At 42.4% G+C, this 70,089-nt stretch overlaps 6 protein-coding genes across 8 annotated transcripts in view; 3 read left to right on the forward strand and 3 right to left on the reverse strand.

The window, feature by feature from the left end:
* Positions 1-8,952: 8,952 nt before the first annotated feature.
* On the forward strand, positions 8,953-13,141 carry zgc:194312 (uncharacterized protein LOC794943 homolog). The gene is made up of 2 exons (XM_031753138.2): positions 8,953-10,337; positions 12,583-13,141. Exons 1-2 carry the CDS (start codon positions 9,409-9,411, stop codon positions 12,725-12,727), a joined length of 1,074 nt encoding a protein of 357 aa, XP_031608998.1. The 5' UTR covers positions 8,953-9,408; the 3' UTR covers positions 12,728-13,141.
* A 1,909-nt stretch (positions 13,142-15,050) lies between these two features.
* acadvl (acyl-CoA dehydrogenase very long chain) lies at positions 15,051-32,046 on the reverse strand. The gene is made up of 21 exons (XM_031753145.2): positions 31,940-32,046; positions 31,612-31,699; positions 31,453-31,522; positions 28,354-28,428; positions 27,856-27,928; positions 27,681-27,745; positions 27,444-27,578; positions 27,216-27,360; positions 26,846-26,975; positions 25,958-26,083; positions 25,640-25,838; positions 23,448-23,552; positions 23,061-23,147; positions 22,674-22,736; positions 19,139-19,240; positions 18,718-18,815; positions 17,367-17,439; positions 17,100-17,172; positions 16,862-16,934; positions 16,554-16,629; positions 15,051-16,035 (listed from the first exon to the last, which is right to left on the reverse strand). The coding sequence occupies exons 2-21, from the start codon at positions 31,683-31,685 to the stop codon at positions 15,898-15,900; spliced, it is 1,980 nt and encodes a 659-aa protein (XP_031609005.1). The 5' UTR covers positions 31,686-31,699; positions 31,940-32,046; the 3' UTR covers positions 15,051-15,897.
* Positions 32,047-34,456: 2,410 nt separating this feature from the next.
* dvl2 (dishevelled segment polarity protein 2) lies at positions 34,457-56,482 on the reverse strand. The gene is made up of 15 exons (XM_031753156.2): positions 56,322-56,482; positions 50,829-50,898; positions 47,317-47,471; positions 43,579-43,688; positions 43,224-43,353; positions 42,924-43,014; positions 42,764-42,833; positions 42,512-42,651; positions 41,950-42,026; positions 41,114-41,181; positions 40,892-41,026; positions 40,314-40,445; positions 38,106-38,282; positions 37,478-37,702; positions 34,457-36,093 (listed from the first exon to the last, which is right to left on the reverse strand). Exons 1-15 carry the CDS (start codon positions 56,480-56,482, stop codon positions 35,531-35,533), a joined length of 2,304 nt encoding a protein of 767 aa, XP_031609016.1. The 3' UTR covers positions 34,457-35,530.
* A 1,950-nt stretch (positions 56,483-58,432) lies between these two features.
* si:ch73-335l21.2 (RING finger domain-containing protein) lies at positions 58,433-62,746 on the reverse strand. The gene is made up of 2 exons (XM_039609593.1): positions 62,596-62,746; positions 58,433-60,111 (listed from the first exon to the last, which is right to left on the reverse strand). Exon 2 carries the CDS (start codon positions 60,032-60,034, stop codon positions 59,387-59,389), a length of 648 nt encoding a protein of 215 aa, XP_039465527.1. The 5' UTR covers positions 60,035-60,111; positions 62,596-62,746; the 3' UTR covers positions 58,433-59,386.
* Positions 62,747-65,372: 2,626 nt separating this feature from the next.
* On the forward strand, positions 65,373-66,789 carry si:ch73-335l21.4 (E3 ubiquitin-protein ligase-like). 2 transcript variants are annotated; one of them, XM_031753163.2, is made up of 2 exons: positions 65,373-65,899; positions 66,403-66,789. In XM_031753163.2, the coding sequence occupies exons 1-2, from the start codon at positions 65,449-65,451 to the stop codon at positions 66,459-66,461; spliced, it is 510 nt and encodes a 169-aa protein (XP_031609023.1). In that variant the 5' UTR covers positions 65,373-65,448; the 3' UTR covers positions 66,462-66,789. The 2 variants fall into 2 exon arrangements, with proteins under 2 accessions (XP_031609023.1, XP_031609021.1); XM_031753161.2 differs by having other exon boundaries at positions 65,389-65,899; positions 66,400-66,789.
* A 221-nt stretch (positions 66,790-67,010) lies between these two features.
* Positions 67,011-70,089, forward strand: part of LOC116330726 — a 5,954-nt gene continuing 2,875 nt past the window's right edge. The window contains exons 1-3 of one of the 2 annotated variants that reach the window (XM_031753144.2): positions 67,011-67,199; positions 67,322-67,389; positions 69,263-69,481. In XM_031753144.2, coding sequence (XP_031609004.1) covers positions 67,171-67,199; positions 67,322-67,389; positions 69,263-69,481 — 316 coding nt within the window. In that variant the 5' untranslated portion in view covers positions 67,011-67,170. Of the gene's footprint in view, positions 67,200-67,321; positions 67,390-69,262 lie in introns of both variants that reach the window. The other variant, XM_031753143.2, reaches the window with a different exon arrangement.

Below are 70,089 nucleotides of genomic sequence, written 5' to 3' on the forward strand. Positions count from 1 at the left end.
GCTGAATAGTTAGAGTCTGAACTTGTCCATCTCTCTGTAACGCAACAGCGAACCAAGGAAGCTGGACAGTCAGAGTCTGAACTTGGCCGTCTCTCTGTAACATGACGGCGAACCAGGGAAGCTGAACGGTCAGAGTCTGAACTTGGCCGTCTCTCTGTAAAGTGATGGTGAAGCAGGCCAGCTGAACAGTCAGAGTCCAAACTTGTCCTTCGCTCTGTAACGTGACGGAGAACCAGGGAAGCTGAATAGTCAGAGTCTGAACTTGGCCGTCTCTCTGTAACATGACGGCGAACCAGGGAAGCTGAACGGTCAGAGTCTGAACTTGGCCGTCTCTCTGTAACGTGACGGCGAACCAGGGAAGCTGAATAGTCAGAGTATGAACTTGGCCGTCTCTCTGTATAGTGATGGTGAAGCAGGCCAGCTTAATAGTCAGAGTCTGAACTCTGCTGTCTCTCTGTATCATGACGGTGAACCAGGGAAGCTGAATTGTCAGAGTCCAAACTTGTCCTTCTCTCTGTAACGCAACGGTGAACCAGGGAAGCTGAATTGTCAGAGTCCAAACTTGTCCTTCTCTCTGTAATGTGACAGTGAACCAGGGAAGTGGAATGGTCAGAGTCACAGGTGGAAGCCTATGCATGACTGAATGGAGAATTTGCCCACAGATGCAGAAGACTAAGCTGCTCAGCCTCAAGATGGATCTCATCATGTGTAAGAGAGCTGTCCTCCCCCAGTCGCCGACTCGCTTTAGCCATATGTTGCGGTAAGGCATTCTTGTTTGACACCAATGAGGCTGCTCTGCCAGGAGGCTCTCTGAGGGTGTAATCCTTGTACAAGGTGAGTAGATCTTTTCCAGGTGGGTTTGAGACTTCGGCTGCACAGGTCTGCCACGTTGTGTAGCACGGAGTGGAGGATGTTAATATTCTCTTTTCTATCCCCGACTGGTCTGTGACCTGAGTCTTGGTTCTCAGAGGTCTGCCGCCTTGTGTAGCACGGAGTGGAGGATGTTAATATTCTCTTTTCAATCCACGGCTGGTTTGTGACCCGAGTCTTGGTTCTCACAGGTCTGCCGCCTTGTGTAGCACGGAGTGGAGGATGTTAATATTCTCTTTTCAATCCACGGCTGGTTTGTGACCCCAGTCTTGGTTCTCACAGGTCTGCCACCTTGTGTAGCACGGAGTGGAGGATGTTAATATTCTCTTTTCAATCCACGGCTGGTTTGTGACCCGAGTCTTGGTTCTCACAGGTCTGCCGCCTTGTGTAGCATGGAGTAGAGGATGTTAATATTCTCTTTTCAATCCACGGCTGGTCTGTGACCCCAGTCTTGGTTCTCACAGGTCTGCCGCCTTGTGTAGCACGAAGTGGAGGATGTTAATATTCTCTTTTCAGGGCCCGGCTGGTTTGTGACCCGAGTCTTGGTTCTCACAGGTCTGCCGCCTTGTGTAGCACGAAGTGGAGGATGTTAATATTCTCTTTTCAATCCACGGCTGGTCTGTGACCGGAGTCTTGGTTCTCACAGGTCTGCCACCTTGTGTAGCACGAAATGGAGGATGTTAATATTCTCTTTTCAATCCACGGCTGGTTTGTGACCCGAGTCTTGGTTCTCACAGGTCTGCCACCTTGTGTAGCACGGAGTGGAGGATGTTAATATTCTCTTTTCAATCCACGGCTGGTTTGTGACCCGAGTCTTTGTTCTCACAGGTCTGCCACGTTGTGTAGCACGAAGTGGAGGATGTTAATATTCTCTTTTCAATCCACGGCTGGTTTGTGACCCGAGTCTTGGTTCTCACAGGTCTGCCACCTTGTGTAGCACGGAGTGGAGGATGTTAATATTCTCTTTTCAATCCACCACTGGTCTGTGACCTGAGTCTTGGTTCTCACAGGTCTGCCACCTTGTGTAGCACGAAGTGGAGGATGTTAATATTCTCTTTTCTGTCCACGGCTGGTTTGTGACCCGAGTCTTGTCTCTCACAGGTCTGCCGCCTTGTGTAGCACGGAGTGGAGGATGTTAATATTCTCTTTTCAGGCCCCGGCTGGTTTGTGACCCGAGTCTTGGTTCTCACAGGTCTGCCGCCTTGTGTAGCACGGAGTGGAGGATGTTAATATTCTCTTTTCAGGCCCCGGCTGGTTTGTGACCCGAGTCTTGGTTCTCACAGGTCAGCCACGTTGTGTAGCACGGAGTGGAGGATGTTAATATTCTCTTTTCAATCCACGGCTGGTTTGTGACCCGAGTCTTGGTTCTCACAGGTCTGCCACCTTGTGTAGCACGGAGTGGAGGACGTTAATATTTTCTTTACAGTAACTGGCTTGTCTGTGTGGTGCTTCCCGTAGGTTTTCTATGTAGTGAAGTTTTAGGTACGTTAGTATTGTGTTTATGCCATGTGCCAAATCCACTTTGTGGAACGTCTGGCAGACGTCCACACCTGTATTTGTCCCAAGCTTCACATTGTAAGCAGCGACGATGTGCTCTGGCCTTTCATTGAAGTGAGCTCCAAGTCAGGCAGTCAAAATGTCAGGCGGGTAAATGGAGATTCGAACCATCGACTTTCAGCTCTGCAGGCGGCCTTCTATCGTACTGAGCTAAACTTCCGCCACACCCGTTTGGCACCGCGGCATGGGCTTAAGTCCTTTATTTAACAGCTGCTGACTTGGCGTATGACATTGTTCCTCCGTTCACACGGACACACGCACAAACACACACACACACATATTTAATATATTATTCCTGAACATATACCTTTAAAAACCATTCATATTTCTCTACCGTCTGCTTTTACAATACATTTTCCACCTTTCTTTTCCACGTCTGCTTTGGGACTGGCCGGACACTGGAAACACTCATATCATATCATCTTTTATCCTCATAAGTTCAACATTTCTGCCAACATTTAAACATTCATACAAAGGATAGCGTTTAGTTTAAGTCTTGTTTGGGAACATGAGTCGATGCCAAGCTTTTGTCTTGCTTCTTCTTCTTCTTCTTTTTCTGTTATTTAACGTGATGATTCCTTTTAGAAATATCTGACTCTGTAGCTGCTGAATATTGTGCTTTGTTGACCGGCTTCCTGATCACATCTGGTCAAAACTAAAATTAAAAAGAAACACAATCAACTACAACGCTTTGTTTATCAAACGAAATCTTTATTGGTGCAGTGTGCGTTAGGCAGTCATTGTAAACCCAAAAAAAGACAAGTGCTGCCCCTAACTCCCTAACTGAATAAACAAGAGAAAAAAGTACAGAAAATAATAAGGCCGTTAATCGCTTCTCCTTCAGTGTCTATTTACTATTGTGAATAACTTTGCTTTTAAACCCAAAACATGAATGACGCATTGATGTCCAACTCTGCGCGTCTTTCGGTTCAGCCATCACACAGGGGGCAGGTCATTGCTGATCCTCCGAACGTGGCCATCTCGCTGTATCGTGACGGTGAAGCAGGCCAGCTGAATAGTCAGAGTCTGAACTTGGCCGTCTCTCTGTATCATGACGGTGAACCAGGGAAGCTGAACGGTCAGAGTCCAAACTTGTCCTTCGCTCTGTAACGTGACGGCAAACCAGGGAAGCTGAATAGTCAGAGTATGAACTTGGCCGTCTCTCTGTATAGTGATGGTGAAGGAGGCCAGCTTAATAGTTAGAGTCTGAACTTGTCCATCTCTCTGTAACGCAACAGCGAACCAAGGAAGCTGGACAGTCAGAGTCTGAACTTGGCCGTCTCTCTGTAACATGACGGCGAACCAGGGAAGCTGAACGGTCAGAGTCTGAACTTGGCCGTCTCTCTGTAACGTGATGGTGAAGCAGGCCAGCTGAATAGTCAGAGTCTGAACTTGGCCGTCTCTCTGTATCATGACGACGAACCAGGGAAGCTGAACAGTCAGAGTCCAAACTTGGCCGTCTCTCTGTAAAGTGATGGTGAAGCAGGCCAGCTGAACAGTCAGAGTCCAAACTTGTCCTTCGCTCTGTAACGTGACGGCGAACCAGGGAAGCTGAATAGTCAGAGTATGAACTTGGCCGTCTCTCTGTATAGTGATGGTGAAGGAGGCCAGCTGAATAGTTAGAGTCTGAACTTGTCCATCTCTCTGTAACGCAACAGCGAACCAAGGAAGCTGGACAGTCAGAGTCTGAACTTGGCCGTCTCTCTGTAACATGACGGCGAACCAGGGAAGCTGAACGGTCACAGTCTGAACTTGGCCGTCTCTCTGTAACGTGATGGTGAAGCAGGCCAGCTGAATAGTCAGAGTCTGAACTTGGCCGTCTCTCTGTATAGTGATGGTGAAGCAGGCCAGCTTAATAGTCAGAGTCTGAACTCTGCTGTCTCTCTGTATCATGACGGTGAACCAGGGAAGTGGAATTGTCAGAGTCCAAACTTGTCCTTCGCTCTGTATCATGACGGTGAACCAGGGAAGCTGAATTGTCAGAGTCCAAACTTGTCCATCGCTCTGTAATGTGACAGTGAACCAGGGAAGTGGAATGGTCAGAGTCACAGGTGGAAGCCTATGCATGACTGAATGGAGAATTTGCCCACAGATGCAGAAGACTAAGCTGCTCAGCCTCAAGATGGATCTCATCATGTGTAAGAGAGCTGTCCTCCCCCAGTCGCCGACTCGCTTTAGCCACATGTTGCGGTAAGGCATTCTTGTTTGACACCAATGAGGCTGCTCTGCCAGGAGGCTCTCTGAGGGTGTAATCCTTGTACAAGGTGAGTAGATTTTTTCCAGGTGGGTTTGAGACTTCAGCTGCACAGGTCTGCCACGTTGTGTAGCACGGAGTGGAGGATGTTAATATTCTCTTTTCTGTCCCCAACTGGTCTGTGACCTGAGTCTTGGTTCTCAGAGGTCTGCCGCCTTGTGTAGCACGGAGTGGAGGATGTTAATATTCTCTTTTCAGGGCCCGGCTGATTTGTGACCCGAGTCTTGGTTCTCACAGGTCTGCCGCCTTGTGTAGCACGAAGTGGAGGATGTTAATATTCTCTTTTATGTCCACGGCTGGTTTGTGACCCGAGTCTTGTCTCTCACAGGTCTGCCACGTTGTGTAGCACGAAGTGGAGGATGTTAATATTCTCTTTTCAATCCACGGCTGGTTTGTGACCCGAGTCTTGTCTCTCACAGGTCTGCCACGTTGTGTAGCACGAAGTGGAGGATGTTAATATTCTCTTTTCAGGCCCCGGCTGGTTTGTGACCCGAGTCTTGGTTCTCACAGGTCTGCCGCCTTGTGTAGCACGAAGTGGAGGATGTTAATATTCTCTTTTCAATCCACGGCTGGTTTGTGACCCGAGTCTTTGTTCTCACAGGTCTGCCACGTTGTGTAGCACGAAGTGGAGGATGTTAATATTCTCTTTTCTGTCCCCGACTGGTCTGTGACCTGAGTCTTGGTTCTCAGAGGTCTGCCGCCTTGTGTACCACGGAGTGGAGGATGTTAATATTCTCTTTTCAATCCACGGCTGGTTTGTGACCCGAGTCTTGTCTCTCACAGGTCTGCCACCTTGTGTAGCACGGAGTGGAGGATGTTAATATTCTCTTTTCAATCCACGGCTGGTTTGTGACCCGAGTCTTGTCTCTCACAGGTCTGCCACGTTGTATAGCACGAAGTGGAGGATGTTAATATTCTCTTTTCAATCCACGGCTGGTTTGTGACCCGAGTCTTGGTTCTCACAGGTCTGCCACGTTGTGTAGCACGAAGTGGAGGATGTTAATATTCTCTTTTCTGTCCCCGACTGGTCTGTGACCTGAGTCTTGGTTCTCAGAGGTCTGCCGCCTTGTGTAGCACGGAGTGGAGGATGTTAATATTCTCTTTTCAATCCACGGCTGGTTTGTGACCCGAGTCTTGGTTCTCACAGGTCTGCCGCCTTGTGTAGCACGGAGTGGAGGACGTTAATATTTTCTTTTCAATCCACCACTGGTCTGTGTCCTGAGTCTTGGTTCTCACAGGTCTGCCGCCTTGTGTAGCACGGAGTGGAGGATGTTAATATTCTCTTTTCAATCCACGGCTGGTTTGTGACCCGAGTCTTGGTTCTCACAGGTCTGCCACCTTGTGTAGCACGAAGTGGAGGACGTTAATATTTTCTTTTCAATCCACCACTGGTCTGTGTCCTGAGTCTTGGTTCTCACAGGTCTGCCGCCTTGTGTAGCACGGAGTGGAGGATGTTAATATTCTCTTTTCAATCCACGGCTGGTTTGTGACCCGAGTCTTGGTTCTCACAGGTCTGCCACCTTGTGTAGCACGGAGTGGAGGACGTTAATATTTTCTTTTCAATCCACCACTGGTCTGTGTCCCGAGTCTTGGTTCTCACAGGTCTGCCACCTTGTGTAGCACGGAGTGGAGGATGTTAATATTCTCTTTTCAATCCACCACTGGTCTGTGTCCCGAGTCTTGGTTCTCACAGGTCTGCCACCTTGTGTAGCACGGAGTGGAGGATGTTAATATTCTCTTTTCAATCCACCACTGGTCTGTGTCCTGAGTCTTGGTTCTCACAGGTCTGCCACCTTGTGTAGCACGAAGTGGAGGACGTTAATATTTTCTTTACAGTAACTGGCTTGTCTGTGTGGTGCTTCCCGTAGGTTTTCTATGTAGTGAAGTTTTAGGTACGTTAGTATTGTGTTTATGCCATGTGCCAAATCCACTTTGTGGAACGTCTCGCAGACGTCCACACCTGTATTTGTCCCAAGCTTCACATTGTAAGCAGCGACGATGTGCTCTGGCCTTTCATTGAAGTGAGCTCCAAGTCAGGCAGTCAAAATGTCAAGCGGGTAAATGGAGATTCGAACCATCGACTTTCACCTCTGCAGGCGGCCTTCTATCGTACTGAGCTAAACTTCCGCCACGCCCGTTTGGCACCGCGGCATGGGCTTAAGTCCTTTATTTAACAGCTGCTGACTTGGCGTATGACATTGTTCCTCCGTTCACACGGACACACGCACAAACACACACACACATATTTAATATATTATTCCTGAACATATACCTTTAAAAACCATTCATATTTCTCTACCGTCTGCTTTTACAATACATTTTCCACCTTTCTTTTTCCACGTCTGCTTTGGGACTGGCCGGACACTGGAAACACTCATATCATATCATCTTTTATCCTCATAAGTTCAACATTTCTGCCAACATTTAAACATTCATACAAAGGATAGCGTTTAGTTTAAGTCTTGTTTGGGAACATGAGTCGATGCCAAGCTTTTGTCTTGCTTCTTCTTCTTCTTCTTTTTCTGTTATTTAACCTGATGATTCCTTTTAGAAATATCTGACTCTGTAGCTGCTGAATATTGTGCTTTGTTGACCGGCTTCCTGATCACATCTGGTCAAAACTAAAATTAAAAAGAAACACAATCAACTACAACGCTTTGTTTATCAAACGAAATCTTTATTGGTGCAGTGTGCGTTAGGCAGTCATTGTACTAATGTCCTGGTAAAACCTGAAACATTTTTGCAAATATACCAACTGCATTGAACTGCACTGGGTTTAAAAGGGACGTGACCCTGCCCTGGTCCCCAAAGCCATACCCAGAAGCCAGTTTACAAGTTAAGGTGATTTTATTGCTACCAAACTGAAAGCTTCAACTCCAGGGTGAACAAAGGCCAAAATAACAAACACAACAAGTTTCTTTCAAAAAGGGAAGTGCTACCTAACCCCTGGGTGAGAGAAAACCCCAAAAAAGACAAGTGCTGCCCCTAACTCCCTAACTGAATAAACAAGAGAAAAAAGTACAGAAAATAATAAGGCCGTTAATCGCTTCTCCTTCAGTGTCTATTTACTATTGTGAATAACTTTGCTTTTAAACCCAAAACATGAATGATGCATTGATGTCCAACTCTGCGCGTTTCATTATGAATGAAATGCGCTCTATTTGGAAGCAGCCGGCCGCTCGTCAGGTTGTGTGTGAGACTTTAAATCATCAAACTGGAAATTATACCATTTAAATTGTTATTGATCCCTTTACCCCTAGCCCTAAAGTATATATTTATTTTCTCACTCTTCTTATATTTATTGTTCGTTTACTCGCACTGTTGTAACTGGAGCCTCGTCGTCTCGTCTCTCTATATACTGTACTGTATATAGCGGAGTTGACAATAAAGTTTACTTTGACTTCAGTACAGCAGCAAGCAGGGCGTTTTTCGCGTATAGAATTTCGAAAGAAATTGTTGCAAATTATAAGTCTGTATCATAATGCCTGGTGTTTTCGTGTTTGTTGGTTTGTTTTTATTTTGTTTTATTTTGCGAGTTGGTTATTAGATGCTGCTCTAGCCAGCCAGAGAATCCCCCGCCGCCCCGCCCTCTCCTCCCTGTGCTGCAAGCAGCAGGCGCACCTCGCAAACGGAGGGCGCCCTTACTCCCAGCAAATGGGCGATAGAAAACCGATCGGTGCCTATGCCATCCCCAAAATGCGCTGGCATGCGCGAGCAACTTTTTTTGTCTATGCCCGTGATGCCGCCCCTACCACGATGCCGCCCTGAGCAACCGCCTATGTCGCCCATATCAAAAACCGCTACTGTGCCCACCTTAGTAACCCTTATGACATCACCAAACAGTGGGCTGGCTCAAACTAACAGAAGGTTCAATACTAAATGAACAGCATATAAACTCGTATATAAACTTACAAAACCCTCTGTAAGAACTCAGAATTATCCTATGAACTTTGGGGCCTTTTATACTCACAAGAGGAAAATTCGTACGTGAAATCACCCGTGTAAGTGTGCCTTCACTTCGCAGACATTCAACATGATGAGATGGAGCCAGTGTGCTTTGAGCCCAGCAGTAGGTGGCGGCAGCCTGCTGTCAGACACCTCATTGCAGCGCTTACATGACAAACTGCTCAATTTCAGACACAAGGAAACTTCGTACGTGAAAGCAACTGTGTAACTCGCGTGATAATTTTGTCGAAGGAAATATCAAAATATTGGAATATCAAAATGTTTCAAAAGCTCTTTTTAAATGAATTTTGCAGATCCGCTATAAAACTGAATTCTTCTGTTGTTTCAAAAGACAAAGACGATCAATATAATTGAACTTATCACTTATCACTGGTAATTAGTACTGCGTGGGGTGTAAGTGTGCAGCAATTGTGTTACACTTGAACTTTTCCCAAAGGCCACGTGCACACCTCGGGGGTGTTAAGGGTGGATGTCGAGGTTTGGCTGGGATTGGAGTTAGAAAGGAGGCCGGTGTGAGGATGGTTGATATGAACTATAGGGAATTTATTGTTTACCAAAGGACCTCATACAGACACGTGACACAAGTAGGCCTGCCTATGACAGAGAGAGAGAGAGAGAGAGAGAGAGAGCGGATGTCTGGGTCCGCAGTGACAGAGCAGCAGACAGAGAGGAACATGCGGCGGACAAACTGTCTTCCCCATCAGCTCCACCGCTGCTACCGTCATTATCCTGTAAATCCACCCAAACCCCGATGAAGAATAATGTCACGGAACAACACCACGGAGGTCAGCGACTACACCTGCGTGCGCTTTTACGTGTCCACGGTTTCTTTCTCCGTGCTGCTTTTCTTCAACCTCATCATCAACTGGACCATCTTGCGCGAGGAGCGGCTCCGGCGTCACGCCCGCTTCGTGCTCATTTTCCACCTGCTGGTGTCCGCGCTGGTTCACCTGGGCATGAGCAGCGTGTTCTACTACCAGATCCACCTGGACACGCGGCCGTCCCGCTCTGCGTGCATGGCAATGATTACCATTTTGATCAGCAGCGCGTCCAACATCCTCCTGACGCTCACCGCGATGGCTCTGGACCGCTTCTGCGCCGTGTGCCACCCGATGCGCTACAGCTCTGTGTGCAATAAGGGCCACTGGCCCTGGCTCCTTGGAGTGTTTACCTGGATGGTGGCGCTGGTGATCCCCCTCAGTTTGCTTTTTAAAGACAGTGATGCGCTCGATCAGGGCGAGTGCGGCCGGGAGCAACTGAAGAAAGGCGAACTACAGAAGGTGCTCTTTATAGGGCTGTGCACGCTCATCATTCTCTACAGCTACGTGAGGATACTGGTGGAGGGACGGCGGCTCGGGGTCCTCAATCGGAGAAATCGGGCAGGATGCAGGACGATCGCCCTTCACGGTTCCCAGCTGGCTGTCTACCTCCTCCCCAACTTTGTGAACTTTGTGCTTTCAATTCTCTACAAGCGGGAATTTATCCAGCGGGAGACCAAGGAGCTGTCGGCCGTTGTCGTTTTTGCTTTCTTCAGTCTGGCGCAGTGTGTTGCGCCAGTTGTTTACGGTTTGCGTAAAGAGGAACTTCTGGAGCAGTTGAGTCGCAGGTTCCCCTGCTGTTCCCGATATCTGAAGAGTGTCCTCGGCTGGACTGTGCGTGCTAACTGGTCTCATGTGCCCTACAGAACGAGGTATGTCCCGGCTCATCCATTCATTCAGTGTATTTACAACCCGACTGATTGAAGGGGAAAAGAACAGCAAAAAAAACGGCTTCTAAAAAAGTTCTAAAAATAAATAAATAATAATAATAACCCCTAATTTAATTTAAGTGTTTTGATAAAAGTGATAGAAAGAAATGTCCTTTAGGACAGACATAGAATAATGTTCAATAATGTGTGTTGCTTTCAAGTGACCCTCTCCACTAAGTGGACAGGTGCATGGATCCACTCATTCAGTTCAGGGTCGTTATCCCAGCTGCCGCAGGTCTAGATGCAGGGTTCACAGAGAGACATACCAACCGTGCACCCCCACATTCACACTACTGCACGATAAGCTAACATGGTAGGAATACCCAGAGAGAGCCCACGCAGCCACCGAGAGAACATGCAAACTCCACACGGAACCTCCTGAACGCAGAACCGCCTGCAAAACCTCCACAATAGTCCAACAAAGTCATTAGACTGTTAGTCTAATGTCTAACTCTTGTGATCACTGCAGCATTCCCTGGGTCACAGTGCACCACTGAACTTTCAAACGTGCCTTCATCTTTTAAGGTCAATGCTCTACAGTCCTGCTTTAATATCCTGATCATTGAGACAGGCAGTGTGATCTTCTGACATTCACCTTGCAACAAGTTGCCCCTCTGTTTTCCTTTATGCAGTGATAAGGGTCACCACAAAATTACCAAAGCTGTGCTCAGTATTTTTCAAAGTCACCTTCATCTAAAGCAGGACCACAGATGTTAGATATTAATTGCTTAAAGATGTTGTGCAACAAGCAGTTGCATGACTCATGTTACTTCACCCTCCCTCTTTCTTAACCATTTACCCACAGTGGGTGACTCGAGCCTATTGCTGCTGTCGCCGGCCCATCACAGGGTTGACATGGACGTTCTCGCCTGTAGGGCTAAATTAGAACCAACAGGTAACCTAACGTGCACGTCTTTGGACTGTGGATGGAACCCGGAACACTCAGAAACCACATAGGCCACTGGGACAACATGCAAAGTGCACACACAAAGCCATTCTGGAGGCTCAAACCCTGAACCTTGTTGCCGTGAGGCATCACCACACGAGTTCCTCCATTGGTTTAGGCTGATCTTTTCCCTTTTATTAGTCACATGCCTTCATATAACAGCTATCTAATCCGCTAATCAGACTGTGATCTAGATATAATATTTATAGTAGTAAAGGCACACTGACAAAGGGGTAAACATTACTATTGCAGTCACACAGTTCATCTTCACTGACCTCACAGCTCCCGTCTCAGTGTGAAAAAATGGCGCTTGGACGGCTTTGAGCTCTTTTGAAGATGTAAAATGATGACGTGAAAAAACTTAAAGAAGTCCAGTCTCCTTTTTTTCACGCTCTTAGGGCTGCCATGACCAGATTGACAGAGAACCTACACACTCTATTGTTAGTTGTCACATTCATAAATACACTTATCCAACATGTCAATGTGTGAAAAACACCTTTAGGCAACCTCACAAGCTCTTTTCGGAAATCAGTTTACCAATCGATTAATGTAGAAATCCTTAACATGGAGTAACTAAGTGGAAAGGGGAAAAACATAAAGACAAAAACTTGTTGTTGTCAGACTTTATGTGACAATAGTTTGATTAAGAAAGTAGATGTCCAGCAGCCAGGGGGGACAAAAAGAATCTATTTGGTTAAATACTCACAAGACAATCTCGTCACAGCTCATCCCAAAATATACTTTACATGGTTTTTGCCTAGTAGTCAATAAATAGGACGCTGACTGTAAAATCCAGTAAACCGAGACAGGATTTCACTGAGTTTGTTTATGGCAGGAGCGTGTGCATGATTCACCCTATCGTCTGGTAATGTCCGTGCAGAGATCACCGCAGTTCTCTGTAAAACTGAGTGTACCGTGTATGTAAAACAATGCAAATTAATGCTCTCATATTAGAAACAGTCAAAAAGGGAACTTTCTGTAGAAGGGTGACTAATATTGAGATAAACGTGTAAAACAAAGCTCATTTGCTTCAGGTTCTCCATCACTACAACCGCTATTACTACAGCGTGACTCAACGAGGGATCGCTGTGGACAGTTGGTGTGTGATTTCAAGATGAAAGTGCAGCTTCGTGAATATTAACGACTTTCCTTTTCAGTGATTTGGAAATGCCATCCACCACGATGCCTCAGAAAGGAGTCAAATGAGCTTATTTGTTGTCTTTGCTCTTTTGTGCCCTTCAGGGAGAGAACGATGACGGCTCAGACCATCATTTCCCTGGAAGTCTCGCAAGTCCCAGAAGTCCCGCAAGAGGAAACTCAGTCAGTGGCTGTCAGGAGTTTCTCACATGACCAGAGCTCATGCCAAGGCAACGCGGAGGACGCCTGAAGGGAAAAAGCTGGTCTTCGTTGGGATTTTATTTGCAACAGGAACGTGTTCTCAGCTAGGAAGCGCCCTTTACGCCATCACATCAGTCCGTGAGGCTTCATCCTGATATGGGAACGTTACAGTCATGCAGCAGCAGCAACGTGGAACATCAGCATGTTTATACTTGGGTCTATTTTTGACCTTTTCTGCCTTTTCCTGGTGAACCACATGCTGATTAACAGCAGAGCTGTGCAGTGGTCGGAGGGAACCGTTCCCTGTCCTGGCTGGTCCAGACTTAAGCTCCCTGACCTCCAGGCTGATGGAGACATTTGGGATCTTAATGACTGGAATACACGAGTTTCTTAAATATGTGGTCTGATGAGTGTTGTTTATATATATTATTAATATTGTTGACATTAAAAAAAAGAAATGTGATTTAAATGGTGTTGATGCAGTAATTCCAGCACTGTGAGGTCATAGACACTGCGCAATAGTGCAAGCAATTATAGCCCATAAATGAGAAACGTGACACAGACACTGTCTGTGGAAGGGCAGAAGTGTGGCTGTGGATTTAGCTCACTGGTTTGCGTAGGTGACTCACAGGCCACAGTGTCTTTCGCTGGGGCCTGGTTTCAAATCTGCCTTTGACCATTTCCTGTTTGTTGTTCCTCTGATTTCCTGCCTACTCTAAACACAACGCTACCAAAATATACATGTTATGAGTATGCAAGCTAGTCTACATATGGAAAAGACTTACCTCAGAGAATTCACACATAGTTATTTACTATTAGAGTCTGTGTCATATCTAACTAAGCGTGTGTAATAATTAGTCTGCCGGTTACACGAAAACATACCAGGTACACAAACTATGGCCGACAAGGAGACGGGCAGCTTTGCCTATAAAAGGGATTAAATACAGAGCTAAATAACAAATGAAACAAAAATACAACTTAGGGTTGCATTTAAAAATGTGCTTTTAACATAAGACATAGACTATATTTTATCTCATTTAAGGAGCCATTTCATCCCCTCACTCACACAGGTTTTTGTTTTTACACACCCGTGACCAGCACGGCTGTTACACACAAGGTCACACATGAGTGAAATCTGCAATCAGTGATCACCTACTTGACATTCTGACCACATTGGTACAAGTGCGAGCTGGGTTATAATTTATCTATTGTCCAAGTATAAATATCACTTAGTTTTAAAACATTGTTACCAGGTTAGATAATGTGGGTCGTTTTCAGCATTTGGCATAACGCCGCTGCTTGTTACACCGCACAGTAAACCAGAGCTTTCTTACAGCCTAACATTATAAGATGCCATTAAATGATTGAGAGGAAATTTTTAAAAAGATGCTAAAAATCAGAGTTTCTCTGCACATAGCGAGGACCTAAAACCACGTTCCCCTGCTCTGCATGAGGCTGGCGTTGGTTAGAAAGACCCAAACACATCAGGGTGGGGGTTCATGCGTGTCCATATATTGATTTAAAAACTGAGAAAGCTACAGGCCTCTGTCAGAAAAGCTGCAGTGATGAGATGCTAAACCACTTTACACTTGATTCTCCTGTAATTCAAGGAGAAATATGACCAGTTAGTAAGCTTTAAAGATGCTGGTGGTTTGATCCCCCATTTCCTGAGCTAACCACATCTCGTAACACCTCTAAGAGTGATGTAGTTCTCCTAACACTCATTGCTTAATGCTCGACACCAGTGCATTATTATTTTAGAAGATTCGATTTTTAAAGTGAGATAGTGATGTTTTTTGTTTGTTTTTTTAAAAACGCCAAATCTAATTTTGTTTTGATCTTCGTTCGAAGGCTTCCGCATAAAAAGAGGAGATCACACAGGGATGCTGGGTTTGCTTCTAAGCTACTGCTGAGCTTGAGAGTTGGTTTTCAGCCAGGAGGACAGACACATACCTGGGGAATTCTCAGCAACAACAACCGCAGGCCTTCTACAGCATCGGCACCTTTCGCATTAAGCTCTTTAGTCTCTCACCCACATAAGTAACGCTTGTCAGCTCGTGTGCGTATGCCTGTGTAAAGACAGGAAGGGGTTCATCTGTTTGCACTTCACTTGTATACACACCGGCAGACGACTCCTGACATAAAAGCAAATACTGGCTTTCCTGTAAGGCACCTGCCCTTGAAGAGCCGAAATGCAGAAGTGAAACTGAATTAGCAAAGTTTGTTATGAATACAACAGAAATAGGAAGCCCGTTTGGCGGCAAGATGGGTAAAATTATTGCAGTGATGGGATTTTTTTTTTCTTTTTAAGTGCTACTAAAAGTCAGTGTTGCTGTACGTGCTGAAAGTCACAAAGACAGGGTGAGGCATAGTCTGGAGAAAATGGATTTTATTGGCAGAAAAAGCAGTATAGTTACAGCCTATAGAGACTCCCACTGTGTTACACGTTCGCTACAGCAGAGAAATAAATGAAAGAAATCTTAAAACATGGTACGCAGACGATGTTACATTCACTGCAGTTCCAGGTGGCTGATAACAGTAAAGAGCACACAGTGAAGTATTGTTAGGAAAGCTTTGTGTGTTCGGGCCGGCTTCTAAGGCAAAAAGGTTTTACAGCCCTGACATTTGTGTGTCTGTTGATCAACGAGCAATCTGAACATGCAGAAAGGTGTTAAGAACAAACATCACACTGTTCTATACATTTAAACACCAAGTGTAAAAATCTGTCCTTTAAAGACACATCAGTTTCCTGTTCACTGGCTCCCTGACTTAAAGTTGCATTGATATCGTTGTATTTATAGTTAATTACCAAGAAACAAAAAAGCATAAATTAATGTATTAACAGATTAAACACTGAGAGTTTACATCATGAAGGCTTGGGTACAAAGGAAAGGGTGCATTTTAAAGCCCCCTTCACACTTTAGACAAATGTAGAACTGTGACTTTTCCGACTCGCATGACATTTTTATTGCTCACAGAACAAAAGTGCAGCTCAAAATTTAGACGCCTTGAGCCACGATGTCATAAATAAATGACGGGAAAAAACAGGGGGATTAAAAAAGACACCAAAACCAGTTACTGAGGCTGTAAATGGATCCCATAAATTAAAAAAGGGCACTGATGTGTGTCAGAGGAATAATGGCAAAAAAGTCCGGGAGGACTTGGCATACGTGACGAGATGTTCAGAAGAGTGAAGAAACGCAGAAAGAGCGAGGGCGTTTAGAAACCCAGGGGGGGAGCAGCAACCACTCCTCCGTTCTCCACCACCGCTGCAGAGATGGCCCGCATGTTGCTGTAGAGCTTTCTGGACTCGCTGGAGTGGAGAGACTTGATCTCGTGTGTGACCCTTTCGTGAGCCTGGGGGACGGAGAGAGGAGGAAAGTGATGGTGCCAAACTGATCGTGATGGCATCAAGCGCCACAGAGGTAAAGTATGGACTTATTTCCTCAGTCAAGGAGAGCTTATGTTTTTATTCACAGTGTCATTCTGTCTGTAAACAAGACAGGTCAAAACATTTGACTGAATTCTGATTAAACTTTGTAGGAGTGTAGCGCGGGGTCGTGCTAATGCTCCTTTAGACCTTGGCTTACATCCACCAAGGTGTCCAATGTCAACTCAATGACCTATTAGTCACAAACTGACAAAAAGCATTATAACATAGAAAGTGTAATTATTACCATTGTGGTCTGTATTGTTAATATAACCCTGTATAAAGATTTAAAATATCATGTCATTTTCGACCTCTGATCACCTTGAAGGTCAACAGATTCATCTGAAGGTCAAAGTGATAATAATGCTTTATTGAGCTTAAAAACACCGAATATCCTCCTTACATAGCAGCATGTGCTTGTGTCCGGCTCTGCAGAGGATCTTACCTCGGTACACCAGGTCTCACACAGCAACTTCTCATGCTGAGCTGATGTGTGGCCTTCGCTCAGAGCTCGCGACGCCCTGCAGAAAGAGGGCGAGAAAAAAAAAAAGACGTTCACAAGAAATGTCGCTTTGGGCTGCGTAGGAGTTTGTTTGTGGAATAAAAGAAGACCTTAGCTTAGAAGGTGGGTGGGAGCGTGCAGAAAGAGCGCAACGGGGACAGATAGAAAGGATGGTGTGGTTAGTGGAAAAAAAAAAAGAAAAGAAAAGAAAAGAATGAAGACTTAAATCTGTTGTTTGCACTTTTGCATACCTCGACAGGACAGCCACCATGGCGTAGATGTCAATGGCACAGTCTGCGACTCTCTTGAGAATAAACTGTTCATCTGAAAAACGAAAGCACACAAGTTTAGACAACTTAGAAAAAAACAAACATTTTCAAATAAGATGCCATGATGTTATTTTTAAACTGTTAGATATGACAAATAATATAGTCAAGTTCAAATCTTCCACACCTGCAGTCACACACACACACACACACTCCCTCTCACCGATGATCTTCTTGCCGTGTTTGATCAGCAGCTCCTCGATAACTCCTCCAAACTGCTCAATAGCTTTAACTGTCTAGAAAGCAGAAACAACAAAAAGTGCAGAGCGTTAGGAAACATGCAGACTGTAGCGGAAAGCAGAAAATGGGTCCTCTTAAAACTGCTGGGCACCCATTCAGTCAGCCTGGCGCTGTTTGGGCCCAGCCTCTTAGATGGGTTTTTCTCATAAATAACAGTCAATCGATACAAATGATAAGAAAAATAACACACCAGTTCTCCGCTGTGTGCCAGCTCAGGATGCACCGTCCCCTTCAGCGTCAGACCTGTGCTCAAACCTGCCTTCCTGTAAAGAAGAGAGGGCTGCGTTACACAACACATAACAAAAAGTCATTCTCAGCAACCATGATTGATCTGTTGATCCCAAACAGCAACCTCGAGGCTCCAAGTTTAAGCCAAAAACTGCTCAGTCTAAAGGCCAGCCCTCACAGACTCCCATAATGCAGTGCAGATGGATGTTTTTTAAAAGCTAAAAAACACCTGTGCTGGCACAGGTGTTTTTTTCGCTGGCAAGCTGACACTTTGGTCAACTCTGTTGCTTTAAATGTGCTATAAAAATTAATTTGTCCTTTTAATAATAATAATATGCTGTCTGATATGCAGCCTATCAAAGAAGTTTGTAATCCAGTTTTCGTGAGTAAAATGTAGTCATGCATTGTCGCTGCCTGGTTGGAAAAGCCAACGACGAAGTCCCAAAATTCCCAAATGGTGATGTCATGGAGGCTAAGACCATCTTTTATATACAGTGTGTGGGGGAAGCTGTATAGTTAACCATGTTTAAATTAAATACAGAACAAAAATAAGCCAAACAGCTGGTTAAACTGACTAAAACCTGCAGCTGAGGCTCTATACAGAGGTTATGAAAAGTTTATGCGTAAAAATAAATACACAGCATCTGACAGTCTCTCTACGATGCGTTCAGTGGTCGACTGTTTGCTTTTAGCCGTTCGTTATATTAATTGCACAACAAGCGGAATGCAGCACCACACAACACCTTTGTGTGCTACTGTTGCTATGAAAAGGCCCGAATGTATAAGCAAGACTGCAGACCCTGACGTGCAAGCAGCTTTCAGTGTCTCCTAGAGTTGTGCATTAGCAGGGCAGGCAGAGTAGAGAGGATAAATGATCTGCGCCCCAGTTATATGAGCCTGTATGCCTGAGCTATAAAAGCACTCACACAGCCTCTGAGAGCGTCAAGTCAACTGTTAAAAGGAAGTCTTCATCAAATTAACACAAAGAGAGGAGGAAGCCACACTTTTCTGCCTCCTGTGTGTGTGTGTGTGTGTGTGTGTGTGTGTGTGTGTGCGTGTGTGCTGCGAGTACACAAGTGTAAGAAAATCATTTTCACATCACTGCTTTTCTCGGAAAGAGGAAGAGTGCATAAAAAATGTCTCCATTTCTATTAATCTGATGCCATAACTGCTCTGTCTGTCGACATCAGCCTGGAAGCTGTATCACTTCTTCAGGTCACGTTCTATTTTTTGCAAGGGGCGCCCCCCATTGCACACCCACTGCCTTCCAGACATACAGAAAGGAAAAACAGTGTTGCAGAAGCTAAACCAACCTTTTGGCTCTCTTGGTGATTTCTCCCGCGAGCACGCCGGCGTTGCTGATGGGGCTCTTCAGGGCCTTCTGTAGGCTCTTCAGCTGGTTTCCAGCATTCTGCAGGGAAGCACATGCAAGCTGCTGAGCGAAGAGCTAAACATAGTCAAGAGGAGCCAGGGTTTATCTGGGTTGCTCAATCTGCAGTCATATGCAACATGTTAAGAACCAAAACTTCCTGATAGAGAGTGAGGAAAAGTGAAGTGCAGAGAACGTGGATGTGATACAGAACTCAAATGTGAAATGTGTAGAGGAAGTTGCTTCTTATCACAGAATTTCCGAATTTTATACAGCAAGCAGAATTCACTTCCTCTGTACTTTCACAAAGCTTGCACACACACACAAAAACACACAGATACACACAGAGGAAATTTCTGTGTTACCTGGAAGCCATTCAGAGCCACAAAGAGCCTCAGGATGTCGTTTGTGCCCTCAAAGATTCTGAAAATTCTCAAATCCCTCATCACTCTCTCCATTCCAGCGTCCTGCAGAAACAAACACAAATAAAGAACATGATGGGCTCCATTGCTTTTCAGCTCCACCTCAATAAAGCACCTAAAATAACAACAACTAAAAGCCCTAATAAGACAGAAGGAATGCAAATATTGTACATTTTCCGAGGTTAGGGCTCTTAACTTCAGTCTTAATTCTTTCCCATCTCATGTCCATTTAACGCCCTGAAATAAGGTAATGAAAATGCACCGTTAAAGAGGAATAGAGGTTTTTTTGCCGCTTCTGAATTCTGTATGTGGAAACCAGTGTGCATATTTTAAGTGGCACAGAAATGAAAATGTACACCAGCACACTTTTGACTTTGTTTCCTTGCTGAAGTGAAACCCTGAGTCAAAACGCAGAGAGCGAGCAGAACCGCTAAAAGCCTGCTGCATTCGTCCCCCCGCTGCTGCGCAACTAATTCCACTATCAACTGGCACGTAACGCAAAGGAAGTGGAATTATTTTAAACAGCTTTACAATCCTAACTAAATTATACAAGGACTCAGAGTGTAAATCATTGTTGACAGTGGCTGAACTAAACCTTTTGTTTTTTAAAAGTCATAGTACATTTTCCTCCATGACTGAGCACGCTTTCCACTGAACTAAAAACAAACCAAAGAAGCAAACTTATTTTTTTTTTCTCTTCTGCACTGTCTGGTTTATTTTAAGCAGCACAAAACTGTTTACACAGCTCTACCACGCCCCCGTATCTTCAGCTGGTTGTTTCCAGTCTATTCTAGTGAACTTCTTGCTTGATATCTTTTTTTCACTTGAATGTGGTCTCAGTATTTTCTGAGTGCCTCGCCTGTTGCAACTACATGACTCAATACCGCAACAGCAAGACGAGCACCTGCCACTATATACAGTGCAAAGGCTTCTGAGAAGTCTTAGCCACACCGGTGCATCTTTAATGGATAAGAACAAAGATCTGTTGCACGATTACATCATTACTTCTGTTTAAATCTATAAACAGATAGAGGCCATTAGCTCACCATCATCATCACAACAAAAACTGAAGCGGATGGTTACGTGGACAGAAACACACAGTAAGCAGAGCAGGAAAACGATTTTATCTTCCAGAGTATAAAACAAGGAAATGCGGATCCTCGAGGCGCATCCTTGTTTGAGTGCTTGCCACACCTGTCAAAGGCTCGACAACGTTTACTGACAGCCGTGTTTGAGATAAAAACAGAAACCAAACAGAAGTGAAGCCAAAAGATGAGCGCAACTATCAGGAAACTGCGCATGTGACCACATCAGCATACATCCAAACTCAAATCTACACACAGTCCCAGTGTCGATACTGCTGATGTTTACTGCTCGCATACATGTTGTAGGAGCCTTTGTATTTGTGGCTGCACAAAAAAAGGGATGTCTTCAGAAACATCTACTTTTAGTAGTTTTTGGCCCACCTCATTTGGCCCACATTTGCATAGAAGAACTCGTTTTGAAACAACCCCGGCGGTCTCAGTTCAGGTTAAACTCACCCGCGGCTCACTTCATTTCTACTGTATAGAAACCTGGATATTTATGGATATTTATGGACCAGAGCAGGATAAAAGGAAAAATTACCCAGGTTAGTGCATCAGGAGACCGAGTTTTCACTGATCATGTTACATCCACCAAGAGGTTTAATGTGGAGCTGGAGTCTGTTTGCACAATGCAAACCGAAACAGTGAGTTCAGGTTGAGTGAAAGAAAACAGCGCTGTTCCTGTAATCACCATTAAAACCTATAATGGGAAAAAGCCCGCGGGATACCTTCATCAAACCGCCTGATCAACAAACTCTGACGTGAAAAAAAGCAAACTTTGTAGCTGCTCCATCCACCGCCGTTTGTTTTACAAAGAGAAAAATCTGCAGTAAGCTTCGGAAGTAAGGCTACATTAAACTCTGCAGATGAGCTGTTAACTTGGTCTGACAGCACGTTTTAATTATGCAACTTACTGAAGCCTGACGGCAGCCATACATAAAGCCATAATTGAAGCAAGCAGGGGTGAGTCTAAAGGGGGGCATGAGGTGTACTAGACCATATATATTTCATCCCCTTTGTAACACTTTTCAGATTAAAAAATGAAATAATATAAAATATTGTCTCAAAAAAAATTCTGTTAATAGTTAAAAATCTAAAAATTAAAGCTTTTTTTCAAAAGCCAATAAAAATGTACATCGGCCAATAAAACTCTGAGCCCCTGACCCTGATGGATTTTAGGTTGGACAGTGAATTATTGTTAATATTAATTAACATCTATACCTTCATAACATGTTGTTTTTCAGCAGCCCAAAAACATTGCATCAAAGCACAGGGCAAACTTCAGAATGCTGATATTTTCACTTCTCTTTATTGCTGCCACCACATCCCTCTTTTAAATGCTTACAGCTGCCTAGTTAGAAATACCCTGTATAGTATAATATTATATAATAAGCTCAAGTTATTTACAAATCAATGCCTATTATTCATTACTTACTCCTACATAATGCTTGTGTAAACAATGTGAACATCCGTGTGAACAATGTGAACTAGTACAGCAGCAAATAGCTAAAGTCGTCCAACAACGTCGACCCGACAATGAACTGCTCAGCTAGTTGTAACCACTAACTGTGAATGGGCTAAGAACAGCGATTACTCTTAAATGCACATACTTCCATTTCTGCAGGCTAATGAGCAAGCTATCAATCATGTCTTCTGTGAAACCTTGCACATTACACATCAAGCCTATTCATTGGGGATTTTTTTTTAAATTATTGTTTTTGCCCTTTTAGGAAAGAATAATGAAAAACTGAGAGGAAGGTGGGGAGATAGAATAAGAAGAGTCGCAGCAGCTGGCTGCCCCTCACTGAGCCTGCTTCTGCTGGAGCCTTCTTCCTGTTAAAAGGGAGTTTTTCCTTCCCATTGTCACCAACTGCTTGCTTATAGTGCATTGGTTGTCTAAGGAGCTTGGAAAGAAAAGCATCAGGACTTCTTTAAGTTGCTTGAAGATGTTTCACCTCTCATCCAAAAAGCTTTTTCAGTTCTAGGGTCAAATGGTGGAGAGTCCCAGATTTAAGCCCAGTGGGCTCTGTCTAATCACACGAGCCTAGGTGTGAAAACCAGTGTAGGTCACAATCAGCCAAGATTGCGGGTGAGCTCACTGTGAAACCTAGCCCCACCCTATCATGTAATTTCCCGAGGTCAAATGGCTCAGGATGTGAGTGTGTGTTAAGGCGTTAGGGGGTCCATGACTGAGAACCTTCACAGACCTAGTGGGTTGGTTGATCGTTCGAGTTTCATTGTATTGACATAGTGTCATTACTTTACAATATAAAGTGAATGCTGTTGTTATTCACCTGCTTTGAGCAGGATGTTAAATTCTAGCTTTCAAAAACACAAACTTTAAATTTTGTCAAATATATTTGTAACTAACAGGATGTGGACTGAGGACTCACCTTCATGAAACCCATGCCGCCCATAACCTGAATGCTCTCGTCTGTCACAGACCATGCTGCTTCCTGTCTCAATTTGAGGGTGGGGGAGAAAAAAAGAAAACACAAAAAAAACCACAGAGATGTAAAAGACGTTTAGCACTGCCAAACACACAATCACATTTCATCTCACATCAGTCAGGAGACATATGCTTCCTCTATTTACCATCCTTCGGTCTTCCACAGAAAAAGGAACCTCATGAAGATTATGAAATAAGTGCCACCAATGTGTGCTAACAGAAAAGTTGAAGCCAAACATCCTAAAAGGCTTTCTGGTTACCCCAGAAGCTGAAATAAAAGGCTTGCACTACAAACATTAATGTGCTCCAGGAAAAGGACACAATTTCTTACAGAGGCAAAGATCTTGCTGATGGCAGCTTCGATCTGGAAGTCGGTTGCTCCGCTGTCCATGTTCCCACTGATCATGTAGGCCATGGACTGAGAAAACACACAGAAGTAATGGTACCATGAGTTTGACGCCTTTCTCATAAAGACAATCAAGACTGAATTTAATTTGAATTCGTCACATTAAAAAAGAGGCATCTCAACCCAATCTCTGTGTTAATAAAGCCCAGTGAGCTGACTAGCAGATTATGCTGTCTGACAGTAAAACAGGAAATCAACCAGGATGTCAAGATAACAGCAAACCATTAATCAGCAAGGTTCTTCTCAGAACCTGCACCACACGGCTCAGCGCGGCACCAGGTGAGGTAGCGTTACTGTGTTGTGTTGTCTGACCTCTGTGACGTACTGCAGCATAGTCATGCGAGCCACCTTCTCCTGGATGGCTCCATAGTTGTGAATCTTGTTCCCAAACTGGGTTCTGTTGGCTGCATGGTCCGCCTGATGAAAAGTGGAAAAGCACAGGCCGCTATCAGACCACAATTCATTATTTTAAGTCAAGAACTCGACTTGAGTCACGAGATATGAGGAAACAAGATTTTGCAAGTTTTTTTTTTTTTTTTTTTTTAGCAATCGTGCCCTGAAATGCTATCTAGCTGTTTTTTTGTTTTTTTTGTACAAGAAAAGGAAGTTTGGTGGGGCTGCCGATCACCGCAAAAAGAAGCATGATCAGTGTTGTGGTGAGGTGCAAAACTGGTGGCAATTTGTCAAAATGCCACGAGACGTGAAAACAAACAACACAGCTGAAAAGAACTGAGCTTTCTTTAAAAACTTCGCGCGTTAAGGTTAGTGTTAAATTAGCTCGCAAGCGCTCACTGGAGGCAGTTTATCGAGTTTATGGCTGCATGACATTAAACAGTGAAAAAATGAACTTCTCTTTATCAACATGTGAGCAAGTCATTTCTCTAAGTGCATGAAAACCGGCTCCCTGTGCCTCCTGTGCATGAGATTCTCCCTCAGTAAAAACGCTGAGGGGGCAGGAATTCCCCCCACATTAACTTTTCACAGTTTTCTCTCCAGCCGACACAACTGCTCAAACAAAACAACCACGTTTTTCCCCCCCGGGTGAGAAATCCCTTCATGCACAGCAATAAAATATGCTTACTGTAGAGGCCATTTAGATGCAGAACTGATTTGTGAATCTCATTTACTATAAGCGCAGTAACACTGACTTTGAAGTAAATTTCTCTTCATGTTTTCAGGAGGTACATATGCACACTGGCTTAATATTAATGTATTTTTCTAGTAGTGAAACATTTGCAGCTGAAGGAGAGGTCCACGGTCACCTACCTATCAGTGCTGACATGTCAGTAAACAGAGGTTTTCTGTTGCGTCACATCAGTTTTGCACTTGTTAAAAGAGTGTTGTAAACAAGTGAAAGAGGTATGTGCAGCTGTATGCTTTAATCTACCTAAATCTAATAATAACAATAATAATACCACATCAGCTACTTGCCAGATAATTTTGTTTTTTTTAGATCAGCATCTGCACAAATTTTTTTCCATCAAAAAATATGATCATAATAATCAAAGTGTCTCCATGTCTCCGTTTACCTCGTCTCCTCCTTAACAGGCGGGCCAATCTGAATGAAACTTTGCATCTCCACACACGATGTTTTAAAAAAACATATATTTATTCCAATTTGATTGATTTATGTGTTCAACATCCTCCTGTGAATGTGATGTTACGTTCTCCGTTTGTCTCACTTGCCTCTTTAAATATTTATAGTTCATCTCTGCTTTTATCATCGTTCATGAGAAACTGCGCCTCGGCTTCCTTGACCTATGGCCTCATTAAACGCTTTCAGTAAGCCATTATGTTCTCAGCTGTTCCTTTTGAGTCATGGCAGGATGTTCATTTTGTCAGTTATGTTTGTATATTGTATTAGATAATAAAGCGGGACACGACCGCATGTGAATGTCAAGTTGCTACTGAATAAGTGTGGGTTGTCTCCATTTGTCAGTCGCTCAAACGTTTAGTTTTTAAAAGCTGAGACGGCCAAAACACCCAGCTCGAAGCTTCAAAAGAGGGCTTCATTAACCAGTGTGTGTTGTCACTGTGTCTATGGTCCTCTAGTCTTGTGACCATGTACTGTTAAAAGCTTTAAAGCATTTTAAACTGTTTTAATAAACATAACATTGATTTTAAGTAATTTAAGTTAAAAAGAAAAAATCTGACAGAGCTGCAGATCTGCTTTACTACTCAAAAAAGCTGAATCCTTTCAGTAGACAAAGCCGAACGGAGGCCTTCAGCACACTTAAGCTCAGCAAGAAGCAGAAAGAGGCCACAAAGAGAAGGGGAATTTCCCACTAACCCACAACGAAGAACAAAGCAAAACGAAATGAGTTGCAGCACAGACAATATTGGTTACAGATAAGAAACAATGCAGCAAGTGGGAAACCTGACAGCACATATAGAAACTAAACCATAAGTAAAAGCCATAGGCTTCGAGAGAAGAGCTCCACTGGTGCGCTTCACCCACTTCCCTTCCTTTCTACACTTATGGAGCCTGGAGGGGATTCACTCACAGCTTTGGCGATGACACTCTTCATGGTGCCTGAGAGGGCGGCTGCCATGCCAAAGCGGCCGTTGTTCAGGATGTTCATTGCCACCTTGAATCCGCCTCCGAGTTCGCCCAGCACGCACTCGGCCGGCACTCGCACGTTATCAAAGTAGACCTCGGCCGTGTTGGAAGCCTTGATGCCCATTTTCTTCTCTGGAGGGCCACTGCGAGAGAGAAGTAAGGTTAATGATGACGGGAAGGAAGAAATAAAAAGTTTCATCCACAATAAAAAGAAAGGGTTTAGTGGCAAACAGTCTGCTAAGTTAAGAAAAGGGGCGCTCACCTTGTCACTCCTCCAAAGCTCCTCTCCACAATGAACGCCGTGATCTTGTCCTTCATCTCCCCGGTCTTGGGGTCCTTCATGGGCGTCTTGGCGAATACGGTGAAGATCTCAGCCAAACCTCCATTGCTGAGGAGAGAAGGTTATGAAAAATGGAGTGGCCATTACTGTGTGTCGCTGGATGCACTGTGTAATTCTGCCCCCTTGTGGTGAAAACACGAAAAAGCTTCAAACAATCAAGCTTTGCTTTAAAATTACTTTTCAAATACGTCAACTCTAAAAACTGGAGTTTTGAAAGGACTAAACGCTGATTTAGACACTAATAAAATAAAAGGTTTTTTTAATGCTACAAGTAAGCATAAAATTAAAGCTCCCCTCACACACAAATGTAAGACGGTTAAACTACTTATTCATATTTTATTCATGCATGACGCCAGTCAGCTGTTGCTTCTAAGCAATCACACAGCATCTTGCTATTAATGAGAGACAGCAGCACGTACTCCCCAGTCTGCGTGTAACAGGAAGCTGTACTCGAGCGAGAGAAAGTGAGACAGGTGTCAGCTGCACTAACCACTGCGGTTGTGCATTGCTTTGATGGGAGAAAGTGAGTGGTTGTTCAGAGGGTACACAGTCTTATAACCACCAGAACAGACTTGTGTATAGTGCACAGTGCAAAGTCTCTCAGCTCAGCAACATTTTGAAAACCATTAAAGCATATACAGAAGAACGGGGTCGAAAGCGCTCAAACATATGCAGTAACTATGGAGAGAACGTTTAACCCTCCTCGGCAGACTGTGCTGTGGTTTGTCCAGTTTGCTATTTTTAGGTTTCTCATTAAGTCGGCCTGTTTTTTAGTAAATTAGTCACCAAGAACTTCCTTGAAGCCCTCACCTGATCCAGATCTTGCTTCCATTGAGGGTGAAATACTTTCCGCAGGGCGACTGGACGGCAACGGTTTTGATAGAGGCAGCATCAGAACCGCTGGCTGGTTCAGTCAGGCAGAAGGCAGCTATGTTCTCGCCTGGAGTAACACACACACACACACACACACACACACACAGAGTCATCAACAAAGCAAAAATTTACAACGGAAATTACTAAGCTTTTCTTTCACATGAAGTTAGACTTTTCTAGCAAAGTGTGTCCCTCCAGTATGGTTATGGCTTTTTTAACTTTCCATAATAAACAGACAGAACGTCTCCAGTCTTCTATACAGCTACAGTTTACCTCAAAAACCAGATGCTGATGCTGGTATTCTTACCTGAGGCGAGCTTTGGCAGATATTTTTCTTTCTGAGCTTTATTCCCAAAAAGCAAAATTCCCTTGAAACCAATAGACTGGTGTGCACCCAAAGTGATGCCGACCCCCAAATCATTACTCCCAACGATCTCAACGAGCCGGGCGTACTGTTGGATGGATAAATCCCATTAAAACTTTTTAAAACCATTGCTGTCTTGTTAATATCATAATTAAGTCAAGCAAGCTGTACCTGAGTGTTTGAGAGGCCGATGCCACCCAGGTCAGCTGGCACCTGCATACCAAAGGCACCCATCTCCTTCAGGCCCTCCATGGTCTGATCCTCCACTTTCTCCAAGGCATCGTTCTTGGCTGGATCATTTACCTCCTGTCCACAGGGAGCAGAAACATGGAAGGGGAATCGGTGAGTGGAGGGTTTGGGGGTGTATAGCAGCAGTGAGCGTGAGGTCAGACTAAGATTTACAATTACCTCAAAAAATTTGCTGCACGGCCCCACGAGCTCTCGAAGGAACTGCTCCTGCTCCTCATTGAGGGCTGCGGCACAGACAAAACATTACACTGTTTTTCAGTTTAACAAAGCCAATCAGCAAGAAGCTGGCGTTAATTTTTTCAGTTAAGAACATAAATACATCCTATGGATTTACCTTGGGGGAAGGGAAAAACCTGGGAAGTTTCGATCTGCCCTTTGAAAATGTTTACAGCAAATGATTTGGATTCCTGTGAGAAGATAATCCAAACAGTAACATTTAAGTTAACTCAAACACCAAGGCTGAAACAGCTCTATGGAGCTACAAGAGAGGTCAAGCTTAAAGCTGTTAGGGCCTAACAAACATGTATAATTGTCTATATACATCTATGTTTAGTTGCCTGCTCTTGTAGGTGCACTGCTGTGATTTACGCTGCCACCTGCTGGTGAATTGAGAACACTGAAAGCCTCTGTGTGTTGTGTTTAAACAGCAAATAAATCAGCTTTTAAAGTGGGACCCATTCTTAAAGAAACATGTGCCCTACTGCTTCTAGGATTCAAAAACTCCACTGGGAACCTTTTACTTTAAAAATAAATAAACTAGACCGACTGATTTTAACCAGATTTTGGCCATTATTAATGCAAGACTTGATTATAAACCAGACAATGAACATACAGCAGCAGCAGCTGTCTTCTTTTCCGCTTTGGTGGCAGCGTCACTGCGGACTGCTGCAGGCTTCTCCAGCACTGCCTGAAACCACAAACAGAGCAGAGGACAAAATTATAGAAATTATGTTTAAAATGAATAAAGTGAAAAAAATGAGGAAGCTACAAACTCTCTCTGCAACAAAGCTTACAAAACATACACAACCATGAGAGTATGTTGGGAGTCACTGCTTAACCATACAAAACGTCAGGTTGACTCATGTAGAAGGAAAAACACACCTGAAGGTTTACCACCATGTAGCCAACAGGATGAAGGTACACAGAGGGAGACAGTTTGCTGTCAAGTGTTGTTTGGTGATGAAATGTTAAGAGCACACAGGCTACAGTTTTTCTAATTCCAGTCGGGACACCAGCTCAAATCTCAACTGGGTGAGAGGTGAAGTCAAGGGTACATCCACCCAGCTGAGTGCTGAGTATGTGGTTCGTGTTTTTAAATCTGCTGTAAACTACAGCAGAACAACCGCCTTTTGTACCTGATTCATAACTAATTAACTTCCAGTGTATTGCATTTTAATTTCATAAAGACAAGATTTATTACGCCTCACAATAAAAGTGTTTATCACAGGGCTGTCATAAAGTTCTGCTTTTAACTATACAGACAACAACCAGTAAGCTCGTGTTTATTAAAAGCACGACCTGGGAGCAGGATTTACACGTTCATTTTATTATAGCAACAAAACAGGTATGAACTTTGTTCCCAGCTAATAAATACTGTGTTGACCAGGACTCACTGCAAATTTAAAGTTAAAGAAACCATGTAATAACTGCGTTAATAAACACAGCTGTTCTTTGATACAATTTTCCACTGATGCAGGGCCAGTGTGAAGTCAGTTCTACTTTGGTACCTTTTGAAAACCAGATCACCTTCTGACTGTTTTCTTTTACGCAGCATCATTGGCAGAGGTTAGAGAACTGGCACCTGCACATTGTCCTCCATATCCACTGACACCAGTACTTCTGGCCAAGATATTTAATGGTGGCCTGCGGGTGTAGCTTTGTGGCCAGTTATTTTTTCATAGCGATTATCTCCATGAGTCAAGTCCGTGTAACAGCAGCACCAGAGACAGAATCAGTATTATAATTATAGGTATTGTCATAAGGCATTAGCTAAAACATCCCCAGACATTATATGTGCTGGTCAAAAGGACCGAACAGCGCCACTGTAAGAGGGTCCTGGGTTCACACTAAGGCTGGGCGATATGTAAAAATTTTCCAGCCGGCAATCGTCAGTCCAGTAACCGACTATAGGCGATATATTTGGGCAGAAGACGATCCACTGGCTTGGTGGAAAATGCATGAAAAACGTTTCCCATTGATGTCATACATGGCACGGAAATATCTGTGTATACCAGCCACAAGCACACCTTCAGAACGCGTCTTCAACACCGCTGGTAATACTGTTAACCCCCTGCGCAAGAAAACATGCTTGTTTGGAGGGAATATTTTACCTTCTTTTCTTGTTTGTTTCAGTATTAATATAGCTACTTTATTTTTATTCATTTATTTATTTATTTGAGATGCGCCAAATCGCACAAAAGACTTAACTTTAAGAGTTTTTATGTTCGCTGGAAGAGACAGTTTGATTTTTAACTTATTTGTTGTTTGGTTGAGTGTGTAAGACAGATAAACAGGGTTATAGTGGAAAAAAGAAGCCAGTTTCTCTTTGTTTCCCTTCACACCATTGTGGTTTTGCTATTTAAATAAAATGTTTTTGTTTTTTTCTGAACATAGGCTACTGCCGTTCTTTCTTTCTGCTATGAGTTTGAGTAAATGAATCGCTGCTGCATTTGGGCCCACTCTGAGGAGGGTGCATTTGCTCGCAGCTGAAGGAGGGTGCCGTTAAAACAGCACTATTACTTATTTCTGTTGACTGCTTCTGTTAGCTTCAACAAACATTATTAGCAAACTTACTCATAGGCAAATAAATAAATTAATCGCCCTTGTAAAAATGATTGACAATAGCCTCAGCCTATCGTCGATATATTTGTCCAATCGCCCAACCTTAGTTCACACCATCAATAATGATTAAAACATAAGCCCTGAAGACTCAGCAAAATGATTTTGTATTGATGAAAACCTCCCACATCTCCATTTCTATTACACCAGAGTAATTAAGTAGTAGATAAACAATTAAAGGATAGAAAAGCCCCCGTTTTCCCCCAGAATCTACTATAGAAATATTTGTGTGTATGTAATGCTTATGGATCCAGCACTATATGAGACCTCTCAGCAAATACAAAAACACAGAGTTTATCCCAGATCAAAGTTGACCTCTTGAGAGGATAAGCTGGATTGGTTGGATAAATTTGTGGCAATGACTCTGGGGTATCTTACTGTCCATTTTCCTGACACTTCTGGTCATATGATAAACCCAAACTTTATTTTAAAATACATTTTAGGCTAAAAATATTTTTTATCTCAGTGGTGGTGATTTTCCATTCAGAACTCTTTTGTTTTCAAAGCAGGAAAAACTCTGATTTGCAGATAACAGTAGTAAATATTTCCTTGTTGTGTCATAGCAATTTTGCTAAGCCAAAAGTTCACAGTCCATCTGATGAAGACCCGCAAGATTTTAAAACTGCTTAGACATATTTATCATTACGATTTGTTTTGCTATACACAAAGAAATAATATCATTATTGACAATTATAATAACAAAAGTAACAACACACACACGCGCGCGATCATTGACTTTACAGCTGCTGATAAATGTATGGGTTTTTGTTAAAAACATTGTGGTAATGTCGGGTGTGCAAGCATCATTGCGAAACTCCACGTATGACATCATCGGTCTATTGGTTTTATTGTGAACGCTTGCCTGAGCAACTGTAGTGTCACCTTTAATGCCTGGGTCACGTGAACAGTGAACTTTCCCCCAGTTTGAGCGGGAGGGGGTGTCGGAGTTATATCAGACGCAGGCTACGATTACCCAAACAAGGACACAGTCTCGATCAAATGTAGTGAAGCCACAGCGTGAAGCACCAGTGTTAAACAGAGTAATATGTACTTAATGCATTATAATGAAATACGATGTAATAACATAACGCACCTCGGCTGCCTGGCTTGTGTAGAGACGGCCGTTTTGCCCAACAAACACCACCGCGGCCTGACGCTGGCCTCTGCAGATCAGACAAGACACGATATGTTTGTAAAACACAAACATCTCATTCTAAAGCCTCTATAGTAATGATTAATGATGATTACTCACCCGCTTAGCACGGCAGGAATCCGGAGAATGGTGCTGCACAGGGCGGAAGACTGGCTCACTTTGCGAAGCAGCATGATTTTATTTTGTTCTTAAAAAAAGAAGAAGACGTTATACACAATAATTTGCCGCAACTAGCATTAATAACGAAGCAGGGACAGAGCTCATGCAAGTCAGCTTAGCTGTTGACGGCCTGTAGCTAACACAACTGTAACACACGTCGGTCTGTTCTGTAAGCTGAGCTGGGTGTTTAAGCCCGCGCAGAAAAAGCCTGAGGAAATACTTCATATCCTTCTACGAAAGCTCCTAAAGATGAGTGTACGCAACACACCTGTCTATGTAAGAACAACGCGTCCCTTCCGTCAAAGATGCTGCCAATCGTCCGGTAAAAATGAACCGTCCACAGTGTTGCCAACTCCTCAGTAAGGAAAATCTCTATTGGCTGTCCTAAAAGTCAGCAAATGACGTCATCGCCTAATTTACATAATTGCTCATGTTTATGTGATTGTAACCAACGTAGAAGAGAGAAATAACATCGTGGGAGAGACATAAAGTGAATAAAAACACCCCAAATGCATTTAGAATATTTTTAGAACTACAAGTTAAATTTCTTTTAGCGATTATTGTTTTATTTAATGTCACAATTCCAACCCTCCTCCTTTATCCGGGCTTGTGTGTGTGTGTGTGTGGGGGGGGGGGTCAGCAGCTGTAGCACTTGACTTAACAGCGGCCCCCGCTGGACGCTCGCCATAGAGCCTGCGCGAAAACACCTCTAAATCAACAAGGCGGACGCCTAACGTGGACGGAGGGAGGATGTGTCCTGGGGACCATTAATGACATGCGCAACTGGGGAGTGCGTTTTTAAAACGCCCCCCTGTGGCTGTATATTTTATTACAACACCAAACGGTTTGTGTTACATGCGGAGGATTCCTTCAATGAGTATGCAGCTGATGTGCCAAAGAGTTGCAAAACCTTACCAAGCAGCTGGTGTTCATAGCAAGCCTCACCAGACAGTTTCAGTCCATATCGGATGTACAAGATGGAGTTAAGGCTCTGGAAGGACATCCGATTTCTAAGTTTGCAATGATTGGAATTATGTATTTTAGTGCATTGATTTGTTTTAGACAAAGAAAAATGTACATTTACTGCTTTTTCGTAGAGGCATCGCTCATGCGCGACTCATCTGGAATTTGGACACGTAGGGGTGAACATCTCTTGGGCTACGTCCACACGTACACGGGTATTTTTTAAAATATACTTCCACACGTAAACGGCGTTTTCGGTCACAGAAAACGGAGATTTTTTAAAAACTCCTGCTGGCGTTTAGGCGTGGACGAGGAAAACTGAGAAAAAGCAGCGTCAAAGGTGTGCGCCTTTTTTGACGTCACACTGTGCACCACGTTATTGTTTCGGTAAAATGAATTTCTACAATGGCGGACTTAGACAAAATACTGTTAATTTTACTCTCTGTAGTGTTTAAATGCTTACATATACACACACAGTTACTGTCCCTCCACAGTAACTGCTTCTATGCGCCATCTTTGTTTATTCTTTTCCACCCAGGCGTCTAGACTTCTGATTGGCCAACATTTCTACACGTTTAGGAATATATTGTTTAGGAATATATACAGACGTGGACAAAATTGTTGGTACCCTTCGGTCAATGAAAGAAAAACTCACAATGGTCACAGAAATAACTTTAATCTGACAAAAGTAATAATAAATAAAAATTCTATAAATACCAATGAAAGTCAGACATTGCTTTTCAACCATGCTTCAACTGAATTATTTAAAAAATAAATGCATGAAACAGGCCTGGACAAAAATGATGGTACCCACAACTTATATCAAAAACAAATATTTTGTTGCACAACCTTTTGAGGCAATCACTGCAATCAAACAATTCCTGTAACTGTCAATGAGACTTCCGCACCTCTCAGCAGGTATTTTGGCCCACTCCTCATGAGCAAACTGCTCCAGGAACTGATCAGCTCTGCACTGACTGCCTTTCATCTAATAAGTGGACTAAATGACATATGGCTGGCCGGATGCTTTTAAACCGCAGTGTTTCATGGGAAGCGCAGTTTTACAGTCTAACAGGTTGAGCAGACTGAATCCAAGCAGCTTGAACTTACATTACAAAACTAACCCAAATTTTATATTAATGTTTTTAACCTCAACCTAATAGTCCTAAAATGACTTGAAATAGGGGGGGGGGGGGGACTGAAACTGGAAAAACAAAACTGCTAAATATGTTTCATCACTAAAAACTGTCGCCATTATTATCTGCCTCTGCACTAAACTCACTAGGTTTAGATTGAAAACTCTGGCTATCTTTTTAATCCCTTACATAAAATTACACACACTGTTGTATATTCATTGAATTTTTGCAGAATATATTATACAAAGTGACCTCTGTCAGTATAATAGAATCTACTGGATTATCACTAATGCACAGCTCAACTGGCATTGGTAGCACAAAGTGCCATCAGTATCCATCACATGCTTTTCTTTGACATCTCTTTTGCTGTATTAACTTTTATTGATATTGCAGTGTAAGGATACTTTTACTCTGGTTTTGCTACTTGATTGCTTTCTGTTAGTTAATCTGGATCTAACTGCTTTATTAAAATAAATTCTAAAGATTTCCACCTGGTTCTCCCGTATGATAATATATATTTCTATTATTACATCTATTAAAAACATGATGCTAAGCTAAATTCAAATCCCACATAATTTTAGAGTTTGTGCAACATCTGTACTGCAGTCTGTCAATATGAAAAAATTCATGGTCACAAACTTCATTTAAATCTTCACGTGTGTAGTTAAAATAAACAACTCTGAACAGTAAGTATGTATCAAATTTATTCTCAAATACACAAGCAAAGGTGGCAATATGAAATCAAGCAATGTGACACTATAAATGTCACCTTTCTCAAATGTTGACTCTTCATTTAGCACCTTAATAGTTAGTTGGGTTATACATGATTTATATAGTCACACATAGAAAAAGGAACGGGTGAATAATGCGAGTCAGTAACATAAAAATAAGCATGGAGAGCTGGGGCATTTGGATCACAGTTACTGAGGATATACACTGCATGTAGGTAAAAGTACCGCTGTGGACGTCTAGTGCCACGAGTACCATCAAGCCTCTACAGCCTGACACCAAAAAACGCCCCCATCCCCCAATCCTCACAACAAGAGTTATCTCATGACTAGGCCTAGACAGTGATTACTAAACACAAGTTCTTCTGACATTTTTGGACCTTTCTTTCTTTTCACATTACAGTTTGCTGGTCTGCAGAGTTGCATATACACAAGAGTAATAGATATATACAGAAGGGCTCACTGTCAAACAATGCTGAAACAAAAGATGCTTGCTGTACCTGGAGTGTGAAAATGTAAATAATGGAAAGGCACTTGATTTGCTCCTGTGCAGCCAATGAATCTGGCCCGAGTGCCTGAGTGTGTCTGGCGCCCTCTAGTGCCAAACTGTGGTCTCAGTTGTTTCTGGATGGGCAGCTCAGAGGCAAGTGGCTGAACTGGAAGGGGCTTCCCATGATAAAATATTAAGTGAGTGTTTGAAGGAGTGTAATGATCAAATGCTAAATATTGTACATTTTTCTGTAGGAGGGAAACAATAACCTCCTGGGTTAAGGCCTGAAAAATAAAAACAGGCTGTGCTCTGTAGTGGATTTGAAGAAGAGAAGCTAAACTTTCTACATAGATCAATTGAGATTTGTCCTATCGTTGTTCTCACTTTAAAACCCTGTTCGACCAAATTTAGTGTCAAGCGCCCCGACTCCATCAGGCACACACGAGTTCAATAAGCTACCATCAGATCCTCGTCGACACAAGTGGGAACACTAACTTCACATGAACGGACACCAAACACAAGGAAGAAAAAAACAAAAAAAACTACATGACGTCCACGAAGAACTCGCTGGGGTTTCCCATGGCCAGGTGGAACGACTGCCGTGATGCAGTGAGCTCTGGGGGTACGGAGCCTAGGTCACGAGTGGGCGGAGCACCGGGCGGTCCTCCAGGAGTGGAGGAAGGAGGTGGAGGTAACGCGGGGTGCATGGGAGCTGCCGCCATCGGCTGTGTGTGCTGAAGGCCGTGGGCGGTTGCCATGGCCGGGTGTGGATGCTGGGGTACCATCATCACCATCATGGGGTTGTACGGCAGGATTCCCGGCGGGTAGGGAGACATGTGGGGTGGTTGGGGTATGCGGTGATGATGCGAGCGCTGGGAGGAGGCGTGGCTGTGCTCGCTGGGGGCAGCTGAACCGTGGCCGCGCCTCAGACTGCTGCGCGTCGAGTACTCAGACTCGCTGCCGCTGCCGGAGCGCGAGTCGGCCCCGCCGCCTTCTCCACCACCACCGGACGGGGATTTCTCCCCTCCGCCCACAGTGCTACCAGGGCCTTTACTGCTGCGACGCCGCTCGCCCTCGCTTCTCGTCGAGCCGCTGCTCCGGCTCCCTGCAACGACACGAGAGAGAAAACTGTTTGATAACAAGTCAAACAAATCTGAGCTCTGATGACACTGCTTAGCTGATTTACCAATTTTACTAAAATTCTTTACACTTTTCTGTGAAGTCTTTCTTGTGTACTTTCACAGCATTTTCCACACAGCTGACTGCTGCCCCCCGGTGGAGCTGGGTTAGAACAACTTAGTTGCACTGGATTGTGTGATAGCTCAGACAGAACAGTAAAGATGCACCTCAGGACACACATGGGACAAAGACACATTAGCAAACTTAAGCTGCCTTTGTTAACAGTTTTATTTATAGAAAAACTGAATTAAAAGTGTTCATAGGAGGTGGTTAATTTATGATGTTACTTATTACTGTGATCTAAATTTACTACTCTTGCATTGAAGTTGTGTCCTAGCAGCAGGCGTTTGGCCCATTGGCCTTAACACTTTGCATATGACTGGGTAATTCAACAAATTTACAGCCACCAGACTGTGCTGTTTATGATTTTAAACAAATATTTCAAGAAAATACATCATTTTCTTTTGTATTTGATTAAAGTGAAGATTAACGATTGAGTGAGCTGAAGCATTCTAGACTCTGGCAATGGCTGGTTGCAAACTCCTGTGTGGAGATGTCTTCAACCTTTAACTCTACATATGCAACTATCCTCTCTGCTTTGCACAACAGGAATTGCTGCTCATTTTGATTTTTCACTTTTTAATAGCTAAATTTTGAATCACAGATGCCTTGAACGCTCTCCAGAGTCTCTGGTGTAGCGGTGAACACCTTCATCTTACACGTGAAAGATAAAATGTGTCGTCTGACACCAGGAGGAGGCAGAATCCCAGTCTAAGAGGTAGTGTACTTTTTTTAATTTTTGGAAATGCAGGGTTTCTCACGCATGAAGGTACTTTTGGCTCACACAAAGGAGGTTTAGGCCAAAAGCAGTAAAATGTTTTATTAAAAGCCCGTCATTTACTCAGCTTCAGACATTTTTATTCATTAAAAGGGCAGAAAATAATATAATGCAGACTTATTGCCTTAGTGGACATGGATCAGGGATGTACTGTCATCCTCAAACAGCCCATCTGAGCCAAGAAAAACCCTGAAATGGGAGAAATTGAGCAATAGGCTCATATGTCCTGTTTTATTTTATTTTCTAATATTACATCCATGATTAATAACCCTGTGTGCAGTCATCCAGACCCACAGGATATATTATACACAATGTGAGAGCACACTATGTAGCTTTGTCATTAAAGCTAAACTTCTTGAGTAATATTTTGGAGTGGCCCTTCAAACAGGAAGAGTTTGCTCACAGCAGCCTCACCTACAGCATCTCACTCTAAAAATAAATACTGGATAAAAGAACATTTCTCTCCGCTTACCTTCGCTGTGCTGGCTGCCAGTGCTGCCCGGGGCGTAGCTGTAACTGGTAAGCTCATGGTACGGAGGCGGCTGGCTGGAGAAGGGATGTGTTGGGTATGGCTGATAGGGGAAGGTGTGCATCATGGGCCACGGGGAAGCCCCAGGGAGCGGCAAGGGGGCCAGGGTGTCCTGGTCCGAGGCGCCGCTGGAACCGTCGTTGTCATTCAGAGACAGATTGGCCATATCTGTGTGGGAGACACGAGGGAGAGGGTGAACAATGGTACAAAAATGTTCCCTTAAGTTTTACAGCTAACAGAGAATAATTTTTAGGTTTGCATGATGAATGGCTTCAAATATCAACCTCTGACGTGAAAAAATCTTTTCTTGTACCAAACCCGAAAAAAATGACTAGATCTGAACCTGTAATATGCTGCAGCTTGTGGACAATCATTGGTCTTCTTTCCTGAGATTTCATTTTAGCGATGGCAGGACATTAAAGAATCCTTTGATAACTATGACGTCAAATGTCTAACCCCTTCTACAACCAGTGCGTCTACCAGTGCCCACGTGCAAAATGTGATTAAGGATAAAATTCAGCAGTCTGATGTGTTGCTCAGTGTTTGATGTCAGGGTTTTGTAGCCACTCACAGTTCTCACAGTCGCTCAAGTCTCCGAATACGTAGTAGCACTGTTCGGAGAATGTGATCTTATTGACCGTGTGACGAATGAAGCCGGCCTTCAGCAGGTTGCTGGCGTATTTCCTGGCTTCACGGCGGTCCTGAAATCCCTCGATGTGGTGAAACAACCACTCAACTACGTCTGAACCTGATGAGGGGTGCAGAGAAATCATTCTAATCATCATTAAGAAACATTTTGTCCCATAGATGCCAGGTTTTCATAATAAAATTCAATGAATCATGAAATAAAGTGCAGAGGTTTGACTGATCTTTTAAAATAAACTAGCAAAACAAAAACACACACTAGGCTCAGTGCGTGCTCATATAAAATATATGTTTCTAAACAAATATAAATTCTAAATATGTTTCTATATATGTTTTCTAAACAACATAATCCCTGTGAGCGCCCCTACAACAATCAGAAAACGTATTAAATTATAATGATAATTAAAGAACATCTTATTATAATGAACATACCATACATATATCTGCATGTACCTTCTTCCCTCCTGTGCAAAACTTTGCACGAGCATTGTCACACATACCTTTTTTTAAACAATCATAATAAATCCCAGTTCATGTTTCATGTTCATGCCCTGTGAATACTTTTGTTTTAAGTGTCACGTTCGTCATGTGGCTTAATAGTCACTAAAATTTGTACCCGTGAAGGAATTTTGTTCAAAACACCAGTAAATACAGAAGGAAAAATTAGAAAAAGAGTGCTGCAGGCCAGTAAATATAACAGTAAAAGCCAACATTGTTACAAAAAAGGGACCCAAGATTAATGGTTCGGTGCAACGATTCATCGAGTCATGTAAACGGGAGCATTTCACCCACATTTGTGACTAAAAACAGACCCGCAACAGAAACATATTTAGGTGCAGAGTGTGAATAAAAAGTTTAACTTTAGGTCACTGCTGCAGTGATGATGACGCTGCCACAGTTTAATGTGGAGCCGGAGTCTGTTTACACACCGCGACGAGCAAAGAGGGGCTGCTGTTATTAAACAGTATTAATTAATAACTACTCTTTTGACAGATGTATATGGTTAAACTTTAAAACTCTGCAGTTTCTAAAATGGAAACCAATGAGCAGTTGATCCATAATAAGACAAAAATGTTTCCTATCTAATTACTTTATTAATCGATTGGTAAATCCAAATTTGAATTTTTCAATTCAAGTTGTCAATATGTGTGGAGGATTTTAGAATTCAGGTTATGTGTTCAGCCGTAGTTACCACGGTGATTGAACTAGATAAAGACACTAACTCATTAATCTTGCTTGTCTCCCTTTGGAGGCCACATCAATATGAAAACAACAGATGTTTTCATATCTGCTGTTGTTCCAGTAGACAGTTTGAGAAACGGCAGATTGAGTTTGTGAAAAGAAAAAAAAAAATATATATATATTGTACTTTAAATGCAGCACTGTAACAGCTGCAGTGAAGAGCAACAAAAGCAACACCACCATCAAATGTACCACATCACACAGCTGGCTGGGTGTGGTTATACATTTTATTCCTAATACACTTCCTTATATTTAACTTCCCCGTGTCTGTAACCTCACTGCTTGCATTCTGTTTGAGAGTTTGTTTTAAAGTGAAGGGTTCCCAGTGCTGTATGCAGACCACTGAGTCATGTATTTATGTGGAGAAATTGAAACATCAACACCGCTGGGCTTACTTCTGGCTTACCTCTAAAGTAGCCGAGTGGAAATCTAACCAAGGGATTATTTATAAATCAAATATCTTTAAGAGGAATTTAGCAGGAAAACGACAAGCTCAAAAACTATCCAGGTGAAATGAACACCTCTGACTGAAAAACCTGCCTGACGCCTGAGGTGTGCCTGTGAGCTGCTGTGTTAGAGTACATTAAGAAGTTAAGGGGAAAGTAATAAAATCAGAGACTGAATATAACGCCAAATTTTCATTTCAAAAAGCACAAAGTAGACAAACACGTAGTAATTATCCCTTGTGATTCAGCTGCATGCGATTCCAATTTAACACATGTTTTCATTCAAAACAGGCATTCACATTTGTACTTGAGGGGTTTTTCCTCCCACAAGTCACACGGTTTTAATTCTGTGAACATAATGCCTGCCCTGTAAAGTCCTGTGAGCCACAAAAAGTTCATGGAACGAGTGCAGTCTCTCTTGCCTCGTTTTCCCCTTTTTGTCTTACCGAGGAAAGCGTTGGGGATAGTGATTTTAAGCCACATGCGGTCCCGGACTTCCAAACCCGACTCTGGTGAGGCCATGGCTTTGGCGACTGATGCCATGTCAGAGTGCAGTGATAAGTTAAAGTCATCAAAACCTGGAGAGGGATAAAAGAGTGTTTAAGGAAAATCTCAGGAGGGAAAAAAATGCAAGAAAGCATGACAGATGAAAACAGAACGGGGCCAAAAACAAGAAAGCAAGGAGTGGAACTTGAAAGAGATCAAAAGCAGGAAAGCAGCAGACGTCATTTATCACATAACAGCTGCGACAAAAGCAGAAAGACAGATGTGAAAAACGACTCCTGTGCCAGTGTTGGTAGGAGACAAAGACGGACACAGACTGAAGAAGGGGAAAGAGATACTTTAGAATAATGAACAGCATTCAGACTGAATATCACGAGTCTGGATATGAAACTAGACAACTAGACATGAAGGACAGTTTTATGAAAATAATACACAGCCATGAAAAGGCTGAGAGCAAAGGGGATATTATAAAGGAGCAAATATATAGTAAGGTGATCACGGAAAATGCAAAGACTCTTACGTTCAGTCTCGGTGACGGAGGACGAGGACGTGATGGTGCTGAGGGAGGAACTGCCTGGGTAGGGAGGGTAAGCCCCGGTCATGGCCACGGAGTGACTGACCCATGCTGCAGGGTCAATGGGTCGGACCGGCTCATCTGCAGGGTGAGGAAAACAATTAGGAAACAGTTACTGACACAAACATGGATCCGCGTGTTCTGTGTCTGAGGCAGAGCTGTACGTACTGCGAGGCAGAGTGAAGTAGCCCTGAGGAGACGGGTCCCAGCACTTTGCCACTGTGAGGATGATGGGGCTGGAAAAGAGTACGCAAACATCACGACTACGGTCAGATCACATCGTCCATGCTAATACTGGGGTGAAGATTTACCCGATACAAAAATGTCACATGGCAACAACAAGACAAGCCATGTCTGAGAGTGAGAGCTGGGTGTCAGCCTCCAATGATCATTTATTAATAAAACAAAACAAAAAAAGAAAGATACTTCTACAACCTCCCAAAGCACAGTGCTTTGCAAAATATGCAAGAAAACTGAAGGTGGAGAGAACGAACATGTTTCATCATTTGAGGAAAAAAAAACACAACAATGACTACTACTAGACTACGAAGAAGGAGATACTAGCAGTGACGTGCGATTTAAACAAATCTCCACACAGCGTCACTGGAGCACTCACTAGCTACACGTCAAAAGACAAGAAGAGCAAATGATGGATCGAAGTTACTGAAACAGGGGTTTAAGAAGCTGGATTAAAGCTCAACCCAAGATACAACATCAAAGAAGGACAAGAAGGAAAATCCCCTTTATTTAGTTATACTTCTAAATGCTGCTGCCTTAAAGCTGCAAGCATCAATAAAATGCTGTTCAGTAAATTTTTCCTATATTCTCAGAAATATAATTATAGAAAACCTTCTTGAAATATCATGAGATAATTTTGAGGCTATACCACCCACCCCTGATAACAACAAAAGCGTACTACCTGTTGACGAGACAAAACCTGAAAACATTTGATATCATCTAAAAAGCCAAAAAAACAAACAAACAAAAAAAAAAAAAAAACATACCCCGGCTTGTGTACAATCTCCCTCAGGACCCGCACTGCATCGTCGTTACTCATATTTTCAAAATTGATGTCATTCACCTAGGAGGAGAGGGGATAATGAGGCATAAGAAAAAGGTTTATTTAGACTAATAAGTAGAGATGAATTATTTATTGATGCTGATGATGAAGAATAACAACCAACTGTTTAGGTAGCTGATTAATCAAAGTCATTTCAACAGAAAAATGTCAGTAATTTCCCTGTTCTAGCTTCTTGATCAGAATAAAAAAATAAAATAAAAAAAATCAGTTGCAGTCATACGTGTAAATACTTCCTTTGTTTAGTTTTAGAGAAAAACAGATGTGTTCATGTAGACAAGGAATGAATTACAACTGAAGTGAACAAGCACTGATCTGGACTGGATCACCCACAAGAAAAGCTCCTGAAATGAAACCCAGAAGATCTCAAAACCAAACAACCACACTGGTATTTCCTGGATAAACTAGCTGTCTGAGCAGTAATTTAAAAAACAAAATAAAACAACACATCATCATTTATATAGGATTAAGCCATCATTCCTCCTCACCTGCAGCAGCATGTCACCAGGTTCAATGCGTCCATCAGCAGCCACAGCTCCTCCCTTCATGATGGAGCCAATGTAGATGCCTCCATCCCCCCTTTCGTTGCTCTGACCCACTATGCTGATACCCAGGAAGTTGTACTTCTCTGTACGGTTGAGGAATCACAATAATGTTAAGATGAGGTGAACATTAGGTCAGAAAAATGAATCTGAGATATGAGTTTAAAGGTTCATGAGGTGCATGAGGAGAGTACAGACCCATGTTTAGAGTGACGGTGATGATGTTCAGAGACATTGTGGAATCTGTAACACTACTGAAGGAGGAGGCCTGGAGCAGGAAATGACAACATTACACTACAGACACTGACATGACCAAAATATTTAATCTGTTTGCACAAAGTGAATTGTGTGCACACACCCTCTCCAGACGTGGGGGACGCTGTTTCCTGCGTCGACGATGTCGCTTAAGAAGCCTCGAGGCTGTGCTCTGCTCTGTGGCACTGCTGAACCTGTTCAACAAAAGGTGAAAGGTCAAGAGAGAGAAAAATCTCATAAACCTTTAACAGGCTTGCCTCTTAAGGAGGTCAACACAAATTTAAGGGACAGCTTCTCTCTCATTAGCCTGTTTCATCACCTGTGGGATACATACGACATTTATCAGACTGAGTTCCTTAGTAGACGGAAAAATCTTTCCCCATAATGCTCATCTCTTTCTCACCTGCTCATCGTGTCATCGTCCTCGGAGTCGCAGAAGCTGGTCGTTTCTAACTCGCTGCTCATCACCGTGCTAGAGCTCTCGTATCCTGCCAGGTGGCGCTCCAGACGACTCTGGCCGTTCACACGAGGGCCTGGGATGCCGCACGAGAGTCCCCAAAGACAACAGGGAAAATAATCAACATGAATTTTCATGTTTGTGCAAGTCAGGGTTTCCCTATAGATCCCAAACATTCCTCACTCCTCAGCAACTCTCTGATTATATCAACTTGTATTGAGTGTCTGGGAGATACAGACGTGCCAAATCTTGATAGGAGGCAGTATTAAAAGGATTGTTTTCGTGTGCACGAGTGTCTCACCGTGTTGTTCCATGCTCTCTCTGTGCCGAGGCCTCTCTCTCCTGAAAGAAACTACAGACTCCGTTTCAGTCTGGTCGTCCAAAGTCTCCACGCTGCCTGTTGCATTGGGACTGTAAAAATAAGCACAATTACAGATGGAATTAGAGCGCGACTGGATTTCAACACTGGATTTGCAGTAATCAGTGTTTACAACATAAAAGGCATTTCTAACTACATACATATTTTATGTTATGCATGTTTGCAATTATAGTAGGCTAGAAAGTACATGCCCTTCCTTAAATTACCCGTTCTTTTAATGCAGTACTGCCTGCTGTTGTATACGAATATCTATGCTTTATTTTTTCGTCCTAATTTCTAACAGCTTCCTCTGAATGAAAATGGGCTTAACTGAATCTGACACATCATACAAGTATTTATATTATTTATTAATTATCATACAAATAAAGAAAGAAAATAAGTGCCAATTTGCTGTTTAAAGAATTGTAATATTTTCAGGGTAGGACATTTTAACAGTCAAAAGAAAAGACTGCCAGCGCTTCTGGTGGAAAAACATCAAAAGAGGCCTTTTTTGTAAATGATCTCATTGCCATGTTTGCAGACATTTTGCTGTTATCTCCCAAGAGACATCCTTATCAGTAATAAACTAGAATCAGCTAACATCAGTCCATTCATTTCTTTCGTCAAACTATACACTACTCTTCAGTTCAAGGGAACTAATCACTCTTTTCCTTATTTTCTGTCATACATACAGAACAATTACACATATATATATATATATATATATATATATTACCCTATTTAAAAACAACTTGGTAATTGTCCAAATAAGTGTCCTGAGAAGGACTTTGGGTGAAATCAGGAGTAATTTTAACGACATCACATAGTAAGGTTTTCATTTTTGTCTACCACTCACATGGATTTCTTCATTTTTGTAAGCTGTGTGTACATCAACACAACCACAATCAGACTGAATGATAATTAGTTTGCTTTTAAGATTCAAACCCACTGTCCACACTATAAAAACTTAAAAGCACAACTAACACTGGATTCATGAGACCCACAATTAAATGGCTGGTTAAGCATTTCGCAGTTTGATTGTTTTTTTTTGCTTGTTTGTTTTTTTAACAAAAAAAAAAAAAAGAACTGTCCCCAAAAATCAGTTTCTCATTGCTTAATGGTCTTATATCTACACTGATAATACATCTGGAATAAGTTAATAAAGGATCAGCATCCAGTAACCTGGAGACTACCCAGTCATAAAAACAGCTGGTTCACTGAACCTTTTCTTTAGTATCAGAGACCCTTTCATTTGAAGATTATCACATATGAGCAGTAAGGTGTTGCTGTAGCTCCAAACATATTATGGAAACAAATAACTAATTTACTTTTTCTTCCTTACTTCCTTACTAATGACTCAGCAGTGTGCAGAAATACTTGGTTTTTTATAAAGATAAAGGATGGAAAACTATAGTTATAACTATAGTTTTCAGTAATGTTGGATTGGTCATATCAATATCAATATTAAATTACATGAAAGGCAGCAAACATCAATGTATATCTAAGCTGGCGAAGCTGATTAGATTCACTCACTGAATTCTACCTTTTTGATTAGCTTTATACTGCCCAGGTGTTAGAAATCATCCCTACAGCTCTTGAATCATCTGTTTATATCCTGTTGAGTTCAATTGGCTCGATCCACAAAGAACAGTGAATATCAGAGTAGCAGTTCATCACAGCTGACCTGTGATTTATGTAAAATAAAGCGAAAATCTGCTGGATATCCCAATACAAAACAGTATGCAACCGCTTCTGATTTTTTGGCCCACACTGATACACACTTTTGCTACACCTGATCTTACAGGTTGCCCACCTGTGAAGTCCCACTTTAACACTCTTTGTACATGTGTGTACAAGGAGTATTCAAAAACAAAAGAAAAGCTGTACTATATAACATAATATAATACAAATAAATAATAAATAGTCATTTTAAAATTCATACTGATTTCTTGCTTTTTAAAAAGCTGTCCTAATCACACACGTGAGTGTGTGTGCGCGTGCATGTTTTTGTTTGTTTGTCTGTTTTAAAAAATGAAATGACTACATGTAAGATGAGATGTCATTCTTGCTCTAAAGACTTGTATTAGCTTGATAGTTTTTAAGTATATTCACTTCTTCGTTTTGCTTTTTCAGCTCAAAACTAATGTTTTTGGTAGCAGGTTCTGGTAAACCCAGCGTTGAATACCTGCCCAGGAACTGACAGCAAACAAAGTGAGAAACCAGTTGGTTCACTGCTATTAGCAGATATTTCCAAAACAGTGTTAAACAAGAATAATCACTGGGAAACTGTTTGTTGACACATTTGTCATATTAACTTAATGTGATGTTACAGTTTTCTGCAGTAACCCCAACTATCCAAACCAACTAGCCCACATTTCATAACATTTCAAAGCACACTGGAATGGAAGTTCTTGAATATGGCAAAAACATACTCAAACTGTGTGAGGGAACACTTCAATCAGATCTGTCTACTCAGGGATTGAAAGCTTTTCCTTGTGTCAATAACAAGGGCGGTCCCAGCTAAGATCAGTTTCAAATGAGCTCACATATTCGTGCATAAACCTGATACTCTGAGAGTGTGAGATATTCAGGTAAATATACAGTTCCTGATTAAAACTATAGGAGCAGCACAGGTGTGTGTTGCAAATCTTCAAGTACAATGGGTGAAAAGTGGTGGATCATCCCAAACCTACATGAGATCAGCTTGTTAATGACCTGAAGACAGTTGGGATCACAGTCGCTAAGAACAACACTGGTAACACACTAGAGCACAATGAAACGAAATCCTGCAGTGCACACAAGATCCCCCTGTTCAAGACACATACGCGAGCCCACAAAGTTTAACATAAACATCTAAATGATTCAGAGATGGTTCTGGAGAAAGTGCTGTGGTCAAATCTAGCTCTTTGACATCATCTCAACCAACTGTGTTTGAAAGGAGCAAAATGTTGAGTATGACCCAAAAAGCACATCCCTGCAGTTCAGGAGTTGGAACCATTATTGGGGCCGTTTTTCTGCTAAGGGGACAGGATAACTTCACCGCATTGAGGGGTCAATGAACAAGACGTAATATACAATCGTGGATGAGAACCTCCTTCTCTCAGCCAGAACACTGAAAACGGGTCATGGATGGGAGTTCTAGCATGACCAAAATACCATCAAGGCAACAAAGGAGCAGCTAAAGATGAAGCAGGAAATCATGAAGTGGCCTAGCCAGTCATCAAACCTCAGACTTATACAAACTCTGTGGAGGGAGCTGAAGTTTTGAGTTGCCATGGGGCAGCTAAGAAAGGATTTAAAGATTTGTGCAAACCTGGTGACCAACTACAAGAAACATCTTACAGCTGTGCTTGCCAACAAGGGTTTCTCCACCAAGTACTAAGTTGTGTTTTACTTGTTGATCAAATACTAATTTCATGACAGTGACATGCAAATCAGTTTAAAACTTTTATGCAAAGTGTTTTTTTCAGGATTTTTCATTGATGTTCTGTCTCTCTCCATTAAACTAAAACTACCATTAAAATTTGAAACTGTTCATTTCCTAGTAAGTGAGCAACCTTACAAACTTCAGCAGGGGATCAAATAATCATTTCCCTCACTTTAAATACACAGTAAATGATTCACGTGTGTGTGTGTGTGTGTGTGTGTGTGTGTGTGTGTGTGTGTGTGTTTTTTGCTTACTGGAAAGATGGTGGTCTGGAGTCCCCGATGCCCCCGGTCCTCTCTGCAGGTGGGGGTGGAAGGGGTGGCGGAGGGGGCAAAGGCTGGGTAGTTGTTTCCACAGGGGGGACCACCGCCACTGGAGGCTCTGCAGCTGGAGTGTCTGAAGATACCAACTGATATATAAAAGGAAGAAAAATAAAAGAGATTTAGAGACAACACAAAAAAAATAAAGAGAGGAAAGAATCTGAGGTAAAGGTCGAGGGAAGCAGGATGGAAAGTATTAGGAAAAAAGTAGCCAAGTATGTGGAGTGGTGAGAAACTGGCACAAAGTAAGAGAGGGCAGAGAGACGAGAGGGTGAAAAAAAGAAGAGGAATGAAAGGAGGAGAAGGAAGGAGGTGGAGGGCAGAGGGAGGAAAAACGGGTACGATGTCAATTACTTTGACACACAAACACTGTACTCTTTTCAGACGAAAGTCTCAAGGGCAAACTGAAATGCTATCCTACACTTAACCTGTCTCTCTTCATTATACAACAAAAGTGTCCACACACACACATACAAGGGGAGAGAGAGGTATCACACATCAACAATTAGGATGAATGGCATATAGCTTCCAATTACATGGACCATAGAAACACAGAGAGCGGTGTCCAGGCCTTCTTACATCACTGCAGAGCCCACACATAACGTTTCTTATTATAAACTTCATATGAGCTCCAGAGTTTGGGAAGTTTGGTGCATTCAGTGACTTCATATAAACATGCTTTGTATTTCCTGTCAAAATAACTCAACCAAATGTCCACAAGCATGTGCACAGAGACGTTCGCCCACTTTATCCAGTCACTCCCTGCTTTTTGCTCTCCATTAATGGCTACGTAACTGTGAAACACTCATCTTCTGGGATCCCTTCATCCATCTCTCTGTGCAGATCGCATATCAGTCCCTCTGGTGTCTGAGCTTTGTTCTCCCTCTCTTTGAGTTCTTATGCACTTAACAGATGCTCCAGCCCCTGTCCTTCTTATCTGGGCCAAGTCTCAGTGTTTTGTCTCCTTTTAAATGCGACCCGCAGGGTGGAGTACAACAACTGGGTCTTCTACAAGAGAAATGGAAAGTATGAAAGCTGTACCTGGCAACTCACTGTGCTATAACTGCTAACAAGCCACGCTGCGTGCAGCTCGGCTCAAGTATCAGTTAACACAATCAGAGAAACATTTGCTTCCTTCGTGAATTTGTTTGGCAAACTTAAAAACGCTTTTCTCTCTTGACATGCTCATTTAAATGTTCGCATATGTTAAATTCCGTGCGGCTACAGAATTTTAACTTGACTTTCTCGCCTAATACTGTTCTATGTGTTTGCACATGGCCAAGTCATGCATTGCTGCATGTAAACAACTGTGATGCATGCTTTCCTGCTAATATAGCCTTCTAAATCGGGGGTCCAGTTGTTCCAAAATAGCTCAGCTTAACAATGCAGTCACATTGTAGGTAGGATATCAATGTGTCGACAGAGTGAAAATTTTATGTTGCTGGTCAAAATTTTAGCTGTGAGTTGACTAAAAACATATAAGACACATTTAAAATGAATTTAAGACCATTTAAATCTTTTAAGGCAGTTTATTAGCAAATACGTATTTAAGATAAAAGCTTTATAAGGACTTGCAGCCACCCCGTCCAGATTTGACAATTACTCTGGCAAGGAAAACAATGAACTATCTTTTTAGTGAGAGCATATCCAGTTTAATATAGCATCTTGTTTATAGTATTGAGTTTTTGCTGATATTGATGTAAATGTGTAAATTTAATAACAGGCATTTAGTTTGTGCTTTAACAATAAGGACCTCCAAGTCTGAGGTCACGGTTCTCAGCTGGAAAGGGGTGGAATGCCCCAAGTGGGGTAATTTAAAGGGTCTTGTTCATTGAGTTGTGAGGTGAGAGTGGAGCATGAGACTGACATACTGGTGTGGTGTCAGCAGTGATGCTATATCAGTCTGTTGTGTTGAAGTACAAGCTGAGCTTGAAAGCAAAGCCACTGATCTTCCAGTCGATCTACGCTCCTACTCTGACCTATGGCCCTGAGCTGTGGGTATACACTGAAACTACGAGATGGCAGATACAAGCAGAAGGAAGTGAGCTTCCTCCAAGGGTGGCTTGGCTCAGCCTTAAAGATAGCACTCAAACTACAGCTCCTAATACTCCACATGGAAAGGATCCAGTTGAGATGGTTCGGGCATCTGACTAGAATACCTCCTGGATGCTTCTTGGTGAAGTGTTTTGGGCATGTGTTAGTGGGAGCAGGCCCCGGATTAGACCGAGGCCTGGAACTGCCTGGGTTGTCCCCCTTGAAAGAGCTAAAGGAAACTGTCAGGGAGATGGGGAAGTCTGGGCATTTCAGCTTAGACTACTGTCCCACAACCTGGACCCAGATAAGAGGCAGAAGGTGGATGGAAGGATGGATGGATTTTATTTTTCAGTGAAAGGTGGTTACCATGTTATTACATCTAAAACCAACTGAATGAAAATCAGCAACACCTCTTATAATAAAAAAAAAAACCCCCTAAACATTACAACTGTTATGACTGTGGGATTTTAATGAAATCAAAGATTTGGTTAAGCCGTTTCTAATTTTGTAAACTTTCAATTTACACAAATAGCAGAAGAAACAACACTAAAACCCCTATGGATATAAAGCAGTTAAGAGCATTATCTCTACTGTCCTCAGTGTTAAAACACATAACTGGGAAAAAATGGTACAAAAAGGACACCTCGCAAGCTGCATGGAAACATAACTATGATATGGAAAATATCTGTAAGGACCCTCTCTCAGAAAAATGGAAAAAGTGCATCAGACTTACTGCAAACAAGGACATCATGTCTGTCTCCAGGTTAAAATGTGCATACTTTCATTTGACAAATCTCTTTAAAATTTTTAAAAGGGAAACAAAATGTCATGCAAAGAAAAGGTAGGTTCAAGGCGCTCAGTGTAAGAAAATTCTCGAGTGACAAAAGATTTATTGAAGTCTGAGAGTAACAGTCTAGCAAAACTACCAGTGACTCAGGCTGTTGATAAAGCTCCAACAACATTTTTCCCATACATCTGCTGAGTCTGCTCCCTCCCGTTTTACCTGGGTGGACAGTTACTCTGGTTCAGTTTTTTTCCTGTTCCAAGTTTCCAAACATTTCACCAAAGAGCAAGCCAGGACCAGATGTGCAAACTCTCTGATGACATGTAATTGTGCAAAGTTAATGACTAAAAATCTGAAATCTAATTACTTCATTTTACTGCTGCTGGTTAGACAAGACTGTTGGTCTGAGGGAGGTCTGAAGGAAGACAGGAAAAAGAAGAGGTGGTTTTTGCAAACACCCTCTGGCTAAACATGATGTAGGCTTATTCTTGAGATTAAAGTTAAGTCTTGACATTTTCAGACAAGCCTCAAGAGGAAATGATGGAAAAAGAAAGGTTAGCAGGGAAATCTGTATAGCTTCCACTCCTGCTTTAAAAAGAAAATAAACAGCAAGTTTATCATATCTTACCCATGACACCACTCTGCCGTTGAAACATGGCAACTTGGCACTGTCGTCTGAAATCTCTTCCTTCACCACCCTGAAGAACAGAGACACACAGGGAGATTCAGTAGGTTTGAACTGTTCTGGTTTTCTGACATCATGATAAGTGTGATCTGTATGGTACACTGCAGTGGAGAAAAGAGGGCTGAAAATGACATTAAGTCATAAATGGAAAAAGTGAAAGTGTGGAGGGGAATTAAACAGTTTACATTACCGACACATTACATGAAATATATGAGCCCGTGACAACAACACAGCTGCACCAAATCAAAGTGCCAGGGTTAATTCAAAACCCATCTGGGAAAATCATCAGCTTACAGCCACATCAATGCAGCTGCAGTAGATCACACTCATATTAAAACTGATTTCACTGAAAAACTGTAAATCCACATTAAAAGGATGGCTGGGAGGAGGATCGCATTCAGCCGAACCTGAGGAACATTTTCTAAAGAAAAAAAAAAAAGATAATGAGTTTAAAGGCTTTTTTTTTTTTTTTTTTTTGATGGGTGACTACATAGGCCAGTCAGATTAATCGCTATGAAGAGTAAAGGCAATGGAGATAAAAAGGGGTTCATTCATGGTTGAATAGAACCTCTCTGGGAGGTACAAAAATTTCCTTTATACAAGACAAACTTGGTTTAAGGATAAAACAATTTGCCTGTTTTTTATTATAATAGGGAATTGATTGTGTAACACATCCAAGTATCTCACCAACACTACCAAACTAGGGGCTGCCAACAAACACCCCTGAAGTGTAACAACAGCAGAGGAAAGAAGCTAGTGTGACCCAGTTGAGTCTCAAAAATGTCTCTAAAATGAAATGAAACAAGGGCACAGAAATTGTGTTAAAAATGTGTTGGATTCAGTCAGCAGAGGTAGAGGAAACCTTGCCTAGGACTGGCTTTTTTTTAGCATTTGTAGTCACACACCAGGGCTTATCTAATTGTTGGGGTTCTCTCTGTAACAATGTACCATCTTAATCCTGCAATAACCCTGCAAGCATCTTTGCGCGACTGCTGTTGTGAGCTGGGACTATATAACTAAACCTGAACTGAATTATACTGGCTCCTTACTGAATAGGCTATTAGGGGAGGATGATCTTTGCAGTAAAGCTGATGAGCTTCTGGTACTTCCTCTGGCACAAATCCATCACTTTTCTTGTCATTTCTGACTATAGTATTAACAAAATTGCAATTATTCTTTAAGTGTGAATGCAACTTGCACAGTCTTGGCGAGGTGTTGATTGTGCAGTCATTTTGCAAATATCTTAGTTGTACACAAAGGAGAGCCAAAACGGTCAGTCTCCTTCCTGACCTCCTTGAATGTATATCAAGTTGATCTAAATGTAATTTTGCAGTATTGTAAGAGGTTTAAATTAATATTAAAGCAACAATTAATTAATTTAGCTTCAGTTAGCCCCCATTAAAAGTAAACTCCACACTAATATAAGTACAAGCTTATCACTGGGATCCTGCTTCTAATCTTATTTCCAAAATACCACCCAAGTCATGGAGCCATGAATCAGCACACTAACAACAAACATCACAAATGTGCTTCACAGACACTGAGGAATTTCTTCTTTTACCACAATGAGCTAAAACACATTGAGCCTACTTGCGAATTACACAACCCGGTCAACTAAATCTGCATGCAAAGCCATTACAGATAACAGCAGCTACTTAACATTAATAGCCAACATGGTCTAAATTCTTTAAAGACAACACATCCGTCTGGCAGTTTTCCCCTCCTCCATCTAAGACTTCCATGTTTACAGAGAGGCAAACACTTGGCTTCAGCGACAGTAGTTCCAAGAGACCGAGCTGGGCGTAAGTGCTACATAGAGGACACTTGGCTGTTCAAGCGCCTCCAAAAGTCTCCTTTTTCCAGCTTCACATGCCAACGTACCTCCTCTTAAGTGTGTGAGACTTGGTCAGGCTCCACTGGGCTTTTGTAAGCAGCTGTTGAGAGCTGGTTTTGTGGGTGCGTGCTAGCATACGGCCAGATTGTAGTGGGCACTATTGAGGATCTGCTGCAGGTTTTGAGAGCCCTGTCTATGTGGCTACTGACGTAGCAAACAATCTTTTTTTTCCCCTATCCATTACACTTTTTCAGCACTATAAATCTGCACCTAGACGGCAGACGGACAGATGCACAAAGTGTCTGCAGAGATTAAGACTGTCGTCATTCCTCTGTCCCCCAAACAAACAAGAGACCACAGTCGAAAGTCATTTCACACACATACTGAAATGCCTCGAATACAATGCATAAACAACTCTGAAATATGCAGAGTCCTGTTGGATTAACTTAAGCTTTTCCCTGCCGACTACCATTCTTCAAGTCCCTTGCTACCCTTAAATTCCTCACTCTCAACACGGCATTGCTGTTCTAACAATTAATCTTACTCAAACAGCTCCCTGATCCCTTCTCAGCGCACATGTATACAGCAGAATATCCAGTGACTAAGTGAACACCACCCTGTTCTTTCTCTCCCTTTCTTCTCCCCATAGACACCCCAGACACCCAGCAAATGGCCCCTGTCCAGGTCCAGGTTCCCAGCACCAGCCCTGGCCTGCTCTGCTCCACGGAGCTCCCCCTCTGCCACACACACAGATCTCCTCGACAGCTGGCCTCGACCCAGGACAAATGAAAACACACACTATTACACACTCCTCTCCTGGTTAGGAGAGAGAAGGGGGAAGAGAGGGGGAGAAAAAGTCCCTGCTTTGATTGGACAGCTGACTCAGAGCTATGTTTGAAATTTTTCATCTGAACTCAGTTGGAGATATTCAAATGAGAGAGCGTGATGCCAGACAGTGCAATTTAACTTAAAGACAGGCCATACAGTCTTTGAGAGTTTCCAGAGGGTGGCTTGTTTAAGACGTTTAACATTTAGTGCTCACACACAAGCACACGGGGTCTAAACATAATCATGTGTTGCCCAGTTACACAGGGACAAGCTCTTAATCTGACAGCTAACTTACAAAGTCTAGTAAAGATAAAATAATAAACCGAGACGCTGATTGAAAAGCTCTCTAATTATCTTACTGTGCGCATGACAGCTGCAGACACACCCACACACACTCTTTGGGACATTAGACTAAAACTAATACAACAGACCTCCAAAAAAAGTTTCAAACTTCATGTTGGTAGCGTCAGTTTGTGGTGCTTTTGAAAGGAAATTCAATAGAAAATAAACAGTCAGTGAGCAGAGTATCAAGTCATTCCCTTTTTCCACGTTACATGTTTTCTTCATGTTACATGTTATAAACAGTAAGTGATTATATTGGTATATATGGAAGATATTTGATAGTGTCACCTTAATGGTGAAGTCTCTTTTTCTGGTAGTTATTTAACCTTTTTAATTGATTTTTATTTCAATCTTGTGTATTTTTATTATTTAGTTCCAATGTACACCACTTTGTGTTAGTTGTGGTTCTTCTAAACTGCTTTATAAAAAAAAGATGCTATAGTATGGTATGCTTAGGTGATGGATCCCAAATCCTAAATATGGGTTTCAAATACATAGGCCAAACATGGCCATCATTGTGTACGTACTAGTGACAGACAACTTCTCTACAAACCTATGCCATAACCTGCCACACATCTCCCTAGAAATCTAAGTACACATCGTCGTCTGTGCAGCTCCTACGGGTATAAATGCAGACAACAGTGCTTGGCACTTGCTTGGGCTCTACATAACTAGATTTGGTGCAGAAGCAGAATTCAGACTTTTAAATCTGAGGGACAGTGCTCACTCATACAGCAGCAGGTTGTCAAACACAATAAAGGCCCACCCTAATGCTGTGTTAGAGATTTGTACGAAAGTCCAGATTTCCAAGTTCTCAGCTGGAATGTTTAACTGGAACGTACCCCTCAACTTGAATTTCCTACTCAATAAAACGAAGCAGTCCCATAAACCCTGAGTTAACTATCCAAAATGGTACTGGTAATGGTAAAGAGTATAAAAACTACAACTTCTGTGCATTTGTTACTCACTGAATAAGCCATACGCAGAGCACAGGTCAGGCTCCATCCAGGAATGTGCTGCAGCGTTGTTTTTAAGTGCAGAAAAACAAACAGTATACTGCATTACTAGTGCTACACCACCGGCTCTACCTTAATAAAAAGCAAAACAAATCCTGTTTTTCCTCCCTTTTACAACGTTCCCACTAAACACTCTAATTCTGGAGTGACATCACTTTGTTCACTTCTATGCAAGCGGACTCCTTTTCACAACCAGAAGAGTCGCCCCCTACTGTTTATTACAAGGTACTTCCACATTAGCTTCACTTTTCAGAACTGAAAATCATGCCCATCCATCCAAAAACTATCCATCTTTTATATACTGTCTAGGCTTAACGCTATAATGCAAACAGCTCGACTACATTAGGTAAACTGCAACTTCCAATTTTTTTATTCTTTATTTTTTTTTTTTTGGGGTGTACAGGCACTGGTTAGACCAGATGTACAGTCTTTTTAAACAGATCTCTTATTGATGTTGCTGCTGTTGACAGCTAATAGTTGCCCACCAGCTTTGTCAAAGCCCAGTGAAAGGCCAAAAAATCCACCTCATCTCCGGGTTGATATTAGGGCTGGCTTGGCACAGGCTCCCCTGGTGCCATCCAAACGGAGTAAAAGAGGCAAACAGCCCAGACCAAGTCTTCATCCAAGACTACAATGTATTTAACAAAAACCCTAAGGGTCTCTCGCTGTGTGAATAAACCACAAACATGCATTCCTCTGCGCGAAAACACACAGCAAGATTAAATTGATAGAGGCGAGGAGACGGCTCTTTCTAAGGAAGTTTAGGTTTTGTGTGTCTGTGTGTGTGAGGAAGTGGGGGAATGAAAGGATGGCTGGCAGGCCAAAGTGTTAAAGAGGGGAGACAAAACCCGAAAGAAAGAAAAGGCGAGGATTTCAGCAGATGATGGACTGAAGGAGGGAGGGAGGCATACGGATTAGGGCAAAGAAAAGCAGCAGGGACAGGGAATGCCTCCCATTGTAATGATGATGTTTTCTGAGAAATGTCCCAGCCGACACAGCTACCTCTGGTATTTGGATATTCATCACCACTCATTATAACTTTCTGATTAAGGCCGGGCTTGGTTGACTGGGGGCCAGACAGGCTGGCTTCATGCATGTTCACCCTCCCTCGAACCATAAGTTACCTCCGAGCCCCCAGCGACAAATATACCACAACTGCTCAGAAGATGGGATTGAGTGAGTCTTAGAGATACAAACAGCATTTTCTCCCAAAACTATGCACGCACGTTAGCTCTAGGAAGTCAGCACTCCTCCGATCAGAAAATCCAAGCACAACAAAAGGGGGGCTGCTTTCCAAAATTTCTGTACCTACATTCACGTTTGCATGATGGATCTCCTTATTTTGCAAGCAAAGCTCACAGCTCTCCTTCTACTAGAGACAGAGAGAGGGGAAGGAAAGAAATCACTGCAGCTCACCCGAAGTCTTGGTCCATAGACTTGAAGAAGAACTTGTAGTTTGGCTTGTTCAGGACCTGTTTAAAATCCAGCAAAGTGATATTTTCGGCAGCGATGGGAATCTTCACCAAATACGGCGTCTCCTCCTCGTCGATATGATAAATTATTTTGGTTTCCGCCATTTCTACGTTTGCGGTTTCTTTTTTTTTTTTCTTCTTTTCCTGCCGACCTGGAAGTTTCCGAAAGAAACACACACACACCGTGAGGCGAGGTAGCGATAACTTTGTGGGGCAGTTAGCTGGCGGCGGAGCTAGCTTAGGTGGCTAACGAGACGGCAGAGGTGAAACGATGAGGGCCACCGAGATTTTCGGTCCGAGCCGGAGGACGTAGGGAGGAAAAACCCTGCTCGAAAGCTCGACTTCCCTGGAGTAAAAACTCGCATTCCCACTGCTACCGAGAGGCGAGGAAAAAAATACGGGAAAGCTACATTCACACGACCTAACTCCCAACAACTTTTCCCCCAACAAAAACATACAGGGGAGGGGGGGTCTGAAAACTTTTCACCACTTGTTGCGAGCCAACGCGGCGTGTGACGTAAAGACGTACCCCCTTCTTTTTTTACGTACCCTTCCCAACCAGACCCCCCCGACCCTGTAGTATTTCTATTCTTACATATATAAATAAAGCGTCTCTAATGGTATTTTATACTATATATTTACAGCCTGTTCACGTTCATATATTTTTCTGAATATTTCTTTTAATATATATATTTTTTTAGTCTAACATTTTAAATAATGAGCTTTTATTTCCATCAGTTTGTTAAATAGTATGGAGCATTAAACTTCAAGACTGTAAATGGTAAATGGACTGGTGCTTAAATAGCGCCTATCTACTCAGTTTAAACACTCAAAAGGCTTTCTTACTGCAAGCCTTCATTCACCCAGTCACACACATTCATAAAGTGCTTTTATATGTCCCTAAGCACCATTTTCTCTAACATTAACATGGATGCAAAAGGGTAACGAAGGTTTCAATACCTTGACACTTGAACTGGTGGTTTTGTGCCAGAAAGTGATTTCCCATGTTTCTGTGTGTTTTTGTGTCTAAAATCGTGATTTAAGTTGGTAAATAGACTATAGTGAACTGGGTTTATGAAAGGGTTATATATAAAATTAAGAAATTACCTATTTTTCAAGTGTCTTTATGAATCTGCGTTATTGTGTCTACATTACAATGACTCCCGGCCTTTTTGGCCACATGAAGTATCTTTATAGAATTGTGATCTTGAAAACGACATTTTTAATGTCAATGAGACTTTGCACCCGGATAAATAAAAGCTATATAACAGTAACTCTGCCAAAAACTGACTCTAGCTTCTTTGCACCTTTTAGTGATAGGAATGTTCTTTCTGACTCAGAATGTCATGACATCATTCATGAGAGACATCTTTGACATATTTTTTGGCAAATTAAAGGCCAACAACTCATTTATAATAGTTTAAATTCCCGCAATAATTTTTTGGAAAATACCTAAAATCACTTTTTGGTAATTGATCAGTTTTTTGACCCTCTGATTGGTTGCTGACCCACACCTGAGCCACAGATACCCTTGAAATGAACTGAAACCTGTACACTGGGTGACAAAAGGCACTAATGGGGCAAACTGAATGTTTAATAGGGTGTCAGTGTCAAACAGAAGAATACAGTGCATAGGGTGAGCATTTTATTAACATAGAGCATATTTCATGTTTCAATTGACCTAAAACAAGAAGCTAATAAATATCAGCACAATGTTTGCCTAGCCACAGGTTAAAAAGAAACTCATGTGTACTCGTGTTTTTATTCACTGCTAATCATCTTCTTTTGGCTATCGCGTCCTCTGTCCCACCAACCCTCTACATGACCTCCTTCAATACATCCTTTTCCATTCTTCCTCTTCTCCTCCAGCCTGGCAGCTCCAGCTCCATCCTCCTTTGTCCTCTGTCCACATGTCCAAACCATCTCAATCTTGCTTCTCTGATTTTGTTAACAGTCATAGTCCCTATATTTAAAATTTACTACTCTCACCTCAATACTCATTTCCTTCTAACCCCCTACCTCCTACCCCCACCCCACCCCACCCCTTGGTCTTCACACATCTTATTTCTCATCTTTATTTATAACTTAAGGGCACAAAATTGAGCTCCCTGTTTCCATCCTTCTACACCTTAGATGTTAATGATCCAATTCAAAGTCAGATTTATCGTGAAAAGGATTAACTACAAAATGGCAAGACATAAGGTTCACACACAAAAAAAAGTTTAACACACACACAAACACACCACAGAGAAATCCAGTAGGAATATAAAAACGTACTTAGCACTGTTAAATATCATTATTACAGCTAATGAAACATTTAATCTGGCTATTACAAATGTAATAATTACAACTCCACAAAACATAATACCAACATATTAAGCACAGAGAAATTACTATCACTTACCATGAAAATTGTTCTAAATATCCATAATGGGGCAGAAGTGTTCAGCAAACTACGTTTGCTGTAGTTTACATCACAGGTGAGAGAAATGAGTGCACACTGATGAAATACATACATGTGCGTTCACAAGTAGATTATTAAAGTTAGGCCACTTTCACTGATTTCCAAACATGTACACCCTGCACAAAGTAAAGGACTGAGGACCTCATTAATTTTATTCTTTGGCAGCAGAGTCAGCTGCTGCAAAATATTATAATCAAACATAATAAGTATGATGAGAACTATTAAAGAAACCTCAGGGTTTGTTTGTTTCCATATTAACCACTAGGGGGCACGCTTTATCAAGCTATCACTGATTAAAAATCTCTACTGAAGGCATTCAGTAAGGATACATTTAAGGAGTGAACTCTAGTGTAGTAGTTTGCATGTGACAGATCACCAGTTCGAGATCAGGAGGAGACACAAAGCTCTTTGGAGTTGTGTCAGGAAGAGTATCCACTGTAACACAAAAAAATATATCAAATCCCGTACGCAGAACTGTCTTCTGGAGCAACCCCTTGTGAAAAAACATGTTAATAGAAAAAGACTTGCAAACAGTTTCTGTAACTCTAAAATTTCCTGTTCAGGAAATGTGGCCCAAACACCACCCCGAACACACAGGTGATCACAAACAGCACCCAGAAGATCACAGCCAGGATCTGCACACAAAACAGCGTCTTCTTGCTCTGCTGTATGATTTCCTCTTCGCCCACCAGGCCAGGCGCTGTGCCATAAGGCGTGTCAGGGTGCATCTGCTGCACCCGCAGGCTGACGGTGGGTAAGATGATGAAGCGGGTGTCCCTGTTGCTGTTGCCCTCCATGGAGAGCACCACTCTCTGGGTGACTGTAGCCATCCGCGAGGTCACAGTCATGGGCAGGTGGAAGGCCACGGGGGGCAGCCTGGACAGGATGCGGGAGTTGCAGGGTAAGGTGAGGGCATCCCCGGTTTCCAGTGGGGTCAGATGGCGGCAGAGAGGGCAAGGAACAGCTTGTGGGCTGTGGGTGTCGGGGGGGCAGAGCTGGATCCTCTGGAGGCATTCGGTGCAAAAAACGTGGAGACACTCCAACATCCGGGGGCATTTGTTGTAGCGGTTGTACTCCTGGTAGCAGATGGGGCATTCCACATCCATGGGTTCCCCTGGACCGGAGCCACGGCTGGGCACGGAAGCAGCAGCGGGATCCCCCTGCTGGGGCACTGGGGCAACATGCCCTGACATGGTGTGGGAGTGGGTGGATGTAGAAGAACCGGCGAGAGGCAAGTCGGGGATGAGCTTTTAGCTAAAGATGTTTAACTCTGTAGAGAGAAAACAGGATCAACATAAACTTCATGTCGACTTTCTGTGAGAGAGAAACATCAGGATCTGCTCTCCCAAAGATGTTTTGTTTCTTTAACTTTCATGAACAGATTCCACGGCCCATGAGTCATAGCATTCATCCATTTAACCGCTCACACATCCAGCATCCACCATCCCCCTCACTTACTCACAATCACCTCTGCCCTAGAGTGCGTGCTAGATAGCACAGACACACACGCAGTCTGAGAAAATATACAAAATAGTCGGGAAAGGAAGTAATCAGTCACTCTGAGATTTCTCCTTTTTTAGTGGGTGGGTGTGTGTGTGTTTGTCAGAGCACGTCGTCTTTTCCCAGCTCAGGCTTGTTCCACTTCAGTCATTCAAAACAGCTGATTTAAAAAAAATTAAGAAAACATAAGAAATGTTGGTATCAGATTTACTGTATTTGGAGGCTCTTAGGGGAAGGCGTTTGGGTTGCTAACAGATTGCGTGTACTGTGCCAGAAGCCATTATTTATTTACTGAGTGATGTCATACTGAACTAGGACTAACTCAGGGTGATGTAAGACCCAGTGTTTTTGTTGGCTGGCTTTTACCTGCTTTCTTCTACCTTCTGAAAGTGTAATTTTAAATCAATTAAGTGGATCTCTAACACAAAGACTCTTTTCAAAAGGTGTGTTGAATTAACACAGCAGCCCGGCATTTTAACGCCGTGGTTGTGTTAGAGTCAAATAAAATGTTTACGGGAAGAAGACTTTTTGGGAAATGCCCTGCTTTGCTTTCCTGTCATAGATGTGAAGATTGATACCATTGTCTGCAATGAGAAGCTGCTGCCAGAAGTCAGATTTAGGTAAACTGTTATGTTCATTTCAACTGTTTCTGACTTTTGGATTCTACTACAGTAGCTTTGCATAATTTATATTTTAAATAAGGCTTTTTTTCTTATACTTAAGTATAGCCCCACTGTTCTTCCTCTGACTATAACAACCCATTTTCAGTGCCTCTCTCGTTAGGGCAGCTTTCTTCTGATTGGTTGTTTGTAATAAACAGAAGGTTTTAACAGCAGGTGAGTGGTGGCTTCAGATATAAAGATAACCCCTGTCTTTGACATCACACAGAGCCAAGAGTAGAATACATAATAATAAAGAATACAAGGCAGACACTGGTCATTTCTTTAAGGAGCTACCAAGAGTAGTTTTCCAGGCTTGTTTAAGGATTGTCCTCCACCGTGTTATACAGGTGGATGTAGAAAGTTGCTGATGTACCAGTAAATACAATTTAAATGTAAATTTTGTAATTTGGCATACTTCAGCCTTTCCTTTTCCTTTCCTTAAGAATGGCTTCTTGACAGTCAGCCTTCCACTGAGACCATTTCTGATGAGGCTTCAGTGAACAGTAGACGGATAAGATGAAGGGTCACATGCATCTCTCAGGTCTTGTGTCATGTCTTTGTGGGACTTTTTCCTATTTCTTCTTTTCAGAAATTATTCATCTGCTGTAGATAGTTTGTTTTAGGCCTGCTGCTTCTTCTTTTGCCCAGTTTCCTCACATTTTTTGAGGCCACACTGCACACCATGCTGAAATATGCAAAGCTTTGGGCTGATAGCCTTTGAGACTCACTTTGTTGGTAAAAACATACCATTTTATGTCTGTCAAACTATCTTTGGAATTTTCATAGATTTAACTAAATAAATGTATGTGACAGGTTGTATTAACAAAGTTCTTTCCTAAGTTTTCTGTTATGTTTGGACAAAAAAATCGTTCATCCCTCGAGTTAGGTACGTTTTAGGCTTGAGTGGTTCACAGGTGAATGTTAAGTGGTTAATACAAAACCACTTCTCTGGAAATGGTTAGGTATAAGGACTGGACTGAACATGACCCTTGGAAATTGTGGAGAACTACTGCTCAAGTCGACTTTAAAAATTACGAGAACTCTGGCTCCTTGGAATCAAAATGTAAAGCAATCATGGAACAGTCAAGACTTTCCCACAGCACTGTATATACCACAAAAACGATACAAGGAGATACACAATACATCCACTTCAAGGAATAAGACCCGTTTACAGTCTGTAACATTTGTTGTTGTCATTTGATCTGGGATTTATGAAAGGGATCAGTAGATTTGTGTAGCTTTACTGATGCTTTGCTTTTCTATATTTGTGTCTCACACGGGACAATGGCGAGGCAAGCCACACACACTCAGTGGGGGACTGTTGCTTAGCACACAGGGTCCCCTTTGTATCGGTCCATGGCAACCTGAAAGCCTTTCTTCAATAAGTCATCAGCACATTCATGCAATGAGAACAGAAAGTCGACTTTTAGAGCCAAACTAAGCATTTTAGTGAATGAAAGCGACCTGTGGAAGACAGCTATGCATACTTAAGTGAACTCTTTTCTAGGCCAGCGGACCTGCTGGGACTGAACACAGAGTAACTGGCAGTGCTCCATCATCACAAATGTAAAAGAGATCAGAGAGTCACTTACCCACTGCGCTCCGCTTCCCTCTCATCCAAGGACACTTTGTTTCCCACCTACAAGACCAGTGCCTTCTTCTTCACAGGCACACGCAGTTTCTCTCATGTTGGTACAGATCTGTTCTCATTACGGTGCACATTAACCGGGCGAGTTTATAATATCTGAGCTCAGCTGACTGGCAACCTTTTGTTTTCGCCTAGTCTCACCTGATTTTACCCGTCTGGTCCCCAGTGAGGCACCTGTGTGGCTTGCTGAGCAGTAATTAAACCCTCAGTGATGTAAAGGTAACCAGGACACAAAAGACAGAAAATGACAGATTGGTGTCTCTCGATCATGACTTGCACTACTCCGTTTGCGTATCATGTTATTATGCTTCCACACAGTCAGCATGTTGAGGTTTTAAAATAGAAAGTATGGCTTAGGCTGTAATTATTAAACATCCTTGCTTCTTGTGTGTGTGTGTGTGTGTGTGTGTGTGTGTGTGTGTGTGTATATATATATATATATAAACTGCAGAGTTGCACAGTTAATCTGTGCTCAGAGCAGGAAAGATGATCTCTGAAACTTAAAACAGGTCAATTATTAACAGGTGATCAGAAGTTGGGTCAGTAGCAGGACTGCTTGTCCCCCACTTGTGCTGCTTTTTTTTTGCTTTATATGGCTTATAGTATGGATTTTGGAGGGGTGTTTTATTACCTGCGACAGCAGTAACCAGAAACTGTTTCATTTGTCATATAGGCAGGTGACAGACTGAAGAAAGAATCAACATAGTGTGCTTCAGAAAGGTTCTGGGCCACCAGATCAGCTTCAAGTGTTGGGAATTCTACCAGAGGGATGAAACGCCATTTCCCTAAAAGATAATCCCTCATTTGAAGCTTCGATGATGGCGGGGGAGAGCAAATGGGTCAAAAATCTCTCACAATTGTTCAGCCAGGTTGAGATCTGGTGACTGTGAAGGCTGTTCATACGTTTTCAGACTCCTTGAATCATTCGGTGGCCACCTCTCCTGCTCTTCAAATGGAGAAACTGATCATCAGATCATAGAAGTTTCCTCACATACAGAGGAACTTTGGTATTGGTTTGGAAGGTGTATTGTTTTTACACCTTTGTAATTAATACAGCGACAAAAAAATATGAGATGCAGGCTCCATGCAAAGACCGTCACTGGTTTTTAAGTGACAGCTGATTCCTTTTTCTTTAGCATTACCAAGATCCTGCTGACCAGCTTAGAAACCTGCAACAGCTCAGGCTAGAAAAATTGTACGGAGATATGTATAAAATGTACAGTAAACAAACAAGCTGGTGAGTAAGATGACCAAAGGATGTTAAGCTGCATTATAGAGTCTGACAGCTGCTGGTAAGAATGACCTGCGGTAGCGCTCCTTCCTACACTGTGGGCGTAAAAGTCTACTGCTGAACGAGCTGCTCAGTGCTCGTACAGTCTCATGCAGGGGGTGGGAGATGTTGTCCATGATGGATGTTAGCTTAGACAACATCCTCTCCTCCCCAACCTGCTCGATGGACTTCAGTGGACAGTCCAGGACAGAGCTGGCCCTCCTGACCAGTTTGTTGAGTTTCCCCCTGTCCCTCTCAGCCATTCCACCACTCCAACAGACCACAGCATAGAAAATAACAGACACCACCACAGTGTCGTAAAATGTCCTTAGGAGTGTCCTGCTCACCACAGAGGATCTCAGCCATGGCAGGTGTATCTCATTTTGATCATGTTTACATGCCTAAATGCATCAAGTTGCTGCGATGCGACCAGCTGATTTGCATCAGTGAGCATCACTCCTGGTTAGGTTTGTTGACTTGAAACATTAGTCATAACATTTCAGTATGAGTTCTGTGTGCCTCTTATAATGACTGTGGTTAAACAGTTGGAAAGTGCTTCACATACATATACATCACAAAAAACCCAAACACTCTTTTTCTAAAAAAAAAAAAAAAAAAAAAAAAAAAGCTAAACTAAATACTTCACAGGATATGACCCCGTTTTCCTTTGAGTTTTAAGATTAAAGAGACCTAGTGCGTTACATAATTATACCCTGTACAGTAAGATCAATGCAGAGGGGAAAAGTGGGATGGCATAAAAAGAACAAAGAGAACAAAAGACTCACACGAGGAAACACACAAACGGAGAGAACAGGAGAGGTTCTGGGTTTGTGATTTTTGGCCGAGACTGTGGCGCAGCGGAAATCACCATGAAAGGAGTTAGGAGTTAGGGCTGGATTATCTGATAGGAGGAGTTTTGTTTGGGGGATTACTGTGGAGAGGGAAGAGCTGACGTCACCCACGCATATACACACATACACAACCTCAGTGTTTGTGAAGGTGAAGTGTGTGTTTGGTTAATGTAGTGTGTAGAGGCAGATAAGAAGGAAAAGCCTAATCTGATATGTGAAAGACATTTCTCTGATCTCTGAAGATAACTTCCTGGGGCTATTAGAAAAGTCCACACAGAGCTTGACTTGTTGTATCTTGCCCTCCTGCCTGTCATGTACTGCACAGTGATAGAGGAGTGTGTGAGAGATAAGGAGAGATTCAGGAATGAAAACAAACTCTGTGTGTTTAATGTGGATACACTGTGTAGATACACACTTGTTACTGTGTTACTGTAGCTGGGTGTGCGTGTTTGTAAGTTTTGGAATCACTTCTCAGGGCGTCATTGTCAGCTCAGTATCGTTACATCACGTGTGGAGCTTGTGACTCATCGGCCGTGTTTAGTTGGATCAGAAGGGCTGGTTTCCGGCAGAATGTCCAAGCCCCGCCTCTCTCGGTGCAGTTTGAATAAAGCTGAGAGTGAGTCGCTTTCTGATTCATTCAAACTTTAAGGACGAAACGCCAGCATCAGAAAACGACATGTGCGCAGAGGAACTCGAGTGCGGGGTTTGTTACCAGACCTACAACGCGGGTCGGCGGTGTCCCCGGGAGCTCCAGTGCAAGCACAGCTTCTGCGAGAGCTGCCTCTTGGCCCTGTCCCGTCCCCTGGGACCCGGAGAGGCGCATCTGGAGGCTGGCAGGTTGATCGTATGCCCGCTGTGCCGACACATCACATCCATCTCCGATCATGGGAAGATCCAAGCCGAGCTGAGGGTGGACGAGAGCGCACTGGAGCGGCTGACGGCTGCGGGACTCCTCAACGAGCCCGAGGTGGACGATCAGGTTCAAGGCGACGAGGAGGAAGCGACAGCTCCCGAGACTCCAGCCGAGGAGAGCGAGTCTTCCGAGGGCACAGGAGGCGGGAGACTCCGGCGGTCTTTGAAGAAAGTTTGGCAGGCGATAAGCGGCAAGGGCCAGCAGAGAAGAGAAGGTAAGAGAGACCCTGATTGTGGTTTATTATACTTTCACAGGTAGATTTGTGCTTGATTAAGTATCACTGAAACCAGGGAGGGTTCAGGCTGTAAGACTGTCAAAATATCATCTAAAAATCTTTAGTCTGTATCAATTTAGTGATTTTATTCTGAAATCTTAAGGAAAAAAGTTCACATGAATAATCCAACTGCTATAGGATCTAAAAGCAAAATAATAGCCTACTTTTTATTTGAAGTAAATGATTAGTGCTGTAAAGAGATGGAAACTTAGTCACATTATAGTTTGGTTTGATCACACTTTCTTCGGTACCTTTTGTAAGAACTGGCAGATGTATCTATTCAATAACAAAGTCCTTTGACTTTAGGGAGGTTTCCCTAAAAAAGATGATCTAAACCTCAGTGCAACAGTTACATCATCTTATTAGCTCCTGCAGTTCCCAGCACATCACACTGAATTAAGTTGTTCATTGTTTTCTAACGTGCTCTCTCTTTCTTTCAGAAGACTGTATGACCAGTGAAGACCTGAGGGCCCTCGCCATGATGTCCTGCCACATGTTTTGAGCAGCCCTTTATGGCCCCAGAGTAATGCAGTACAAGTGAAGAATCATCTTAAAATGGACTTGATGGCGATGGAGATGATGATAAAGCCATGTGGACACTGTGAATGTTTTGTTTCCTTGTTTCGCCGCCGTGTAGCTTTTGCCCTCAATGAGAGAGAAAATGTAGAAAACTGTGATGCCAAAGCAGCCTTTTTCAGGCCCACTTATGTACAGATGCAACTGTTTTGATATTTATTGTTTGTTTTTTTTTTGTGTGTGTGTGTGTGTGTGTGTGTTTTCAAGAAAGTATTTAATATTTAAAAAAAATAAACATATTTTTTAAAAACTCAGTTTGAAGCTTTCTGTGGATTTTTAGTGATTAGCCTTTTGATTAAAAAAAAGTTTGAATTTATTATTGTCATAATTAAAAGCTGATAAGTAAATTAGAGGTGAAATGTACGGCCTTTCAAAAGAAAAAGGAGTGTAGATAAAAAAGGAAAATTAATGTTTTACATAAAATTTGCTGAAGTCAGGAAAAAAAACAAATAGCCCTTTGCTCATAGCTCCAGGAAGTTGGTCACCTGAGGCCAGGTGAACTGTATTGCCTCCAATCAGGCTGACAAGCACCAGCAGAGCTGCAAGGTCCCTACATGGTTCAAGTAAAAGATACCGACTAACGGCGCTGCTGAAGCTTTTACCAGTCGTATAAACCTGGATAAAAGTTGCTGATCATGTTCAGCAACTTTGCTCCTCACCCGAGGTAAACGGCACAGTATTTAGTGGGAATTTTTTGTACATGCAGATACAACATCTGAAAAGCAATTGTGATGACAGTTCAGTTCTGTTGAAACTGCGGGTTTGGGTGTATTTTTATCTCTCCAGACTCCTTGTGTTTGTGCCGATCTGTGCAGCCATCGTGCTGTTTATTGTGTGCCCAGATTCTGCGAGAGGTGAGCCCAAGCATGCTCAACCTAATGGCTGTTGTGGGGGTGTTGCTGTGCACGTGTTAGCTGGAGAGTCATAGTATTTATTTCAACAAAGCTGATGGTGTTAATGATGGCAGAACTCACTTTTATCAGGCATGTCAGGGATGTCACAAACAGTTTCCAGGTCATTTAGATAAGGATCTTATTTTAATAAGATCAATTTCATTCCATTTTTTTATTTATTTATAAAGTATCAAATCACAACAACCGTCCCCTCAAGTCACTTTAAATTGTAAAGGTAAAACTCCTGCAATAATAGAGAGAAAACCCCAACAATCATCAGATTGTTGGGGTTTTCAGGCGGGGGGGGCGGCAGCCATCTGCCGCGAGGGAAGAAAAACATTTCATCTTCAGCAACAGTAATCTTGTATCATATAAGGGAAGATGATGAAATAACAATGTTACAGTCAGGGATCCGTTTTTAATCTAAGATGCCAGAGAGTTTTGCATGACTCACAAGTCACAGGACCATGGTGCAGGCTGCCAAGTTCATCCACTTTCTGAAACTGTTTGAGCGCCCTCTAAAGGCTAACTTTCTTCTGATTTGATTCCTCTTGCAAACAGAAGGATTGAATAGCAGATGAATGCATAGCAGCAGATGATCTCACTGACACAAACTCTATAAATGCCAAACAATATCCTGATTTAATTTGAATCTGTGCATTTAGTTAATGTTTATTTATTAAATATAGTGGCGCAAACATGATTCATTTAATAATTATGAAAAAACATTTGCAGTAACAAGATTGTTTAGCTTCCCATCTTTAATTCTGCGGTGTTGTGTTCAGTGTTTCAGTTATGTTGTGTTTAGATTGTTCTTCTTGTGGATGTTTGACTTGGTTTCCAGAGCAAAGATTTTAACAGGTCACTGTGACTTAGACTCCTGTAGAAAATAATAACTTGCTGTAAGTGTCGTAGTTAAGATGTCAGTTAAATCATATTGGTTCTATATAAAACTAAGGCTATATCAAATGTATTCAGTTTAATATCCTGTGAAGCTCTCATTTTTGGTACACGGGGTGAAAGGTTTGCTTACCTTTTTTTACATTTTTAAATATAAGTAAACAAACGAAAGAAAAAAAAAACTATGCCAAAGAGATGAGACGCTGCTAAACTGGCACAAAAGATAAGAGAAGATCTGACATCAGTAATACATTTGGACAATATCCTGCACTTGCATGGTGGTTCATAAAACAACTAATATATGAATATAATCCATGTCCTTCAATCCAAAGATGTGCCAATTGCCCATGTCATCTATTTAAATCCAAATTATAATCAACTCTCAGATGTTCCCATATGTTCACTGATACAGTGGCCAAGCTTTTCCATATTCACAACCTCTGAGATTTCCACATAGAAATGTAGTGAGGATCCTTGCCAATCCACTTCACCATGGCTTTCCTTGCTAGCATTAAAAGAGAGGATAGGATATCATCAGCATACAATAAAACTTTATGTTGTTTCGTACCATTTGTAATTCCTTGAATATCTGGGTGTTTGCCTGATTGCCAATGCTAAGAGCTCTATAGCAAGAGCAAAAGAAAAGACAGTGGCTACTTATAAGTCTACTTATCAAATTTTAACAGTGTAATGAGAGGGAAAAAGCCTGAAACTGAGAATCTAAAGCAGCTTGAAACCCAAGCTTCCAAAGAGATTACTTGTAGATACAATGTCCTCATTATGTGAAACTTTGGCAATCATAGGTCATCGGACCTCTTTCAAAGAGACATAACACAGGCTTTAAACCTGCTAGAATTATCAGTCATCCAATTGCCAGGCTATATGATATGTAAAATAGTTTAGTTTATAATTTGCTATCTGTTTTCACTTTCAGCCAGTTACACAGCAACTCAGAAGCAAAATGGAGCGACGTACAATGCCTGGAGACAACTTTACACTCCGTATAGCCAACATCGTCCCGCCTCTACTGGTCTGCTGTCAACAGAAACTGGACTTCACACTGGAACTGATGATGAAACTGAGACGGGTGGAAATTATAGAAGGACTACGTCAATCATTGATCTGCAATCAAAACCTTTACAGATTACACAAGGTATTTACAATGACGGTCAAAACAGCCCAGAAAGAAGGCAGTCTCGAGTGAGAATAATAAAAGTGCAGAGAGGCCATAGAACAGATGGAGCGAGGCCAGCAAGCAGCTTTTTAACTAGCAGATCCTCTCCCCAGCACCGAGGACAAAGCGCAGAGAGATGGAGGTCCAGAGAGAATGACCCTGCTCTCGCTCAGAAAGAAGCCCCAATTGGAAATTTTCATAATTCCCACTCAATGATCATTAGAAAACCACCTCCAGAAAAAGCTGGCAGTCACCAAAGCTTGTTTTTTTCAAAAATTTGGGACCAGAAATATATTCCAAAACCTTACAGCAGAGGACAAGTTGCAAAGACTGATTCTTCGAGGATGGATGAAGATAAATCTTCTGGAAACCCATTTTATTTTTCTCTTTCTTCATCCCAGACGAGTGGTTATTGGGAAACTCCAAGGGGGCGTTACAGTGACCATAAAGAGACAAATGAATCTCCTGCAGTTGGGGCACAGAGTACATGGAGTGGGAGTCAATCAAGCAATTTTCTCAGCTCTACAAGTCATCTGGCTCCTCATGCAACATCAATCAGCAATGGCTCAAACACCCCCGTTATTAAA

The sequence above is a fragment of the Oreochromis aureus genome, linkage group 3, assembly GCF_013358895.1.
Source record: "Oreochromis aureus strain Israel breed Guangdong linkage group 3, ZZ_aureus, whole genome shotgun sequence".
NCBI lineage: Eukaryota > Metazoa > Chordata > Actinopteri > Cichliformes > Cichlidae > Oreochromis > Oreochromis aureus.

What these genes read in the sequence shown, in the direction of transcription:
- zgc:194312 (XM_031753138.2), top strand. Translation starts at nt 9,409, where the DNA reads ATGTCACGGAACAACACCACGGAGGTCAGCGACTACACCTGCGTGCGC. An exon ending in CATGTGCCCTACAGAACGAG is followed by an intron (nt 10,338 to 12,582) that starts GTATGTCCCGGC and finishes TGTGCCCTTCAG; the next exon opens with GGAGAGAACGATGACGGCTC.
- acadvl (XM_031753145.2), bottom strand. Translation starts at nt 31,685, where the DNA reads ATGCTGCTTCGCAAAGTGAGCCAGTCTTCCGCCCTGTGCAGCACCATT. An exon ending in ACACAAGCCAGGCAGCCGAG is followed by an intron (nt 28,429 to 31,452) that starts GTGCGTTATGTT and finishes TTGTGGTTTCAG; the next exon opens with GCAGTGCTGGAGAAGCCTGC. An exon ending in CGTGCAGCAAATTTTTTGAG is followed by an intron (nt 27,579 to 27,680) that starts GTAATTGTAAAT and finishes CCCTGTGGACAG; the next exon opens with GAGGTAAATGATCCAGCCAA.
- dvl2 (XM_031753156.2), bottom strand. Translation starts at nt 56,482, where the DNA reads ATGGCGGAAACCAAAATAATTTATCATATCGACGAGGAGGAGACGCCG. An exon ending in TCCAGACCACCATCTTTCCA is followed by an intron (nt 43,689 to 47,316) that starts GTAAGCAAAAAA and finishes TTATTTTTACAG; the next exon opens with TCCCAATGCAACAGGCAGCG. An exon ending in GTCCCCCACGTCTGGAGAGG is followed by an intron (nt 42,834 to 42,923) that starts GTGTGTGCACAC and finishes TTCCTGCTCCAG; the next exon opens with GCCTCCTCCTTCAGTAGTGT.
- si:ch73-335l21.2 (XM_039609593.1), bottom strand. Translation starts at nt 60,034, where the DNA reads ATGTCAGGGCATGTTGCCCCAGTGCCCCAGCAGGGGGATCCCGCTGCT.
- si:ch73-335l21.4 (XM_031753161.2), top strand. Translation starts at nt 65,449, where the DNA reads ATGTGCGCAGAGGAACTCGAGTGCGGGGTTTGTTACCAGACCTACAAC. An exon ending in GGGCCAGCAGAGAAGAGAAG is followed by an intron (nt 65,900 to 66,399) that starts GTAAGAGAGACC and finishes TCTTTCTTTCAG; the next exon opens with AAGACTGTATGACCAGTGAA.